This window comes from Triticum urartu, chromosome 7 (assembly GCF_003073215.2).
Source record: "Triticum urartu cultivar G1812 chromosome 7, Tu2.1, whole genome shotgun sequence".
NCBI lineage: Eukaryota > Viridiplantae > Streptophyta > Magnoliopsida > Poales > Poaceae > Triticum > Triticum urartu.
Window position 1 is genome coordinate 43,292,399 of NC_053028.1, and position 72,089 is coordinate 43,364,487.

Genomic DNA, 72,089 nt, shown 5'->3' on the forward strand with positions numbered 1-72,089 from the left:
CAATAGTTTTACAATCTGCAGAGGTTGCACACTTTACCCACAAGATCCGGGGAACTTCCGTGTCATCCACGACCCACGATACCTCAAGTACGCGGGGTAAGCACTCGATCACTATCTTTCCCTAGACGACACTAACAAGGATTCCACTCGTTGTTCCGTATCCTCACGATGTACATCGTACGAGACTCACTCGAGATCGTAACATCCGAGAGGGGACGCAACGGTGTATCTGGTGCCCTGTAAAAACAGTCATGGCCGCCCTACCTGGCACGACCCCGTCCCGAGAGAGAGCACCAACTCTCCCCTGTCACTAGTAATGCGGGCTCCAAGCTAGTATCGGCCTAGGTAATCAATAATGCCCTCTCCGATATAAGGGTAGAGTGGTTGCGCATGTAAGGTTGGAATAGCGGTCGCAAGTTAAACCAATCCGTTTTGGAAACAACACACACACTTGCCTCGGTACACCACTTCGTCATCAAGTGGTTACCCAACTCATCATCTCCCCCGGGCATAAGTGGCACCCGATGGTGTTTTTGAAAAATCTTTTGAAAATACTTTGTCTCCATATCCATGCATATTCCTGTCCCTTTTTGTGTAGCACTACTTTAGCATCCTATCTGCACCCACCGGCATAACCCTCATAGAAAGGTAGGGTCATGCATCATGCAAGTGCCAACGAGAAAAGCAACGGAGGCAAACCACCCCAAGTGGTCACCATTTTATCATGACTTCGATGCAAGCAATAAAAGTGCCATATGACATGCATAAAAGGGGTTTCTTAGACATGGTCAAAGGGCTGCTTGCCTGGCTCAACAAAGTCTTTTGTGTCTTCAAAGTCTTCTGGTCCAACTCCTTCGTCAGTAACACAATCTATCATCGCAAATTAATAACGAGAAAAATAAGGCAATAATAAAACAGAAAAACCAAAGTGCTTAGAAAAATGTCAACTCATTTTTGCTAAATACTAGGGTGAAAACTAAGAAGTGGAAAATTCCTAGTTTTGGATTTGCAGTAGCAGAATAGGAGAAATGGATTTTCAGAGGGGAACATAAATGCTCAAATTTGAATTTAAATTTGAATAGTACATTACAGTGTGATGGATGTGCATGAATATTACATCAATAAATAGGTGGAATTATTCTAAGATTTTAGTAGTTGGAATTATTCCATTTGGATAAATATTTTATCCTGTGGAATTTTTATAAAACAGACAGAGAAAGGAAAAGAAAAGTGGCACTGTGCCACTGGGCCAGAAAGGCCACAGTGCAGCAGGCCCAGAGGGGATTCAGCCCGCGCGAGGCTGCCACGTCGAAGGCGTAAAGGCAAAATACGCCTTCAGCTGTCGCAGCGAAACGGTTCGTGCGTGCGTGCGTTTTAAACCTGACGGGTGGGGCCCACCCGTCAGTATGTGAGGCTGACTGACGGGCCCCACGGCCGTCGTCTTCAACCTCGGGCCAGAGAGGGGGGCGAGCTCACCGGCGTCGCTGTGGTCGACGGCGAGGCGATCCGAGGGCACCGGCTTGGTCAGGGCGTAGTAGCCGTTCGGGTGGAGGTGGAGGCGATCGCCGGAGTGCAGGGGTTTGCCGGCGACGAGGAAGCCGGTGGAAGGGCCTCGGGAGGAGCCTGGTTAGCTTGTTCCGAGCTGCAATAGGAGCGGGAGAAAGAGGGGAATGGATCAGTGAGGTGAGGCGGTTCCAGATCAAGAGAGAGAGAGGGGGCAAAGGAGGCCTGTACCACGAGATCGACGACGACCCGAAGCGGCGGGGCTCGAGCTTGATCTCGAGCTTGGGCGGATCTGGGGATGAACGGGAGGCCCAGTGGGGCTATTTGGAGTGGGAGGGGACGAGTGGTGGCGAGAGGAGGGCTCGGGGATGCCTTATATAGGCGAGCGGCGGTCCACCGTGGGCTCGTGCGCCGGCGAGCTCATGCTCGTCGCTACGGGCCTTGGGAGGGTGCTGCGCCGAGTCTAGGGTGTTCGTGGGGGTCGACTACGCCCAGGGGGGAGAAGAGAGGGAGCAGGGAAGGGTCAGAGACACCGCGCGTGTGAGCTCGCTCACTGGAGCTCTCGGCCGGCCGGTGCGCGTGCGAGCAGGGGCAGGAGAGAGAGAGGGAGGAGGGGGACAGAGGCGTAGCGTGCTGCGGACGTCGAGGAGCATCGGCTGGCGTGAGGGGGAGAGCCGAGGTGGCCGGAGGTGGTTGGCAGGGGGCGGCTACAGTGCGGGAGGAGTAAAGTGGGCACGGCCAAGCATGTCTGGTAGCTCTATTGAGGAGTAAAGAATGTGGGGAAATCCTTGGATGCCTTGGGTGGCCACTGGAGTGAGGAGGGAGGTGAGGAAGAGGGGTGCAAGGGCTGTCCAGAGAGGTAAAAGAGGTGGTTTCACCCCTCAATTATTGATCTGAGATGCAGCCATTGCTACTGGAGGTAGAAGAGGTCTAGGAGGGGCTGTGGTAAAAAGTGGAGGCTATGGAGAAGAGTGGAAGAGGTCAAAACAGGGGTTTTAGTAAAATGGTAGAAGGTGTTTGATGCTTGTTTGGTTAAGAAAATGAACTCCATTTAGCAGGAGACTCCACAGGGTGAAATTGCACATATAATTAGGGCCTTACACCCATTTTGAGCTTATTTTGGCAAAGTTCACAATGTAACTTTTGTAAACCCTAGAAATTAGCAGAAATGAACTTATGTAGATCTAGTTGAGAAAATCACTTCTCCTTGATGCACCACTTGGTGTAGTGTCATCATTTGAGTATTTGAACATGTCCACAAAAATTCAGATCAAAAGGACACACTTGGCAATGTAGAGTTGTTCAAATTTGGTTCTGGACAGAAAGGGTTCTGGGTACTTTGATCAAGATAACGTTCTCTCCAACTTGTGCTATTTGGTATAGATGCATTATTACACCATTTGAGAATGTGCACCAAGTTTGAGATCATTTGGACATGTTTGACAGTGCAAAAATGTTCAAACTTGAAAAAGGACAGAAGTGGTTTTGAGAGGGTTTCATGGGGTTATACTATTCTCCATGACATGGTACTTGGCAAGATCATCAAAACTGTCATATGTGACATGATAGAATTTTCTTGGATTTATTTGAGAATATTTCTTATATAAATATTTCCAATATTTGAAATGAGCTGAAATGGTTCTCGAGGGTTTTGTCCAATATTTTGATCATGACCATATGTTGAAACTCATATATATGGAAAATATATGTCCATTGAGTCTCCCTAATTTTTCCAAAATATTTTTAAAGCATTAAAATGATTTTAACCTATTAAAGACCATTTCTGGCCTAAAGAAAAAGCCTTTAAATAAAATAGGAAAATAACTTTTAAAATTATATTTTTGTGGGTTATGGGAGTCCTATATCCAATAGGTTTCAAATATACTCTTTGAAATATTTTTCATACCCTAAATCAAGTACTTGCAGTGCAATCCTCAATTCAGGGGTTTTTGGAAAACTAATTTTTGAAAATACTTTTTGGCCAAATTATTTTTGTAAGAAAATACTATATTGCTCTATACACATGGCATGATCATTGGGCAGAAGTTTGGGGCAAGGAGATGAAGTATAGAAGGTGGAGTTGTGTTGACTTTAAAGAGCACTAGAAAAACACAGAGAGAAAACCAACTCCAAATAAAAGCCAAATAATGCAAAAGTTTTTGTCAAACCACACTTTATCATGATTTATTAGCTTAAGTGTTGTGGCATGAAAATCAGGGTGTGACAGACCTACCCCCCTTACAAGAATCTCGTCCCCGAGATTCCCAGACTAGGCGCAGAAAGGAATACGGAAACTTGGATCTGGGGTAGTCTTCACGTCCTCATACTGCTTCTGCTTCCGAGTGGTGCCCCAATGAACCTTGAAGTACTTGATGGTGTGGCTTCATGTACGACATCCTGCTTGATCCAGGTTGCAATTGGGGTCTCTCGCATTGGTCATATTGGGCTGGAGGTCGATGGCTCGTGGTCGATGTCCTTGTAGAGACCGGGCTAGTTAGGAAGTTGGAAACACTTTCGGGGGTGTGTCGCGTGGAAAACGCTGTGCATAGTGGGTAACTCAGGTGGTAACTCTAGCTGGTAGTCGTCTACTCTTTGTCTCGAAGTGATCTCAAAGGGGGTTGTTGAACCTTGGAGTGATCTCGAAGAGGGCCGATGAATCTTTGTGTGGGTTTCCTTGTCATGAAAATGCTTGGTTCCCTTGAGAGGAGTGGTTTGCAGATACGCACGGTCTTCGACGAGGAAGTTCACTTCTTGACGGTAGTGGTTGGCATAGTTCTTCCTCCTTGACATGGCGATCTTCAGATGTTCCTTAACCAGCTGAACGATTCTTCTTCCATCTTCAGTTAGACGAGTAGGTCACCAAGTAAAAGTGACAACCAACGTGACCAAGTACTCCATGAAGTCTCTGTTCATGGGGTACATAAGGTAGGCTGGGGTATTGGTGGTGGTAACGGTTGAGTGTGGGCCAAGGTGTTTTTGATCTAGAGTCAAGACCCAAAGTTACGATCCGACCATGTTGTAGCTTGGTAGGGCTTAAGGGTTTCAAGGATCTAGTGTGAGAGTGAACGTTTATCATCTTATCCCTGGGCACAGTTTCTGAGATGCCAATTGTTCTATCTAGTCCTTTAAACAAATCACATCATATCACTGATAGCATCATTACATATAGGACAACTCCAATCATCACTCATGTGATTCATATCATCATGGCTCCCGAGAGGTGGTCTAACAAAATCATATATGTCTACGATCCCCAAACTCATATGTATGGCTACCCCTAAAAAATCCATGGGTATACAAGCTTCCAAGATGGAGTTAAAGATGAAAATCCAAGTGCTCAGCCTATTCTTCCAAGGTCTAAGATAAAGCACCTCTATCCTAAGGAAACACGTCGTAAGCCACTCCAAGATCTTGTTTCCTTCCTATGAATCAACTCCAACAGCCCATTAACTTCCATCAACCACTACACAATCCATTAATTCTACAAATCCAATGTTTATGGTGTTCCACATGATCTTCTAATGTCCTATAATCCTCATATACTTGAAAAGGGTTATCTTTACTATAGTCAGTCCACCAATTTCCCATTATCGGGGTCAAGTAACTCCATGGTCAAGCTTATATAGATCCCTAAATCAACTCCAACAATTAACCCAATCTCCTAGTTTATTGTCCTCCAAGAAACATGGTATCATGATCGAGATCATCGGTCTAAATCCAATTTACTTCGAACCATGTAGACTCACTCATCATCTATACTCAACTAGAATTACCTACTTAAATCCAAATCTCATGTCCAACGAGGATTTCTATATGTCTCCCCAAGTCATTATCGTAATGCCAACTATCTTCTATCAATATCCCCTGGCTAAGTCAAATCCTTATACTTCCAAGAATTCAGCTTGCGGTCTTAATTGTCCCACTAAATCCAATTTATCCAGGGGTAAAGAAAGCTATGCTACTCTATAATCATGATCCAGCCACGTTCATCTACCAACATGAAAGCCTTATAATCCTCTGAATAATTCCTGAAGGTCACTGATATAAACTCATCAAGTCATTTGTCCTCTGTTCCTATATCCTCAAATTGGTCTTCCCTATGGCATCGTCAGTTTTGGTGCTATCTTAGGATGATAATGTGCTCGTTCACTATGTTCACTAGTTCCATAATGAACCCAGTGATAAGCAAGGTTACGGAGGCTTAACAGGTTCTCTTGCAATTCTGTGGGTTAAGCACATGGTTTAAGGATTCGAGCTAGGGTATCTTATGAAGCCTCGAAGGGTCTAGGAATGGGTCTCTAATCTTGAGGGGCAACCATAACTCTAAGGGGCTGCACTTGGTCTAGGGGGCCGTAGCAAAAGTCTTCAGTGCTAGTTGGTCGCCGAGGTAGAATCCTTGGTGTATCTTGTCTTGCTGGCCTTCAGTTGAGGAGAGAGATGATAGAGAAAAGTAGCATAGAGGAGGGGAATACCTAAAGGGGGTTCTATAGTGCAAGTTCAAGCAAACAAGTGCCGTTAAGGCCACGCACATTCATTAAGATAAGATAGGTGATATAGTTGCGTACAAGCTGCCTAGGGCAAACGTGCGACTTATATCAAAACACAAACAAGTAAAAACAAGCAACACAAAACGTGGTTCCATTGGAACCATCTCACGGACTCAACTACGCATATGGGGGTACACGACTCATCCTACCCTAGGGGTCCTCGGACTCGGTAGTCGCGCTTGCTCGGAGAGAAGGGCGCTCAGTCTTCAGTTTCTGGGTTCCCCTTGGGGTGCCAAAGGGTATGCGACAGTCGGCTGCTTGTTGGGACACATCCTTTTAATGTGCCCAAGTTCACCACACCCGTGACATGTGACGGAAGCAAAAGGGTTTCTATTCAGTCTTGGGTATTGTCGTCGGGGGCCTGACGATGATCCTCTATGAGGTGGATATGGAAATCCATTCCTATGCCTTTTGCGTGGGGTTTGGTTGCGAGCTTTCTGAAGTCCTGACGGTGGCAAAACCGGCGGATCTCGGGTAGGGGGTCCCGAACTGTGCGTCTAGGCGGATGGTAACAGGAGACAAGGGACACGAAGTTTTACCCAGGTTCGGGCCCTCTTGATGGAGGTAAAACCCTACGTCCTGCTTGATTAATATTGATGATATGGGTAGTAAAAGAGTAGATCTACCACGAGATCAAGGAGGCTAAACCCTAGAAGCTAGCCTATGGTATGATTGTTGTATATTGCGTGTTGTTCTACGGACTAAAACCCTCCGGTTTATATAGACACCGGAGAGGGTTAGGGTTACACAAAGTTGGTTACAATGGTAGGAGATCTAAATATCCGCATCGCCAAGCTTGCCTTCCACGCCAAGGAAAGTCCCTTCCGGACACGGGGCGGAGTCTTCAATCTTGTATCTTCATAGTCCAGGAGTCCGACTGAAGGTATAGTCCGGCCATCCGGACACCCCCGAATCTAGGACTCCCTCAGTAGCCCCCGAACCAGGCTTCAATGACGACGAGTCCGGCGCGCAGATTGTCTTCGGCATTGCAAGGCGGGTTCTCCTTCCAGATTTCATGTACCTATTGAATAATGTCCCGTTCTTTATAAATGCTGCGCTCCTTGGCTTCTACGCCCAATAATGGCCGCCTTCCACGTGTCAAATGAATACGAAAAGTCTGGGTGTTTTTATATTCACACCCCTAGCCGCGTAAATGAGCCGCCCATTTAAGGAGATGGGGATTTAGATCCAAACCACACCTTCTCCCCTCCGCGAGTAGTCATCAGAGCGCATCCAGCAAAGGTCCATTCCACCATGGCCGGCCGTCGCTGCTCCTCCTCTCGCCCCTCCAGTCCTAAGCCTGGAGACTGGGAGAGGTGTTCCATCCCGCATAGCGAGCTAGTATCGCTTCAGACCAAGGGATTCCTCCCTCCGGCCTATATGGTCCTGGTCCGAGCCGGACTCGCCACCTATAATGGCGGAGAGCAAGCGGAGAGCGCTCCCAATCCCTCCAAAGGTGAGCGGGTATGCCTCGTCCCTTATCTAATAAGAGGACTTGGATTTCCAATTCATCCGTTTCTCCAGGGGCTTCTGGAGTTCTATGGCCTCCAGCTGCACAACCTCACGCTCGCCTCTATATTGCATATCGCGGGCTTCGTTGCCCTTTGCGAGCTGTTCTTGGGTGTTGAGGCTCATTTCGCGTTGTGGAAGAGGCTATTCTGCCTGGTGCCCCGTTCTCAGGAGGGGTCAATATATCAAGTGGGCGGAGCCAAAGTGTGGCGCATCGCCGGGACCGGATATCTATCCGGAACCCCAAAGAAGGCATCAGCGGGCTGGCCTTAATAATGGTTTTATATGGAGGATGTCCCGCTGCCGGATCCTATTCGGATCGGCCTCCCTGAATTCAACAGCGCTCCCCTGAAGAAGCGCCTAAGCTGGCGTCCACGGAGCTCTCAGAGAGAAAGTGACAGGGACGTCCCGTACCTGATGGGCCGGATAAGACTATTGGCTCATTCCGGACTAATCATGATTGGAGTCATGGCCGTATGCATCATGCGGGGGGTGCAGCCGCTTCAGTATAGAAGCCACCCCATGTGGGATTTTAACGGGGAAAATGACGCCACCCGTTACGGTCGTAAGGGGCCGGACTCAGCTGCCGCTCTATTAAAGATCTTGTCCTCTTTGTACAAGGGAGAAGAGGAGGAATTCCTCCGCGTCAACCCACAGGGTGGATTTACTATGTACAATCCTCCATGTTGGGTAAGCGGACAATTTCACTTGCCCATCCGTTTTATATTCCCATGATTAAATATATAGTCTAACGACTTCAACGCAGGAAATGCGTCAGGAAGTAAAGGACATAAACAACCGTCCTCCACAGCCCGAGGATCTAGAACGGTCCCTCGATCCGGCCTTCGAAGAGGACGCGGACATATCGGTGGAGCTGATTGACGGGGTGTTTTATCAGTTGAACAAGGACGATACCTTCGAGGCCATTACGGCCGATTACCCAGGCTTAATCCCGGCCTCCCAGGTAACTGAGACCGAAGTCCCATCACCTTGGAAAGGGATCCATCCTCATGTGTTTTCAGTTTTCCTGACAACAATTGTGTTTTGCAGGGGAGGTTCCTAAGGCGGGAGGCCGAGCCTGAGGCGGCTAGCCAACGAGGGGCTGCCGGGCCCCGTGGGGTAAAAAGGAATGTAGTCCGGACTGAGGCGCTGGCGCAAAGGTATAGCGTGCCTGTTATTCCCAGGTGTTATTCCTTTAAGGCATATTAACACTCGTGCTTGGTGCAGGACAAAGAGGCCTCGCCGGACTATATCCGGAGAGGCTGCCAATCGTGCCTCCACCAGCCAGGCTCCACATCCCGGTCCGGAGGCGGAGGCAAACATGAAGCACGCACCGGACGCTCCTCCGACAGAGGATGCGGACAGGCTGTCTGCCACCCATTCCGAGGTGGAGAGTGCCATGAATCACCGGCGCCGCCGGATAGTTCTCCGCGACGCTTGTTTCTCCCAAGAGGCGTTGGATGCCTTCAATTCAGGAGATGCATATCTCCGTGCCGCTCAAAATGGTCTAGCCAGAGCCACGGAGCAATATGTAAAAGACATACGGGTGAGAAAATTTGATAGTTATATGGATCAGTAGCCCCTGAGACTTGAAATAGTTAAAATAACTGATTTAAGGATCATATAACATGCAGGCTCTTTCAGAGAAGAATACCCAACTGTCCCAGGAGCTAAAAGAGTGCAAAGCCCAACTTGAGGCCGCACTAGCCGCGACAGGGGAGCCCAAGAGGACCCCCTCTGGTAATATATGCTTTCAAAAAGATAAGTATTATGCGAAATGCGGCGTATGTGGTAATCTGAGAAATGATATTGCAGATGGCGCCGGACTGGATCCGGAAAAGCAACAACTTCTGCGCCAGTTAGAGGCTGGTGAGAGCGTGCTGACAAAGGTGAGGCAGGAGAAGAATGATCTTCAGGATGCCAACACCAAGCTGGACGTCGAACTAAAAGATGTTCGTGCCCAGCTATCGGACTCCACTAAGGAGAATCAATGGCTTCGACGCGGCATATTTAGTAAGTGCTTAAACAAACTCTGAAAAAGGAGTTCAGCGAGGAAGTCGACTAACAGAGTTATGTCTATAGGTATGCTAACAGGTCGTCCTGCAGAGGAGATGCCCGGTTCTATGGGTGACCTTCTTCTCGAGCTTTCGCAACTGCACGAGCGAGTTCGGCAGGCGATGCGAGGCGTTGCCCAAGCCTTATGGCCTTCCCACTCCATGCCCGAGGGTCTTGGAGTGCTTGCAGATAAGCTGAAGGGAGCTCGGCGGCGCTTCCGGTTGTGGAAGATATCGGCCTGCCGTCAAGGCGCTAGGGAGGCCTAGGCCATGGTGAAGACGCGGTACACAAAGTCTGACCCAAACCACATGGCCGAGGTCGGACCTATGGGGCCTGATGGGAAGGAGATCCCTGTAAGCTTAGTGTACGGCCAAGTAGAATTGGCTGCAAAGTATTCCCAGCAGGACTGTAAGCTAGACAGCCTGTTGGATGGTATTGAAGAGGAATACGATCAGTCATAATGACTATGTAATTTTAATTGACATATGTAATGCCTTCTAGCCGGATTGTAGACCGTTTGTCGTTGCCGACCTTTTCGCTTCGACCTCGGGACCTGACGGTCCGGAGTGTGTCCGAATACCCTCGTGGTTATATAAGAACCGGGGTATGCATGGAGACCAGGCATAGGGGTCATTAGTGCTTTATCAGACAAGTGCCCAACTAGTTATGTTATATTACATGGTTAGTAAGAAACATCTTCCAGGGAGAATAGTTCCATTAGGGGTTCCTTTCCCTGGGAGGCATGCCCTAAAGTGCATGTCCAGACTGCAAAGAAAAAGAGACACAGAAAAAGCATCTAGGGGCACATAAATAAATAAGTAAAAAGGTCATCTTTAGTTCACCGACCGAATATTCCCTTAAGAATGCTAGCTTTCGGCTTCACCCAGTCTGAGGTACACATCCGGCTGACCCGACAGTAACAATCACAGAGGTGCTCCCTTTACCACCTAGCCGAACAATCGGGAACGTAGGGGTAAGCACAGGAGCCAGGCAACCCAGCTTGGCCAAAACTTAAGTCATATCGATGCATATAATGGTGAATAAAAGGTACATGCGGAAGTTTGACACATGTGTTGGACATGAAGCCCATATAAATAAGCTTCTGTTTAAAGAAGCCCCCAGGTTTAGTGAGCGCGGGTAGCGCGTCACTTGATGAGCTTTTAAGGGCTATAAGAGAGAAAAAAAGGGGGAAGGAGAAAAATGTAAGACAGAAAATGTAAAAATGGACAGAGGAAGGAGACGAACACAGGGTCCGGCGCTAGGCGTAGAATCTTTGGAGACGGGCTGCGTTCCATGGGTTCGGGTCGAGTCGGTTATCCGAGGCATCACGCAGGCGGTACGCTCCACCAGTCAGGACTTGGTCAATTATGAAGGGACCTTCCCACTTGGGCTTGAGTTTGTCCTTTTTCTTGTCCGGCAGGCGTAGAACTAATTCGCCAACGTTGTAGTTTTTGGCCCGCACTTCTCTGCTTTGATATCTTCGAGCCTGCTATTGATAAAATGCGGAACGGGCTTTTGCCACGTCACGCTCCTCCTCCAAGGCGTCCAAACTGTCCTGCCGATCGAGCTCGGCTTCTCTTTCTTCGTACATGCGCACTCGAGGTGAGTCATGAATTATGTCGCAGGGCAAGACTGCCTCTGCGTCGTACACCATAAAAAATGGTGTGTATCTGGTGGTGCAATTCGGCGTGGTCCGCAGCCCCCAAAGTACGGAGTCTAGCTCCTCTACCCAGTGCGTGTTAGATTCCTTAAGGGACCGCACTAATCTGGGTTTGATGCCGCTCATGATAAGACCATTGGCATGTTCGACCTGACCGTTAGTTTGTGGGTGATAAACGGAAGCATAATCGAGCTTGATGCCCATGTTTTTGCTCCAGAGTTTTACCTCATCGGCCGTAAAGTTCGTGCCGTTATCAGTGATGATGCTGTGGGGGACGCCATAACGGTGTACGACCCCGGATATAAAGTCTATCACCGGTCCGGATTCGGCCGTTTTAACAGGCTTGGCCTCTATCCATTTGGTGAACTTGTCCACCATGACCAGTAAGTATTTTTTCTTGTGGGTTCCGCCTTTAAGGGGTCCAACCATGTCAAGCCCCCAGACCACGAAGGGCCAGGTGATGGGGATAGTTTGGAGGGCGGTGGGTGGCATATGGCTTTGGTTTGCAAAAAGCTGGCAACCGACGCATCGTTGGACCAAGTCCTGAGCGTCTGCCCAAGCCGTCGGCCAATAGAAGCCTGTGCGGAAAGCTTTGCTAACAAGGGACCGAGCGGCAGCGTGATGACCACCGAGTCCGGCATGAATTTTAGCCAGCAAGTTCCGCTCTTCCTCTTCGAAGATGCATCTTTGAAGGACTCCGGTAGTGCTTTTCTTATAAAGTTCTCCCTCATGGACTTTATAGGACTTAGATCGCCTCACTATGCAGTGTGCCTCATTTTGGTCCTCTGGGAGCTCCTGCCTAGTAAGGTAGGCTAGGAATGGTTCTGTCCACGGGGCGATGACGGCCATTATTACGTGGGCTGAAGTTGTAATTTCATTGGCAGAGCCTCCGATTGTGTCAGATTTTTCGGCGTCGGACAGTGCGGTTGGGTCCGGGCTAGTATTACCAGGTTCCCCTTCCCATACTACGGATGGCTTGAACAACCTTTCCAAGAAGATGTTGGGGGGGGGGGGACTGCGTTGCGTTTTGCGCCGATGCGTGCCAAGACGTCTGCCGCCTGATTGTTTTCCCGGCTATATTGTGAAATTCGAGTCCCTCAAACCGAGCTGACATTTTTAATACGGCATTTCGGTAAGCTGCCATTTTTGGATCCTTGGCATCGAAGTCTCCATTTATTTGGGATATCGCGAGGTTTGAATCCCCGCGCACCTCTAGGCGTTGAATGCCCATGGATACTGCCATCCGGAGACCATGTAAAAGGGCCTCGTATTCGGCTGCATTGTTGGAGTCTGTGTACATAATCTGGATTGCGTATTGAACTGTGTCTCCTGTGGGGGACGTCAAGACGACGCCAGCCCCCAGTCCGGCCAACATTTTGGAGCCGTCGAAATGCATGATCCAGTTTGAATATGTGCCGTACTCTTTAGGGAGCTCGGCCTCCATCCATTCTGCGACGAAGTCGGCCAAAACTTGCGACTTAATAGCTCGCCGTGGCTTGTAAGTTATGTCGAACGGGAGGAGCTCGATGGCCCATTTTGCAATCCGGCCCGTTGCGTCGTGGTTGTTGATAATATCGTTGAGTGGTACTTCCGAGGCTACTGTTATCGAACACTCTTGAAAGTAGTGTCGTAGCTTTTGGGATGCCATGAATACCGCGTATGCAATCTTTTGATAATGCGGGTACCGTGATTTGCATGGAGTGAGGACAGTGGACACGTAGTAGACTGGCTTTTGAAGGGGGAATTTGTGTCCGTCCGTTTCCCGCTCGACGACGAGCACTGTGCTGACAACCTGATGGGTTGCTGCAATGTACAATAGCGTTGGTTCGCCGATGTTTGGCGCAGCCAGGACTAGGTTTGTTGCCAATATGGCTTTTATTTCCTCGAGTCCGGCCGTGGCGGCATCCGTCCACTCGAAGTGTTCGGTGCGCCGATGGAGGCAATATAGGGGTAGTGCCTTTTCTCCCAAACGGGAGATAAAGCGGCTTAGAGCCGCCACGCATCCGGTTAATTTTTGTATTTGTTTAAGGTCCTTTGGGATATCCAATTGTGACAAATCTCGGATCTTGGCTGGATTTGCTTCGATTCCTCTACCGGATACAATGAAGCTCAAGAGCTTTCTGGTTGGAACACCGAAAACGCATTTTTCTGGGTTGAGCTTGATGTCATATGTTCGGAGGTTATCAAATGTAAGCCTCAAGTCGTCTACTAGAGATTCGACATGTCTTGTTTTGACGACCACATCATCCACGTATGCCTCCACTGTTTTGCCAATCTGGTTTGCCAGACATGTCTGAATCATGCGCTGATACGTTGCGCCGGCGTTTTTGGGCCCGAAGGGCATTGTGTTGAAGCAGAATGGGCCGTATGGTGTGATGAATGCCGTTGCGGCTTGGTCTGACTCTGCCATCTTGATTTGATGGTAGCCGGAGTATGCGTCGAGGAAACACAATGAATCGTGTCCTGCGGTGGCATCGATAATTTGATCGATGCGGGGGAGGGGGAAGGGATCCTTTGGGCAAGCCTTGTTAAGGTCTTAAAAATCAACGCACAGGCGCCAGGATTTGACGTTCTTTGGTACCATCACCAGGTTTGCTAGCCAGTCCAGATGTTTTATATCTCTGATGAATCGGGCCTCCAATAGCTTGGCTAGCTCCTCTCCCATGGCCTGTCTCTTGGGTTCGGAAAAACGCCGAAGGGCTTGTTTGACAGGTTTGAATCCTTTTAGGATATTTAAGCTGTGTTCGGCCAGCCTGCGTGGGATTCCTGGCATGTCTGAAGGGTGCCAGGCGAAGATGTCCCAATTTTCACGTAGAAATTCTCGTAGTGCGGCGTCTACATCAGGGTTTAATTGTGCCCCGATGGAAGCTGTTTTATTAGGGTCCGTTGGATGGACCTAGAATTTGACTATTTCGTCCGCTGGTTTAAAGGATGTGGACTTGGATCTTTTGTCGAGTATCACATCGTCCCTGTTAACCGTGGAGCGCAGCGCAGTCAGTTCCTCAGCCGCTAGGGCTTTGGATAGTGCCTCAAGGGCCAATGCGGCTGTCTTGTTTTCAGCGCGGAGCGCTATGTCCGGATCACTAGCGAGAGTGATGATTCCGTTCGGCCCGGGCATCTTGAGCTTCATGTACCCATAATGGGGTATTGCTTGGAAGATTGTAAACGCTTCCCACCCTAGTAGAGCGTGGTATCCGGTTTTGAATGGGGCCACCTAGAACGTGACCTCTTCGGACCTGTAATTATCCAGCGTGCCTAACACCACATCTAGTGTGATTTTTCCTGTACAGCGCGCTTCCCGACTGGGGATTATTCCTCTAAAGGTTGTGCTGCTTCGCTCGATGCGGTTCCAGTCTATTTCCATTTTTTGAAGGGGTTTCCTCATAAATGAGGTTCAATCCACTGACTCCATCCATGAGTACCTTGGTGAGGCGAAAGCCGTCCACTATTGGACTGAGGACCAATGCGGCTAGTGCTTGGGCTGTTCGGAATTTAGGTTCATCACTGGAATTGAAAGTAATAGCCGTGTCGCTCCATGGGTTTATCGTTGCTACTTGATAGAATTCGGCGAGGCTGCGGAGTGTTCTTTTTCGCATATTATTTGATGCGAAAGTCTCGAAGACTGTGAGAATTGTACTGGTATCCCTAGGGTGGCTTTCTGCGGCCTCCGAAATTAAGAGGTCTTCGCCAATTTTGGCCACCTGCTGGAGTATCCCACATGCTCTAAGGCTGTGAGTTGGTATGGCATCCTCTGTACTATAAATTTTATAGGGTCCATTAAGCCATCTTTCCAGTACGGTTCCATGCCCTGTAGTGGGTTTTGGTTTTTTGGTATTTAACCCGGGTGTCTGACGATGATGTGCCCTTTTATTTCGGACGAGGTTGCTATTCAGGGCCGGATTGTCCCAAAATTTTATTTCGGTTTTCCAGGCGCTTTCCATCGCACAGTACTTTTGTACTATGGACGCCAAGTCAGCGAAGCGTGTAATATCACGACGACTTATGGCGTTGAGGATTCCCTTGTCCGTGCAATTATTGCAGAAGGTTGAGATTGCGTCTTCCTCACGGCAGTCCTTTATCCTGTTCATAACCAGCAGGAATCTGGCCCAGTAATGATGTACTGTTTCTTCGGGCTTTTGCCTGATTTGGGATAGATCGCTTATGTTCGGGTGGGCGGGTGGTGTTAAATCTGAAACCTCACCCAATCTAAGACTCAGAGGCCAAAGAGTTTCCGAACTCTGAAGTTCGGATTCTTGGATGTTGTCCAATGAATCTAGCCCGTTGCCTGATTCTAAGCTCAGGTCTTGAGTTACATCCTCCCCTCCACGGGTATCCGGCTTGGAGGGATTGGGAATCCGGATGTAGCTAGTCCTTAAGATAGATGAAGGGTCGCCGCACTGCGCCTCTACCACGGCAACGTGATGGGTGACTTGGGGAGAGTTAATTTCTCTTAGATCGGGTTTAAGCCCAACCTGGTCGTAATCCATAGCGACCCCTAGGGCAGCGATGCGATCCAAGAGCTCGTTTACGGGAGAGAGCTCCATTGGATCTAGCTGCTCGACGAGTTCCGAGCTGACATGAAGATTGCTTTTGATGACCCGACAGGTCACCATCGGTGCAACAGCCGAACAGGCGGTCATAAGAAAACCACCTAGCCGGAGAGTTTGGCCGACAGCCAAAGCTCCCTTAGCAACGGCGCTGTCTTTAAAGACGGGAGGAGGCATCCTTCCTGATTGCGACGGCACAGAGGAACTCTCAATGAAAGCACCAATGTCGGTGTCAAAACCGGCGGATCTCGGGTAGGGGGTCCTGAACTGTGCGTCTAGGCGGATGGTAACAGGAGACAAGGGACACGAAGTTTTACCCAGGTTCGGGCCCTCTTGATGGAGGTAAAACCCTACGTCCTGCTTGATTAATATTGATGATATGGGTAGTACAAGAGTAGATCTACCACGAGATCAAGGAGGCTAAACCCTAGAAGCTAGCCTATGGTATGATAGTTGTATATTGCGTGTTGTTCTACGGACTAAAACCCTCCGGTTTATATAGACACCAGAGAGGGTTAGGGTTACACAAAGTCGGTTACAATGGTAGGATATCTAAATATCCGCATCGCCAAGCTTGCCTTCCACACCAAGGAAAGTCCCTTCCGGACACGGGACGGAGTCTTCAATCTTGTATCTTCATAGTCCAGGAGTCCGGCTGAAGGTATAGTCCGGCCATCCAGACACCCCCTAATCCAGGACTCCCTCAAGTCCCTTGATTTGCTGCTCCTGATTAAAAATGTGGGCTTCTAGGGCAGTGATTTGTTGTTCTTGCTCGACCACCTTCTTCTTCTCGAGGCAGTGGAGGTGCAGAAGTGAAGGGAGGTCTTGGAGAGCCTTAAGGAATGCTTCGGTAAGGTGACGTAGAAGGTAGTCTCCGGCATTGATGAAGCGGATCTGGTACTTGAGGGTTGGATCCTCATCTTCTGGGGAAATCATCACTTGAGCTGGGGCTCCAAATCCGTTCTTTCCAGGTAGGTAGCGGGTGGCGTGTTCTTCTTTCATTTCTGGAAGGAGGCCTCGAAGACGGAGGAGCGCTTCATATGCCACTTGCTGAATGGCCAGGTCTTTTGTTGGCATGGGTGGTCCAATGAAGAACCACCCCTGGGGTGAGGTCTTGGCAGGCACAAAAACCTTGGCGTAGAACTCCTTCTCGAGCACATCATTTTCCAGTTCATGCAGGGTGTATATGGGCAGCAAGGGATAGTGGCATTATTGGAGGCAGTCTTTTAGGAGTGATGCAAACCCTGTCATAAGGAGTCTCTAGGGGGCGATGGCCATCTACAAAAGTTGAATAGGAGAGGTCATTAAGGAAAATATCCCTCAGGTTTGGTAAGCTTAGAAAAGAAGAGGAGTATAGAGAGTTTTGCAAAATGGGTTTTATCCTAACTAACACCCATGCTAACTAAGGCTTCCTACAGTTAGGATGGCTCTGATACCAGCTCTGTGGTGACCCCGACTCATAAGTCGTGATCACCGAATGCAGGTGTACAGTGATCCCAGAGATCAATGCTCACTGAACACACAGAAGCTGAATAACAAGAGTCTTACATCCACACATACCGTATTACACAAGTAGGACCATTATGGTCGAGTCTTGAGTATAACATCGCAGCGGAAATCTTCGTCGATAACTTGGACCGATGCCATCTGCCTTAACCCTACATGCATTCTGACTGGGAAGCGTCCTAGCTCGCATGTTCGTCACTGAAGTATTCTTCATCATATCATGTTCTTTCATGCCTGGCCAATAAAATAACCAGTGGCAAGCCAATGAGTACTTTGAATGTACTCGCAAGCAACCCATGTTTTGGTTCAAGATACAACAATGCATGATATAGGTAAATTTTTGCAGAAAGCTAGTTTTGAGTGCAATGACATGTTCAACAACTTGTAAGACATGCATCAGGAGAATTCAAGTAACCATGAGGACAGGTTATAGATATCAACATAAATAGAGTGGGCATCAACCCAACTCAATCATGTCAAGTCCTTTGACTTGACCCAAGTAGATCTTCCCACTTATCCAAACACACACACTGGTTTGTAAACATGTGGACATAGCCCAAGAGCGGTTACCCAACTGTCCTTGACCGTGGACACGGCTATTCAAATAGTTTTACACTCTGTAGAGGTTGCACACTTTACCCACAAGATCCGGGGAACTTCCGTGTCATCCACGACCCGCGATACCTCAAGTACCCGGGGTAAGCACCCGATCACTATCTTTCCCTAGACGACACTAACAAGGAGTCCACTCGTTGTTCCGTATCCTCACGATGTACATCATACGAGACTCACTCGAGATCGTAACATCCGAGAGGGGACGCAACGGTGTATCCGGTGCCCTGTAAAAACAGTCATGGCCGCCCTACCTGGCACGACCCCGTCCCGAGAGAGAGCACCAACTCTCCCCCATCACTAGTAATGCGGGCTCCAAGCTAGTATCGGCCTAGGTAATCAATAATGCCCTTTCCCATATAAGGGTAGAGTGGTTGCGCATGTAAGGTTGGAATAACGATCGCAAGTTAAACCAATCCGTTTTGGAAACAACACACGCACTTGCCTCGGTACACCACTTCGTCATCAAGTGGTTACCCAACTCATCATCTCCCCCGGGCATAAGTGGCACCCGATGGGGTTTTCGAAAAGTCTTTTGAAAATACTTTGTCTCCATCTCCATGCATATTCCCGTCCCTTTTTGCGTAGCACTACTTTAGCATCCTATCTACACCCACCGGCATAACCCTCATAGAAAGGTAGGGTCATGCATCATGCAAGTGTCAACGAGAAAAGCAACAGAGGCAAACCACCCCAAGTGGTCACCATTTTATCATGACTTCGATGCAAGCAATAGAAGTGCCATATGACATGCATAAAAGGGGTTTCTTAGACATGGTCAAAGGGCTGCTTGCCTGGCTCAACAAAGTCTTTTGGGTCTTCTGGTCCAACTCCTTCGTCAGTAACGCAATTTATCGTCGCAAAATAATAACAAGAAAAATAAGGCAATAATAAAACAGAAAAACCAAAGTGCTCAGAAAAATGTCAACTCATTTTTGTTAAATACTAGGGTGAAAACTAAGAAGGGGAAAATTCCTAGTTTTGGATTTGCAGTAGCAGAATAGGAGAAATGGATTTTCAGAGGGGAATATAAATGCTCAAATTTGAATTTAAATTTGAAAAGTACAGAACAGTGTGATGGATGTGCATGAATATTACATCAATAAATAGGTGGAATTATTCTAAGATTTTAGGAGTTGGAATTATTCCATTTGGATAAATATTTTATCCTGTGGAATTTTTATAAAACACACAGAAAAAAGGAAAAGAAAAGTGGCACTGTGCCACTGGGCCAGAAAGGCCACAGTGCAGCAGGCCCAGAGGGGATTCAGCCCGCGCGAGGCTGCCATGTCGAAGGCGTAAAGGCAAAATACGCCTTCAGCCGTCGCAGCGAAACGGTTCGCGCGCGCGTGCGTTTTAAACCTGACAGCTGGGGCCCACCTGTCAGTATGTGAGGCTGACTGACGGGCCCCACGGCTGTCGTCTTCAACCTTGGGCCAGAGAGGGGGGCGAGCTCACCGGCGTCGCTGTGGTCGACGGCGAGGCGCCAATCCGAGGGCACCGGCTTGCTCAAGGCGTAGTCGCCGTTCGGGTGGAGGCGGTCGCCAGAGTGCAGGGGTTCACCGGCGACGAGGAAGCCGGCGGAAGGGCCTCGGGAGGAGCCTGGTTAGCTCGTTCCGAGCTGCAATACGAGCGGGAGAAAGAGGGGAATGGATCAGTGAGGTGAGGTGGTTCTAGATCGAGAGAGAGAGAGGGGGGGCAAAGGAGGCCTGTACCACGAGATTGACGACGATCCGAAGCTGCGGGGCTCGAGCTCGATCTCGAGCTTGGGCGGCTCCGGGGATGAACGGGAGGCCCAGTGGGGCTATTTGGAGTGGGAGGGGACGAGTGGTGGCGAGAGGAGGGCTCGGGGATGCCTTATATAGGCGAGCGGCGGTCCACCGTGGGCTCGTGCGCCGGTGAGCTCGTGCTCGTCGCTACGGGCCTTGGGAGGGTGCTGTGCCGAGTCTAGGGCATTTGTGGGGGTCGACTACGCCCAGGGGGAGAAGAGAGGGAGCAGGGAAGGGTCAGAGACGCCGCGCGTGTGAGCTCGCTCACTGGAGCTCTCGGGCGGCCGATGCGCGTGCGAGCAGGGGCAGGAGAGAGAGAGAGGGAGGAGGGGGACAGAGGCGTAGCGTGCTGCGGACGTCGAGGAGCATCGGCTGGCGTGAGGGGGAGAGCCGAGGTGGCCAGAGGTGGTTGGCAGGGGGCGGCTACAGTGCGGGTGCGCACTGTAGCGCGCACCAGAGCGTGCAAATGGCTAGCATGCCATTTTTTTGGCAAAGTGGGCACGACCAAGCATGTCTGGTAGCTCTAGGGAGGAGTAAAGAATGTGGGAAAATCCTTGGATGCCTTGGGTGGCCACTGGAGTGAGGAGGGAGGTGAGGAAGAGGGGTGCAAGGGCTGTCCAGAGAGGTAAAAGTGGTGGTTTCACCCCTCAATTATTGATCTGAGATGCAACCATTGCTACTGGAGGTAGAAGAGGTCTAGGAGGGGCTGTGGTAAAAAGTGGAGGTGTAGGATCGGACGTATGTCTAGAGGGGGGGGGGGATTAGACTACTTGACCAAATAAAAATCTAGCCTTTTCCCAATTTTAGTTCTTGGCAGATTTTAGCTATCTTAGCACAAGTCAAGCAATCTACACACAATTCAATCAAGCATGCAAAAGAGTATATGAGCAAGGGAAAGTAAAGCATGCAACTTGCAAGAATGTAAAGGGAAGGGTTTGGAGGATTCAAACGCAATTGGAGACACGGATGTTTTTGGCGTGGTTCCGATACGGTGCTATCGTACATCCACGTTGATGGAGACTTCAACCCACGGAGGGTAACGGTTGCGCGAGTCCATGGAGGGCTCCACCCACGAAGGGTCCATGAAGAAGCAACCTTGTCTATTCCATCACGGCCGTCGCCCACGAAGGACTTGCCTCACTAGCGGTAGATCTTCACGAAGTAGGCGATCTCCTTGCCCTTACAAACTCCTTGGTTCAACTCCACAATCTTGTCGGAGGCTCCCAAGTGACACCTAGCCAATCTAGGAGACACCACTCTCCAAGAAGTAACAAATGGTGTGTTGATGATGAACTCCTTGCTCTTGTGCTTCAAATGATAGTCTCCCAACACTCAACTCTCTCTCACAGGATTTGGATTTGTTGGAAAGAAGATTTGAGTGGAAAGCAACTTGGGGAAGGCTAGAGATCAATATTCATATGGTAGGAATGGAATATCTTGAGCTCAACACAAGTGTAGGTGGTTCTCTCTCAGAAAATGTGTATTGGAAGTGAAGATCTGTTCTGATGGCTCTCTCCATGAATGAAGAGTGGGTGGAGGGGTATATATAGCCTCCACACAAAATCTAACCGTTACACACAATCTGCCAAACTCGGTGGGACCGAATCGTTAAATTCGGTCGGACCGATTCAGCAAACCTAGTGACCGTTAGGATTTTCGGTGGGACTGAGATGCAACTCGGTAGGACCGATATGGTTAGGGTTTGGGCATAACGTAATCTCAATGTGACCGATTACACAAACTCGGTGGGACCGATTTTGGTAATAAGCTAACCAGAGAGTTGGTCAGGTAAACTCGGTGGGACAGATTCGCTCTTTTCGGTGAGACCGAAATGTTACAAAAAGGAAACAGTGAGTTTACATTGCAATCTCGGTGGGACCGATCGCTCACTTCGATTAGACCGAAACGTTACGAAGGGAAACAGAGAAATTGCAATCCCATCTCGGTGAGACCGAGATCCCTATCGGTGAAACCGAATAGCTAGGGTTTGTGGCAGTGGCTATGACAAATGAAACTCGGTGGCGCCGGATGGAAAGAATGGGTGGGGCCGAGTTTGACTTTTGGTTTAGGTCAAATGTGGATGTGGGAAGGTAGTTGAGGGTTTTGGAGCATATCACTAAGCACATGAAGCAAGAGGCTCATTAAGCAACACCTCATCCCTCCTTGATAGTATTGGCTTTTCCTATGGACTCAATGTGATCTTGGATCACTAAAATATAAAATGTAGAGTCTTGATCTTGAAGTTTGAGCCAATCATTTGTCCTTATAATTTTGAGGGATCCACTTTCCTCATCCATGCCATGCCATCCATTAAGCTTTTCTTGAAATATTCATCTTGGAATAATGTTAGCTCAATGAGCTATATGTTGTTAGGAATTACCAAAACCACCCAGGGATAGTTGCACTTTCAATCTCCCCCTTTTTGGTAATTGATGACAACATATAGATCAAAGCTTCGACAAATGATAATAAGAGTGAAATACATCTTCACTTTGAGAAGTATGTGATAAGCAGGAGCTCCCCCTAAATTTGTGCATATTTAAGATTTGCTTTGGACTGCAAATGCACAATGAGTTAGGATCATGGGTTACTCTTCCATGTCACATACATCTTGGTGGAGCGCTCAAAATGATAAGAACTAAATACATGCACTCATCACCAAGCAAAGTGAATGATCAAAATAAGGATAAACTGATAGTGATATCCAACAAGCATTAAGTGTAGCTTATGATCAAACACATGATCATCAATGTCTCACAGATTACAGCATAGTATCTCAAGCACTCAAAAGCAAATAAAGTTTCAACCAAGAAGACAAAAGAGAACAAATGCAAACTCTCTCTCTCGAAGCCTATGATCTATACATTTTTCTCCCCCTTTGGCAACAAGTTACCAAAAAGTTCATAGAAAATGCATAGTACTAAACGACTCTCAGGCTTGGTCTTCAGTTGGTGGAATCTGGATGACGCCAAGGACGAAGGCTTCAGTAGAAGTGGTTGGAGCTGCTGGGGTAGGAGCTGGAGCTGGTGGAACTGAGGCTGTAGCTGGTGCAGAAGTGGTGGCTTTGGAGTCAGCAACTGGCACTGCAGATGATCTCTGAGCTCTGGGCACTCTGGCAAAGGCATCAGTTGTGATCTTGCCCTTCCTCTCCTCCATATCATCCTGCAATTGCTCCACTGCAGACTGAATCTCTGTTACTTTCACATTCAGGTCATAGAACTTTTGTTCCATGATTCTTTCCAGGCTCTCTTGGTTTCGAGTCAGGGTGGCCAGTCCTTTCTCAATTCTCAGAGTGGATGCTATCAGGTAACTGAGCTGCTCCTGCTTGTTCTTCAAGAAGTAATCAGATGCCTCCTCTTGAGTTGGCATCTTGGCAGCTTTCTCCATCTTTGCCTTCTCCTTCTTTGCTTGAGCATGTGCAGATGATGGTTCATTCTTGTTCATGACAACTTGATTGTCCTCAAAATCTGGATGGATGGGCAGGTGTTCCTTATCCAACAGGTATGTGCCTGTGCCCATCTTTGAGTTAATCAACTCCTGAATTTGTGGGGCATATCCACAGCTCCTCTTCTGATCAGCTGCTGTCCTCTTAATGGTCTCTACCATGAGGCTCATCACCTTGAATTTCTGTGGCACATCAAATATGTGGAGCATGTTTATTGCATGGCCTCGGATCATCTTGTGATCACCTGACTTGGGCAAGAGGGTGTGCCTTAGAATCCAGTTGATAGTGGGCAGCCCTGACAGAAGGAAGTGCACTGAGCCAAACTTGAAAGTGTCAAGTGCCTTGTTTGGGATCTCCTTGTACATATTTGACATGGAATTGTGATCCATCTTCTTCTTGGCATAGATGTCCAAGTCATCTTCCTGCTCTTCTGGGGCATTGATCAGCTGTGCCCATTCAGCAACTGTTGACTGATATCTAGTGCCTTCTGACATCCAAACTATCCTGCCATCTGGATAGAAGTGTGCTGTGGAGTAGAACTGCATAATGAGCTCCTCATTCCACTTTGTGAGCTTCTGCCCAACAAAGTCTGCAACTCCACAAGCTTTGAAGCTGTCATGCACTCCAGGATAGTGTTCTTCGTTCTCCTTGATGTATTCCCAATCAACCCATCTCATGTCACATACTATGGGTTTCTTATCCAGCAGCACTGTCTCATAGAAGTCTTGCTGTTCCTTGGTGTGAAACCTGTAATCCACAGCAGTTCTTCTCCCTTGAAGCATATGGATCTGCTTCCCTCCACTTCTTCAGCCCTGAATCTCTCCTGATTTTCATGTCCTCAGCCACAGGATGAGCATCATTGTGGTCTGGGATCTTGGGCTTGAGCTTCCTGAGAACTTGTACTTCTTCTTCTTCTTCAGCAATGTCAGGCACTGGGCCTTGTTCTTTTCAGCAGCAGATATATTCCTGGTGTTCCTCTTAGGTGCACTCTTGGGCTTGGAGGCAGCTTTGGGTGCTTCCTTGGGCTTGGATGAAGTAGCCCCTGACCTTATGGCATCACCCATAAGCTTCTGTGCCTTGGGTGCTGGTGTAGCAACCACTTCTTCCTCTTCTTCTCCCTCAGAGTCTCTCCTCATGGAGGGTTTGCCAAGAACTCTGGCAGTTGTTGTTCTGGCTCTCTTCTTCTTCTTATCTTGGCCACCTGCTTCCTCTTCAGATTCCATGGTGAACTTCATGGTTTCTTCAGTTACAGCCTTCCTAGGCTTAGAAGTGGGAACTCTCCTTGCAGGTGCCTTTTTCTGCATTCCAGGCTTGATGGCTGCAGCTGACCCATACTCTTTCTTGAGCACTTTCTTCTTGGATGTGGCTTCCTCCTCTACCACATAGTCCTCATCCTCTGATTCAGAAGTTCTCTTCTTGCTTGCTCTAGTGGCAGCCTTAGGCAAGTTGCTTGGGGTGCTCCTGCTACCCTCATCAGAGCTGCTAGAGGGACTAGTGCCCTCACTCATATGAACCTGCTCCTCAGATTTGTTCTGGCTGTCACTCTGATCAGACATGTTGCAAACTCTGACTGCTGATCCTGTGAATAGGTTATAGATAAGATAGAGTGGATGAGCATCACAAAATGCAGAGATTTTTGCAAAAGAATGAGTCAAAAACTTAGTTTTAGTTTTCCACAGAAAGCATTTCGGATCAACCGATTTGCAAACTCGGTGATACCGAAGCAGCTTTTGGAACCTAAACTAGTGAACGCGGTCAGACCGAGTCACAGTTCGGTGGCACCGAGACTGCTAGGGTTTCACAAAGTCCTAAACTCGGTCTCACCTATTTGTAATTCTCGGTCAGACCGAGAACCACATGTGCAATGGCCGTGGCCGAATCGGTGGAACCGAGTTCCGCAACCCGGTGGGTCCGAGATGGTTTCGGCTGAAACCTAAACCTAAATTTTCGAATCGCAACTATTCTACGGATTGATTTGACTGGATAGGAGTGTTTCAATTGTAGCAAGAATCCTAATGAACACAATGTGCTAGGAATCAGACGGGGATAGCACTATGATCGAGTCCATACCCTAGTTTGGTTGTGGACTCGCTACGGCGGCACCGACGGAGACGAAATCCGTTGACGGCGGCGGAGACCAGCGACAGGGGGCGGCTGGCGACGAGGAGGACGATCTGGAGACCCAGGAGGCAGAGCGAGCTATGCGCGGGCGAAGAGGTTTCGGAGAAATTTCGAAAATTTTGCCCGTGAGTATATATAGCCCGACCCTGTTGGTGTGACCAAGTGGAACAACTCGGTGGCACCGAGATGCATAACTGTTGACAATTATAGCAACTTGGTGTGACCGAAAAGTTCAAATCGGTTGCACCGAGGTGAAAACCTAGATCGACTTAGTGATCTCGGTATGACCGAAATGGAGGAATCGGTCAGACCGAAAAGCACAAAGAAGTTTTGGAAGTTTAAGTCTATGACAAATCGGGGACTCCGAGTGCTCCTCACACAGAGTGGTTTGAATCTGACTTGATCAAATTTTGTGATGTAGCATGAATAAAGTTTGAGATGAGAAAAGCATAGATAGCTAGAGAGGGTTCTTAGGCATTCTTGTCCATCCACTTGGCAAGAGAAAAGAAAACCAATCAATCAAAACAACAAGTGGATGTCCTCGAATGAGTAAAATATGCAACCAACATGCTCACACAATAAAATGGCAATTGAAATATGTGGCAAAGCATGCACAACCAATTCTAGCATCTATCAAGCAATTGGCGATGATTAGGTCATCTATATATGAGTATATTTACTTAGGAGTCAAATGAGAACATTTGATCATAGGTCATACTCATCGTTTAAGCACAAGTGGGGTTACCACTTTTACATAAAGCATTGTTGTGTTCACATCATTAGAGTTGCTTTAGCTCAAGTCTTAGAGTAAAGCTCCCCCTAGATGTGATATCCCCCCTAAGAGGGATGAACTAACCTTGGTTTTTGTCGATGATGACTTCATGTAGATGTTGAAGATGTGGATGCTCAATGTTGATGTAGATCAATTGGAGCTATCCATTTTAGTGAATTGCACTTTCAATACCTATATGGGTTAGTCCCACAAGGAACAAACAGGGATATCCATAGACATAGAGTGATGCACACACAAGATGATGTCCATGAAAGCTTTTAGGTTTCCTTGTCCCTTGACTTACTAACAAGAGGGTTTGTGACTCCTTGAACTAGTGCAAGATGTGGAAGTTGATTGCACTTGTTCTTGCCAAAATGATAAGAGTGAAGTATGTTGGCGGAGTCACCCTTTGGATCCACACCATCTTGATGGGAATCCTTGAGTTGTAGTCGTACTTGATGAAGTGGAACTTGAAGTGTCTTGGGAATCCACTTGACTAAGGTCTTAGGAGCTTCTTCAAATGCATCAATTTCCTCTTGAAGCTTGTCCTTGCCTTTTTGCTTGTAGTCTTGTGGTGGAAGATCATCTTGAGCTTGTGTCCTTGAAAGAAGTGATCATACTTCTCTTTGAGGAACAAACTTTGTCTTGGGGTATTGATCTTCTTCCCCACTCAACTCCATTGGCATTGAACTTTCGTTCAAAACCAACACCTTGATTCTTCCGCTCTTCCTTGCTTGCGTACAATTTCCTCAAATTGCTTACTTCCGGCAAGGCTCTTGTAAACACCTTTCTCTATAATTCCCTTCAATAAGCTATTTTCTTGCTCAAGTGTAACTTGGCTAAGAGAATCATTAGTGGAATTAAGAGAACTACTAGAAGCAACAATCATTGGATTTAGCATGATCATTGTTACTACTAGAGAAGAATCTTTCTTGTTCTTGTTACTAGACTTGACTTGAGGCATGTAAGGATAAGAGTAAACGCTTGGCAATGTAAGAAGAACTTTTCTTACGAAGATCATCATTGATTGCTTTTAAGAACTCATGCTTGCTCAAGGTTGAGCTTTTCAAAGCGAATTCTCATGAGTCTCTTAAAAGTTATCGTGATCTTCCAAGATATTCATGAGCTAACTTAAGAGTTTTTAGTTCTTTAGTTAGAGCTCAATCTTCTCCTTATCATTGTCATTCGTTTTATCTTGATTAGCATGATTAATTGTTTCATCATAGTATTCATCACTAGAGTTGTCAACAAGCAATCATCATCACCTAACAAGTCATCTTCATCACTATGAAATCACATACTCGGGGTGTGATACCTTTGACCTTTGACCATGAAGCATCTTCCAATTCCTTCATTTGGTGATCAAATATGTCGTAGGAGTTGGTTGACACAAGTGCTAGACCGGCAACACCTTCATCTTGAGTATATTCGGAGTCGGAGTGATAGCTTCTCTCGGAGTGGTTGTCGGAGTCGGAGCCGGATACCCATTCACCAACATGAGCTTGATGTCTTCGTTTTGTGTAGCTCCTTGATGACTTGTCCTTTCTTTCCGAATCCTTGCTTCTCCGTGAGGGTCTTCGTTCATAACGATCATCTCTACTCCTTCTTTCTCTAGATGGTGATTCTTCTCTTCTACTTCTTTCTCTTGGGAGAATCTTCTCTTCTCTTGTAGGGGGCCGTACACTCATTGGAATAGTGTCCGGGCCTTCCACAATTGTAGCAGTTTCGCTCTCGACTAGAAGATCTTTTGTCATTGTAGGACCTTGACTTGGAGCTTCTCTCTTTGCTTCTACTCTTGTAGAACTTGTTGAAGTTCTTCACCATTAAGCTCAATTCTTCATTGAAGGTTTGTTTCTCACTCGATGATGTGGGGGCTTCACATGAGGCTTTGTAAGCACCACTTGATTTGTTGTGAAGTTCCTCTTTATCCTTGAGTGACATCTCATGAGCAACAATTCTTCCGATGACTTCCGTTGGCTTGAGATCTTTGTAATTTGGCATCATTTGGATCAATGTGCACACGGTATCATATTTTCCATCCAAGGCTCTAGATCTTCTTGATGATGAATCTATCGGTCATCCTCTTCACTCCCTAAGCCGGCAATCTCATTTGTGATAAGACAAGCCTAGAGTACATTTCGAGCGACACTTCACCATCCTTCATTTTGAACTTGTCAAGTTTGACTTTGAAGACATCCAATTTGGATTCCTTGACGGAGTCGGTCCATATACCGTGCCTTTCAGTCAAAGTATCCAAATTCCTTTGCATTCTCAGACGGTGATTTTGTGAATTCCTCGGCACAATCCTTGAAAGATATCACAAGCTGAGCCGTTTGATTCTGCAACCAGATTATCATCTAAAACTCTGCCGCCGGTAGACAAATCATGTTGTTCTTATCACTCAGAAGAAGCTCAACTCGCTTTTGCAAGAGAGTCCAACCATCCAATCAAACATATAAGGAACCCAAACAGACAGGGGCGAAATCACGGTCTCAAGAAATAAGCATTTTCATCCTAATACCAATGCTCTTATAGTCAAGACTAGCAAAACTAAAGTCAAACTAGTAGATCATCTTTATGCTGCCACACTTACTACCATCAAAGTAAGGACCTCTACGGTGATAATTTCCCTCGCTAGACGCCATACTCTCCTAGGTTGTGAAACCAAGGCTATGACCACCAAAGCTATGGAAATCAAAGCAAATGGAGACCAAAGCTCTGATACCACTTGTAGGATCGAAAGTATGTCTAGAGGGGGTGATTAGACTACTTGACCAAATAAAAATCTAGCCTTTTCCCAATTTTAGTTCTTGGCAGATTTTAGCTATCTTAGCACAAGTCAAGCAATCTCACACAATTCAAGCAAGCATGCAAAAGAGTATATGAGCAGCGGAAAGTAAAGCATGCAACTTGCAAGAATGTAAAGGGAAGGGTTTGGAGGATTCAAACGCAATTGGAGACACGGATGTTTTTGGCATGGTTCTGATAGGTGGTGCTATCGTACATCCACGTTGATGGAGACTTCAACCCACGAAGGGTAACGGTTGCGCGAGTCCACGGAGGGCTCCACCCACGAAGGGTCCACGAAGAAGCAACCTTGTCTATTCCATACGGTCGCCCACGAAGGACTTGCCTCACTAGCGGTAGATCTTCACGAAGTAGGCGATCTCCTTGCCCTTACAAACTCCTTGGTTCAACTCCACAATCTTGTCGGAGGCTCCCAAGTGACACCTAGCCAATCTAGGAGACACCACTCTCCAAGAAGTAACAAATGGTGTGTAGGTAATGAACTCCTTGCTCTGTGCTTCAAATGATAGTCTCCCCAACACTCAACTCTCTCTCATAGGATTTGGTGGAAAGAAGATTTGAGTGGAAAGCAACTTGGGGAAGGCTAGAGATCAAGATTCATATGGTGAATGGAATATCTTGATCTCAACACAAGTGTAGGTGGTTCTCTCTCAGAAATGTGTATTGGAAGTGTAGATGTGTTCTGATGGCTCTCTCCATGAATGAAGAGTGGGTGGAGGGGTATATATAGCCTCCACACAAAATCTAACCGTTACACACAATCTACCAAACTCGGTGGGACCGAATCATTAAACTCGGTCGGACCGATTTAGCAAACCTAGTGACCGTTAGGATTTTCGGTGGGACTGAGATGCAACTCGGTAGGACCGATATGGTTAGGGTTAGGGCATAACGTAATCTCGGTGTGACCGATTACACAAACTCGGTGGGACCGATTTTGGTAATAAGCTAACCAGAGAGTTGGTCAGGTAAACTCGGTGGGACCGATCGCTCATTTCGGTGAGACCGAAATGTTACAAAAGGAAACAGAGAGTTTACATTGCAATCTCGGTGGGACCGATCGCTCTCTTCGGTAGACCGAAACGTTACGAAGGGAAACAGAGAATTGCAATCCCATCTCGGTGAGACCGAGATCCCTATCGGAGACCGAATTGCTAGGGTTTGGCAGTGGCTATGACAAGTGAAACTCGGTGGCGCCGGATAGAAAGAATCGGTGAGGCCGAGTTTGACTTTTGGTTTAGGTCATATGTGGATGGAGTAGTTGAGGGTTTTGGAGCATATCACTACACATGAGCAAAAGCTCATTAAGCAACACCTCATCTCTCCTTGATAGTATTGGCTTTTCCTATAGACTCAATGTGATCTTGGATCACTAAAATATAAAATGTAGAGTCTTGAGCTTGAGCTTGAGCCAATCTTGTCCTTAATTTTGAGGGATCCACTTTCCGCTTTTCCTGAAATATTCATCTTGGAATAATGTTAGCTCAATGAGCTATATGTTGTTAGGAATTACCAAAACCACCCAGGGATAGTTGCACTTTCAGGAGTCCATGGAGAAGAGTGGAAGAGGTCAAAATAGGGGTTTTAGTAAAATGGCAAAAGGTGTTTGATGCTTTTTTGGTTAAGAAAATGAACTCCATTTGGCAGGAGACTCCATAGGGTGAAATTGCACATATAATTAGGGCCTTACACCCATTTTGAGCTTATTTGGGCAAAGTTCACAATGTAACTTTTGTAAACCCTAGAAATTAGCAGAAATGAACTTGTGTAGATCTAGTTGAGCAAATCACTTCTCCTTGATGCACCACTTGGTGTAGTGTCATCATTTGAGTATTTGAACATGTCCACAAAAATTCAGATCAAAAGGACACACTTGGCAATGTAGAGTTGTTCAAATTTGGTTCTGGACAGAAAGGTTTCTGGGGTACTTTGATCAAGATAACATTCTCTCCAACTTGTGCCATTTGGTATAGATGCATTATTACACCATTTGAGAATGTGCACCAAGTTTGAGATCATTTGGACATGTTTGATAGTGCAAAGATGTTCAAACTTGAAAAAGGACAGAAGTGGTTTTGAGAGGGTTTCATGGGGTTATACTATTCTCCATGACATGGTACTTGGCAAGATCATCAAAACTGTCATACACTGGTAGAAAAAGGGCCTATAGTCCCGGTTCGTAAGGGCCTTTAGTCCCGGTTCCTGAACCGGGACTAAAGTGTTGGTACTAATGCCCCGACCCTTTAGTCCCGGTTCAATCCAGAACCGGGACTGATGGGCCTCCACGTGGGCAGTGCGCAGAGCCCAGGCAGGAGACCCTTTGGTCCCGGTTGGTGGCACCAACCGGGACCAATAGGCATCCATGCGTCAGCATTTCTGTGGCTGGGGTTTTAGTTTTTTTTGAAGGGGGGGAGGGTTTGGGGGTTTTGGGGGGTTAATTTAGGTGTTTCATATATTGTGTTAGCTAGCTATAATTAATAGAGAGAAGTGTCCTCTCTTATGTCCGTGCTTGGTCGACGCTACGTACTATATATACGTATAGAGAGGACTAGACACGCTAGCTAGCTAGTAAGCAAACGAAGGAAACAGAAGATCGTCATGAACATATATGCATACAGAGAGAAGTGATATCGACCACCTCTCCTTCTCCGAGAGATTGGTCGAACAACAAGTTCTCGTATATCTATCTGACACTACCGGCTACATATATACAATAATTATCTCTTACAAATATAATTATACGGACTCAGGGTCCACATAGAATTCTCCGTTTTCAGGGATCACGTGTCAAGAAAGAATGCCGCCAATTCCTCTTGATTTGCTCGCATGCGAGCTGGTGCTAGGAGTTCATCCCGCTTCTGAAACATCTAATTTAAAGAAGGGGGTCAATACATATATATATATATATATGAATGAATGAAACTCAACACAAATGATGGTAATAAAATAAAATTGTGAATGTTGTTATTTACGTACTTCATATTGTTCTTCAGTGTAGCCCCGCTCACAGGTCGTGTGGCGGATGGACTCGCAAACGTAGTATCCACAGAAATGATTCCCTTGTTCCTGCCACAACCACTTTACAAGAAATAGAGGTTAATCAAACTGATAAGCAAGAATGCCAAATGGTATTGATGAAACTAGCGCTTGAATGACTAGTAGATGCGCTTAAAATGCTACTATAGTACTTACTTTCGGGTGTCTAAATTGCAGCTCCTTCGGCAGTCCCGGAGCTTTTCTGGTGAATTTTCTCCAAACCCTGCTGGACAAAGAAAACAATTACTTGATATATCAGGAAATGAACAAAGTTGCTGATATGGTGGATAATGATCGATTTAACTTACTTCTCGAGTATTTGAGTCATGTCTGCATAGTCCTGGGGATCTTTTCGTCTTGAGTCTAAGACGGTTACTAGTCCTTGCTCAAGCTTAATATGTAGGAGAATATATTGGAAACTGCACACGCATGCATAACTCATCAATTGCATTACTATAACCTTGACTAATATATAAGGGAAACCGAATACGCACAAGACAGTAACACTCACTTGAAGTTGTAAGGAAAGTGTATTATATCTTTGTTTTGATTTATTACCAACGATCGTAGCAAGTTGGCCTCGGTATCTGCGGCATGAAATTTAACCTGAGTTGCATCTATGAGATATGTGTTAATGAACCCAATATCACCGACTTGTCTTTTCTTCAATTCAGCGATCTTCAATCTGCATAATATAGTGAGGATGATTATAAATACATGCAATGAAAGGGCTAAGCTATATAGAGAAACTTAATGACAGAAGTAGTACTACTTACAGACAGTAGCAGGCGACCGTTGTTTTATCGAGGGCCAATTGATTTAAAAACTGATAGAACTCCTCAAATGGAACATGCAACAGATCAATTCCAACGAGGTCATGCTCCTTTTTAACTTTCACATACAAAGTACTCCTCCCCCCAGAGTCTCTGCATATTTTCAAGTACCAATCATGCAATCTTCGCATCATCGTTGATAGAGATCTTTCATCTTTGACGAGAGGCTTCCCGTACTCATATCTTTGTATCTGCATGTCCATGGGTTCAGAATGTACTTCGTCGGGAAGGTAATCTGCAAGATTGCTATAATCGGGCACCATCCTCGGATCATTAGCGACGTTGTGGCTAGGCACCTTGAGCGGGGGGCACGATTGCTTTGCTTGTTCGCCGAGCTGGGCAATTTGTTTCCCAGCTCGTCGTTCTTTCAGCCTTTGATCACTGACAGTACTTCCCGACCGCTCCGCTTCGGCAAATTCCTTTCCAATAATGCGCTCATAGTTTCCTTTCGGCGGAGACTTCAGTGGTTTTGTCAGGGCAGCCAGAGTGCGCTTTGCTTTCACCGCATCTACCTTCTTCTCCGGAGGTGGATGTCTCTTTGCTTTCAACCCTTCAAAGAAGTCCTTCACTTCGGTCCGCACGATCTCGGCGTTCTCGTCTGGGGTCCTCTCATATGGTAACTTCTGTGGAGACTTCAGAGAAGGACCGAATCTATATGTCCTCCCGCCTCTGGTTGTACTGCTAGACGCCGACCGAGCAGACGGAGCGGTTGTCTTCTTTACTTGCTTAAGAGGCGGAGGAGAAGGACTACGACACGCCGGAGCAGATGGACCGGCGGCAGGTCTCTTCCGCCCTTGCTGACGAGGCGGAGAAGGAGGAGGCTGGCTGCTCGGGCGCGTCGGTGCAGGCGGAGAAGGAGGCGGAGTGCCGCCACGCGCCGGAGAAGGAGCCGGCCGAGGGCCCTGATCGTCACTCGCCGGAGGAGGAGGCGGTGGAGGAGGCGGAGTGCCCTGACTCGCCGGAGGAGGAGGAGGAGGAGGCGGAGGCGTCCAGTTCGGAAGGTTGATGAGCTCCTTCCGCCATAGGCATGGAGTCTTCAGAGCAGACCCCAGCCGAGTCTCCCCTTCACCGGTAGGGTGGTCAAGTTGGAGGTCCTCAAATCCCTCCGTTATCTCATCCACCATCACCCTAGCATATCCTTCTGGAATCGGCCGACAGTGAAAAGTTGCGCCGGGTTCAGTAGGATAAACAGAGCCAACAGCCGCCTTGACCTTTAAATTCATCCATTGTGTCATAAGGTGGCAATTTTGAGACTCCGTGATAGCATCCACGGGATAGCTGGCAGGAGCCGTCAAGGCATGCTCCGGCTGAAGCAGCTCGGTGGAAGCCATGCTACTTCTGTGCTGAGATGGCGGGGTAGCTTCGGGGGAGGCTTCGGCAGTACGTTTGCTGCGATTTGCTTCTCGTTCCTCTATCGCGTCTACCCTTGCTTGCAGCGCCTGCATTTGGGTCTGCTGCACTTTTTTCCTCCTCTCATGGGATTTGTAACCGCCTGCGTCCGGAAACCCAACCTTCCACGGAATGGAGCCTGGCGTGCCTCGTGTCCGTCCAGGGTGCTCAGGATTCCCGAGGGCCATTGTGAGCTCGTCGTTCTCTCTGTCTAGAAAGAACGTCCCTTCCTGCGCTGCTTCGATATACTGCTTAAGCTTACTGACTGGTATGTCCATTTGATCGTTCTTCCAAATGCACTTCCCTATTATAGGGTCCAAGGTTCCGCCAGCCCCGAAGAACCAAGTCTGGCAATGGTCTGGCTAGTTAACTGGTTCGATCCCTTTATGAACCAGATCATTCTCAGTCTTGGACCACTTAGGCCGGGCTACGAGGTAGCCACCTGACCCCGTGCGATGGTGAAGCTTCTTCTTCGCAGCATTTTTCTTGTTTGTCATCGACATCTTCTTACTCTTTTCCGATGTCTTGTGGGCCACAAATGCGGGCCAGTGATCTCTGATCTTCTCATATCTGCCCTTGAATTCTGGTGTCTCATTATTTTCGACAAACTTATTCAGCTCTTTCTTCCACCTCCTGAATAGTTCTGCCATCCTCTTTAGAGCAAAAGACTTGATTAATTTCTCTTTAACTGGGTTCTCTGGATTATCCTCTGGCGGTAGGGTGAAATTTGACTTCAGCTCAGTCCAAAGATCATTTTTCTGCATATCATTGACATAGGACACCTCAGGGTATTCTGTAGCCGGCTTAAACCATTGCTGGATGCTTATCGGGATCTTGTCTCTAACCAGAACCCCGCACTGAGCAACAAATGGCTCTTTGTCCGGAGGGGTTCAATAGGTTGGCCGTCGGGCGCGATTGCTATGATCTCAAACTTTTCATCCGAGCTCAACTTTTTATTCGGGCCTCGTCTCTTTACCGAAGTTGTGCTCGATCCGGAGGGCTAGAAAAAAGAACAAAGACTTAATTAATATGTGTACATACCAAAACAATGAATGCATCAATCAGCTAGTCTGCATAGGCTTAACTAATATATATACCTGGCCGGACTCGGTTCGGTCACCGGAGCCGTCATCACGGTCTCCTTCTTGCACCGACATTGGGTCACCGGAGCCGATCACTAATCATAGCTAGCTGCTTCCAGACCATCGGTGTCGTTGAGAAACAACGAGCAGACGGCATCATTTCCTCGTGCGATTATGTCCCCCAACAACTCTTCTTGTACTTCGTCTCGGGAGGTGTCCATAGTTTCTACAAATATTTACAACATGGAAATTATTATTCAAACATGACAGATGGATATATTAGTGGCAAACGTAGAACTAATATTAATTAGTGCCCTCGACGCTGCTTCTCTAGGGTTTGGGGTGGCCTCGACAACGCTTCAAGGGTTTGGGGTATATCGACAACGATGACATACGTACATGGGAAAATAATATTATCGGGGAGGGGGTATATCGACCCCCCCTCGTGTTGAAGTTATTGGGAGGGGGTATATTGACCCCCCCCCACGTATTGAAGTTATCTGGAGTTTATATCGACACGACATACGTACATGGGAAAATAATATTATCGGGGAGGGGGTATATCGACCCCCCCACATGTTGAAGTTATCGGGAGGGGGTATATCGAACCCCCCCCGTGTCGAAGAAAAAAAAAGAAAAAAAAAAGAGGAGAAGAAGAAAAAATAGAATATATTCTATTTTCTCTTCTTATCCTCTATTCCTTTCTTCTTCTCCTCTTCTTTTTCTTCTTTTTTCTTCTTATTTATTTCTCCTCGTCTTCCTCTCCCCTCTTCTTCTCCTTTCTTCCTCTTCTTATTTCCTTTTTCCTCTCATTCTTTTTCTTCTTCTTCCTTCTTAAAAATACATGAAGTAGTATTGCTTGTTTTTTTTAAATAATGTTCAAATAGAAATTTTAGAAAAAAGTAAAGGTTTTGCCTAATTCATTGTTCATATGAATATACAAACATTTGCATATTTACAATAATCAATATCACCAAAAAATCTATGAACAGAAAAAAATACTATTTTTTCTAAAAATCTATCTTTTGCATATATACATGAACATACACACACACACACACACACACAGAGAACATATATACGGTGTGGCCTCGGCTTGAACACTACATCTACGTCCCACAAGTTGACGTGGGCGTCGACGCCCGCGTCACTTGTGGGACGTGGATGTAGTGTCCAACACCGACGGCCACATGTATCTCACACCGACGATACTTGCTATTTAGGGTTTCCTCTACCGCTCGGTGACCCTCGACGACCCTCGTTCCCGATAAAAAAAGAGGAAGAAGAAGAAGAAAGAGGAGAAGAAAGAATAGAGGAGAAGACTCCTCTATTCTTTTTCTCCTCTATTCTTTCTTCTCCTCTTTTTTTTCTTCTTCCTCTTTTTTTTATCCTCTTCTTCCTCTCATGTTCGACGACCCTCGAACCCTCGGCGACCCTAGACCCCCTCTTGACCCTCGACCCCTCGGCGACCGTCGACCCCCTCTCGACTGTCGACCCCTCGGCGACCCTCGACCCCCTCTGGACCCCTTGGCGATCCTAGAACTTTTTTTCTCCCTGATAACTTTTTTTCTCCGAGAGAGTTAGTGTTCCCGAGTGAACCGGAGGGGGACATTGGTCATATCAGATTTGTCATATTTTCTACGAATGTTCTATATACATACATCCATCGATATCATTCCATACATACATAGACATCTACATTATATATGAACAAAAAATATCAAAATTCATCATACATACATCTACAGTATATATGAACAAAAATTTCATCATATCAATATTTACATATACATACACACATACATACATATACATGACCCCCCTCATTCATCATATCAAATTCATCATATCAATATTTTGCAAAGGAGCTATATTCTCCCCAACTCTACAGTATATATGAACAAAAATTTCATCATATCAATATTTTGCAAAGGAGCAGGGGAAGGAAGGAAGGGGGAGGATGGGGCGGTAGCTACCTCTCCCGGCGGGGATCGGGGAGGAGACGCGGGCGGCTGGTGTCGGGGGCGACGGCGACGAGGACAGGCTCGGGGTCGGCGAGGGCGACGGCGGGGTGCGCGCGGCGACGATGGCGAGGCAGGGCATGCTCGGGGGGGGACGACGGGCTCGGGGGCGTAGGGGGTGCGGCAGGGCATGCTCGGGGGCGGCGGATGGCAACGGCGTGGGCGGCGGACGGCATCGGCGTGGGCTCGGGGGCGGGGCAGGGGCAACGGCGTGGGCGGCGACGGCGAGGCAGCCTGGCTTGTTTAGGATTGGGTCTTGTCCATCACATCATTCTCCTAATGATGTGATCTCGTTATCAATGACATCCAATGTCCATAGTCAGGAAACCATGACTATCTGTTGATCAACGAGCTAGTCAACTAGAGGCTTACTAGGGACATGTTGGTGTCTATTATTCACACATGTATTACGATTTCCGGATAACACAATTATAGCATGAATAAAGACAATTATCATGAACAAGGAAATATAATAATAATGCTTTTATTATTGCCTCTAGGGCATATTTCCAACAGCCTTGTCAAGTCAACCTAATGCAGTGCATGTCCGTGTCCGACACGAACCCTTCAGTTCAAGGACACCTAGCAGCACCCCAATTTTATGAGCCCACTACTAGACGTACTTGATGTGCGAAGGTGCAACATCGGGGATGGCAATTCGCTTGATATTCATGAGGGATCTTTCTACCATTCTAACATGCATAGAAAACAAGGAAGCATAACAATCACAAATAAACACATATTGTGAAATAGTATGGCTCCTTCATGGATGTTCTTTTAGGTCGGCTCCAACTCCGATGACCATCTAGAAACTCCATCTTGTTTGTCACGCCGGGACGCCAAGACACCAATCTGATCTCTATTATCCAACTACTACAACTAGTAATGAATTTTACATAGAGTCACAAGTCGCACACAGGTCGTTATACAATATAATGACAGCACTTTGGCTCCTGCCGGCTGCCAAACATGACACGCAGGCCATGTATAATTTACACACATGCATCACATACACATGAGCCATACTATTCACTTCAAACCCTGCAAAATAAAGTTATGCCTAGAATTGTATTCTACTGGTTTGAGTGATCGTGTATGAAATACAAGGCGCTACGCACACGACAGCGCCTGATGTTTTCGGAAATTACAGATCACATCTGAACTCCGATCATGCCGAATTCTCTGATCTGACCGATCTCATCGATCATCGCGAATCCGGTTCGGATTTACGTTTCACTTTCAACCTCGATTGCAGATAACTGACCGGTAGGGGTAGATCATGTCACGACCTCATCGATCCCAATCAACAAAAAACATAGCCACATCGAGCCCCATGTGCAGTTGATCTCATCAACCGTGCACACAGCCAATCTTATCAATGACAACATATATCATCTATTGCCTCCACATATCTAATATGCATACGATCTGAATCCAAATCCTATAGCAGAGGCTCTGATACCACTGTTGGGATCTACAGTAGGGTGCGTCGACTGCAAATTAAAATTTCCTACACGCAGAACAACCAAGAACATGCTACGGGAGATGGATCATAGTTCGTTACCACTAGACGCGCAGTGCCCTGCAGCGGAAGAAGAGTTGGGGCAGTGCGTCCGCGTGGATCGTCTCCTCCTCGTCCGATCTCCGTCGTACAACCGGTGGTCGGTTTCCACGTACAGGTTCGCCGGAGCGGCGCAAGTGCACCGCCTCTAACGGTATCCGCGCGTGCAAGAGGAACGTCATGCGACGGACTGCTAGGTACGATCACACAACCGGCGGTGAGTGGAGGTGTCTATTCGCAACACATGCAAACCCTACTGACAGCGCCGAAGCGATCAGCCCGTGAGTGTGCGGCACCTTCACTATATATAGGCGTCCATCACGGGCTCAACACTTGGGCCTCGCACGGACCCTAAAGCCCATAAGTCTACTCGGCCACAATCCGAATACAGTTCGGATCACATCCGACCAGTGTCCTCGGATCCGACCTCGTAGGTTTCTTCCCTCTTAGGTTCAAGTCGGCTTGGTTGCAGTTCGGATCAACTCCGAACTGCACGGTTGGTAGCGGCCTCTAGCAAGACATGCCGAACACCAAGAAGACTATGAAGCTGGTTAGAGAACCTGTACATCACACTTCCATTCTTTTTGCCACACGATATATGTTGTCGAGCTCAAGGCGAGTCTGTCATCCTTGTGCTAGCCCGACCTCTTTCTCGTTCCAGTGATTCCTGACCTCTTTCTCTATAAGACAAACAATGATGCAGACCGCCTCCTTGTAGATTATCACGAGGTCAAGGGAACTACGACCGTATCTTGCGCAGTCGGAGAGCTTCTCCGCATCGCCGGCAGCCACCTGAACGAGGAGTTGCGCCAGCGGATGAGTGATCTCCATTGTGGATTCGATATTGGCTGGCGATGGATGGAGATCGATTGGCGAGGGTGATTATGGTTAGGGATTTGGGCGAGCTTGGCTAAGGGATTGTCACACCCTAGCTAGTTTAAGCATTAGAGTGTGCATCATGTTTAAATTCCTCTTAAATTTGAAATGGGGAAGACAGAACCCCCAGCACCCCCTGGAAACAACTAGGGTTTACTAAAATTATTTTCAATGAACCCAAAATGCCCGTCACAAAATGTTCACCATTTCTGGATTGGGCTAAAACCCCTGGCAAAAATGGTGCACACTTTTCTAGGACATTGGGCATTTAAATTAAATCATAAGTATTTGACTTTGGGCATTTAAATGATATAAAATAATTTAAATGCTCAAATAATTCTGGAAATAAGTGTGGGCTGTTGGGAATAATCTAAACAGAGCCCCTGATTATTTTCAGGATTTTCAAAGATGTCTAGGTATTTTTAATAAAGCCCAACAGTTGCAGAAAAATAGAAAAAGAAAACAAATAAGAAAAAAGAGGGAGAAAGAAACCCACCTGGGCATCACCTGTGCTGGCCCAGCCCACCTGGCTTGTGCCAGTCATCACCCACCTCTGCCAGTAGGCAGAGGCGTGTCGCCGGCGCGCGCACCCGCGGCCACCTCCTGCTTCCACCTCCTGCTGCCTCCTCGTCCCCATCCGAGCGTCACGAAGGCGCCCAGCACCTCCCTGCACTCCTCCCCTCTCTCCCCCTCGTCTCTCTCACCCTCTCCCGCGATGGCCGAGCGCCAACCTCGCCGCCGTTCGCCGTAGTCGTCACCAGAGCCACCCCCTCGCCTCCCTGACGTGCCCGTGAGATCCGCCTCCATCGTCTACGCCTCCTCGACGACTCACGCAACCCCGGACGCCTCCAAGCACCGACCCCGACACCTTCTTCCTCGATCCACCGAGATCGCCGACAACGCCTCGATGTCGTCCGACCTCCCCTGAGCCCGCTGAGACGCATTCTGCAACCGCCGTGAGCTCCTCTACTGAACCCCCCTCTTCTCTGCTTCGTTTTCTCGCCGTAGACGCCGCCCCCTTGCTCATCGTAGCATGCCGCCGGCGTCACTCCGATGACCATTTTGGTCAGGCGCGGGTGCTTAACGCACTCACCGCACCTCATAGCGCCTCACTAGTGCGTCCGTTTCCCCGCTAGCTCACTGCAGCAGCAAAACCACCAACGGCCGAGCTCCGGCCGCCGGGCTCGACGCCGTCATCATTCCCGGCCACCCCAGCACCAACCAACGCCACCGTTGGATGCGCCACACCGCGAGCTACCCGTAGCACCCACCCACGCATCGAACCGTGGCCGGAGCAGCATTTCCGACGCTCTCTGCCGTCTAGGCCTCGCCGGCGACTCAACGCCGGTGGGATTGACCGTGCTGACCAGGGGTTTGACCCCAGTTTGACCCCGCCTGAGACACTGATATATGGGGCCGGCTCCTAACTAAATTAGATTAGTTTTAATTAGATCCAAACACTCTGTTAGAGGTTAATGACCTCGTTAACTAACTCTCTCTCATTGACATGTGGGCCCAGGGCCTAACTAACCTAGTTTAGTACTAACTAAACACTAACTAACTCTGTTAGTTAGCTGTGACACTGACAGAGAGGGCCCACCAGTCAGGTTTGACCTGGGCTGGCGCCTTTGACCCGCTGACGTCATAGTGACGTAGTGCTGACGCATTAATTCAATTACTGGATTTATTCTTTAATAGGAAATTCCAGAGAATAGTCAAAACTTCTAAAAATCATAGAAAATCAACCATAGCTCCAAATGCAAAGATTTATATCTGAAAAATGATCAGAAAAATTCAATCTATCCATCTATAATGGTTTCATGCATGACAAAACAAGTTAACCTTGCTGTTTAAGCAGAATAAGGTAATGCACTAATAAGGCCATGTTTAATGAGCTAATATTTGAATCTTTGATTCAAATGAGTTCATCCCCTTCTGTTTTAGCTTGCATTAGGCCAAGACACTTTCATCTTGCCATGTCATAGCATGCATCATATTGTTGCATATTGCCATGTGTTGATTATGTTCGGTGTGATTTTCGTGGTAGGTTCTGCCTCCGAGGATAACCCCGAGTATCCGTCTGAAGGGCAGTACCCTACTACCACTACAACAGGCAAGCAACCCATTGATCATTCCGATACAAACCCATGTTCTCGCTTCTGCTCTTGTTTACTGCATTAAGACAGCGCGATTCAAACTGTTGTGTGCTACGGTAGTTGAACCCTTATCCTCTGCATGACCTTTCATTGCCACAGTAACTAGATGAAACCCACTAGCATGTGTAGGAGTTGATTGAGCCATGTATGTGATTCCTACCTTGCTGTGCTTGCTATGCTTAGAGTTATGTCAGGTCTGGTCCATCCGGGTGATGGGCTAGAGTGAAATGATTATGTCGGTAATGTGAGGGTTGTGTTGAACACGTTTTGGTAAAGGTATCGATGAGAGGCCATGTAGGAGTACATGGTGGGTTGTTTCATTGAGGCCGTCCATTAGAACTGAGATCTGTATGCGTGATTTAAGATTCAGCTACTACCACACATTGGGCCCTGAAATATGACCCCGCTCGACTTACTGACCCCTCTCGCCCTCTGTCTAGGAGTTGCAACTAGTTTATGGTGTTTGTAGGTTATGTGTTGGCGGCCGTGCGTAGCGCTGACCCTAGGGGTGGCTATGATGCGGTAGATACACTGTGGCCGGGTATGCCGGGCGCCCGTTTGGCGTCTCGGGACCCTGTACACATTGTTTGGGGCCGTTGAGGACAGCCCGGCCGGATTTCCTTGCGGATGGAACCTGAATAGGCGATAAACCTGGACTAGAGACTTGTGAGGTTAGTTAGGTCGTGGTCTACACCCACGTTGGTTTTCGCTTGAAGTCTGCCGAGCACATGTCGAGTGCAGACGCTAAGTGGTGGAAACATGTGTGACGAAGTACACCCCTGCAGGGTATAAAACTATTCGAATAGCCGCGTCCGCGGTAAAGGACTACTTGGTTGCATATACAGTTCATAGACAAGTTAATGGTTACTACTAAAAGACTCAAGATAAGTGTGAGTACCGAGGATGGCCCTCTCGTAGGATGACGAGAGAGGATCCCTGGTGGAGTATTGTGTTGGTGAGTAGTGGACTCGTGTGCGAAAACTATTTTACTAGTGGAGTTCCGTAGGATAGCTTAGCCAAGAGTCAAAGCTGGCTTGCTGCAATAACCCCACCACCTTCTTGAGAATGAGCATGTATATTAGGTTCTGATGTAAGACTTGCTGAGTACCTTGTACTCATGTTTTCTTATTTATTGTTTTCAGACGACAACACCGCCCCCTCCAATGGGTTTTATGTAGACCTTGATGTCGACAAGTGACTAGCCACCCAGGTGGTGATCCTATCCATGGAGGGCCCTATGTAGATAGACAGGCTTCGAGAAGCCTTCTTTATTTCTAGTGTTTGTACTCAGACTAGTTGCTTCCGCTTGTGCTTGTATGATTGTATGACTTGAGTGTCGGGTCATGTGACCCCTATCTGTATGAACATGTTATGTATGGCTCTCTGGAGCCTTTAAATAAAGTACTTGAGTTGTAGAGTTTTGTTGTGATGCGATGTTGTATGTACTCATATCGGGCATATTGTGTGTATGATTGAAATGCTTGGTATGAGTGGGATCCGACAATCTAGTTGTTTATCCTTGGCAGCCTTTCTTATGGGGAAATGTAGTCTAGTGTTCCTCGAGCCATAGTAGTCCGCTACAGCCCAGTTCACCTTAGTCCTGCTAGCCCAGCACTACTGTTCAGGACACTTGACTAGCTGGCATGTGTTTCACTTCGTTCCTATGTCTGTCCCTTCGGGGAAATGTCACGCGGTGATGTCCGGAGTCCTGCCTAGCCTGCTACAGCCCGGGTTCCCCGGAGTCCTGTTAGCCCAGTGCTACATCCCGGAATCACTCGCTGATGACCGACATGCTCGATGTGATTCATGTATGCCTGTCTCCATAGGTCTGTGCCGCTTTGGGTTCATGACTAGCCATGTCGGCCCGGGTTCTCTGTCAGATGGATGCTAGCGACACTATCATATACGTGAGCCAAAAGGCGCAAACGGTCCCGGGCCATGGTAAGGCGACACCCGTGGGATACCGTGCGTGAGGCCGCAAAGTGATATGAGGTGTTACCGGCTAGATCGATGTGGCTTGGAATCGGGGTCCTGACAGCGTTGGCATCAGAGCCGGACTGCCTGTAGGTTCGTTGAGCCAAACCGGTCGATGTCGAGTCTAGAAATGCTTTAGTTATATGTAGGGGAATTGATTGTGGGAGGGTACGTAAGGCTCTTTTACTCCTTTACCCTATGCCCTCTGATCTGAGTCATTCTCTTCTCATTCAACGTGGGTTAAGGACTAGGCTCTCTTCTTCTATCAGGTTCATGTGTTAATAGTCCGTAGTAGCTTATAGGATTGTTGTTACCAGCCCCAGTTCAGTTTCTACTATTTCTAGTAGGTTGCTAGTTGAATCAGAACCTTGATAGGATGTTGTTGAGTGGTATTGCAAATTGTTGTGGATGTCTCAAATCTTTTCTGAGCATTTACAACGGTTATGCTGTCCAATTTTCCCTAGAAATTCTAATGTCTTTGCATTGTGGTTGTGCTTTCAGATGGCCAACCGTCCTCAAAATCAAGTGGTTCGCCTGACCCGGTGCCTCGACGTGCCCGGTCATACTGCTATGTTAGTCCGGGTAATGATCGAGACGGGTTACCGTTGGTATCCCGAATACACTGTCGAGGAGCAGTTCCGAGACTTTAATCAAAGCCAATATTTCTCCACCGTCAGGATATTTCCTTCTTATCCTGGATCTACAGAGCCCCTTCACTGTTCCTATGGACTTGGGGTTACTGTTGAGATGGCTGTGCAGGATGCTGACTATTCCATGATGACCATCATGCGAGTCCGGACTGGCCTGCTTCGGAACACCGACTTCCGTTACATGCCAGCCTCACTTCCGGGAGCGCAAGGGTATCTTCAGGCTATCTATGCTGACTCCACTCAGGAGGACTCATTAACTCGTACCACTGCCGAGATGCTCGAAGATAAGGACCGAGAGAATCAGGCCTTGAGTTTGGAGCTTTTCAATACCCGTGCTGATCATTGGGACACATTGACTCGGTTGTCACCTGCGGTGCAAGCTGGATGTATGGATACAAGGGATCTATATCCTGTGAGATCTGCTCTGCCAGACATGGTGGATTGGCGTGATGTGGGAGGCATCACCCCACCCCGTGGTCCCCACAGGCCACCGTTTGTTGGTCCAAGACCTCATCCTAGCCCCTATGGTCCACAAGCTCCTCAGGACCGTCTATTCCCGGATGATCACGTTGAACTTCCAGGCTATGGAGGTGACTTCTATGAGGACTACTACGGAGCTGTCTGAGTTAGTAGTAGTACCACTAGTATTGTAATAGTTGTATCTTCACTGTCCTGCGTGACTTGTGGAATATGACTTTGTGTGTAATCAATTCCGGAGGTGTAGACAAATAATGTATAGGAGCATGGAATGCCTCCGATGAGATGTAACGTCTTTCATCATAGTTGTACTGTAGCCTGGGCTTGTACTAAACTATGTATGATGTGCATGACCGTTGGTATATATATGGCAGTTTTATATTACCATGACATACGGATGAACATCTCTGCATTCCGTGTTATCCATTACATTCTGCACTTCCTTGCTAAGTTTGAGCCATCCTTATCTAAACCATTGTCTTGTTTTTCCCTAGGATGGTCAACACCCGCAGCAACCCTGCTGCCTCGGAGCAGGGGGAAGCCAGTGCAGCTAGGGGTGAAAATCTGCCTCACCCGCCTTCTCTGGCCGAAGTAATGCTGGAGGCAGAAAGAAAAAAGCGTGAGACTAACCGCCTACTGGAGCGGATTGAGCAGAACACTGCACGCCATCAGCAAAATGACTTGGTGTCAATCAATGACTTTATCAAGCTGTACCCACCAAAGTTTAACCATTCCGTCGAGCCCCTCGACGCGGATGACTGGCTTCGCAGCATCACCCACAAGCTACGTTCTGCCAACGTAGCTGAAGCCGACAAGGTTACCTACGCTGCCTACCATCTCGAAGGCGCTGCTAGCCTCTCGTGGGAAAACTTTGAAGCTATGCGCCCGGTCGGCCAAACCACTACTTGGGCTGAATTCAGTGAAGCTTTCCACGAGCATCACATTCCGGAAGGTCTCATGGATCGCAAGAGAGAGGAGTTCTGCAATTTCACCCAAGGAAGACTGACTGTGGATGCATATAGTCGTGAATTTGGGAATCTGGCACATTATGCTCCCGGAGAGGTATCTACTGACGCTAAGAAGCAGGCAAGGTTCTGCAAGGGACTTAGCCCTGATCTTCGTCGTGATCTTCATCTGCACGAGTGCACCTCCTTCCAGAAATTGGTCAATAAAGCCATCAGTGCTGAGACAGGCCAGACTGATTATGACGCTTCACGCAAGCACTCACGTGATTTTGGCTCTTCATCCGGCTCTGGAGCTCAGAAGCGCCGGGTGTGGATCCCAAGCACGGCACTGCCACCCAGGTTCATCCCGAGGCCATCCTTTGAGGCGCCTTGTCCCAACCAGTAGTTTGCACCGCCCAAGCCCTATGGTGGCCCCGCTGCTAATGCTGCTCCACGCCCCAATGTGGTGACATGCTTCAAGTGTGGAGAGCCGGGTCACTATAGCCGAGAGTGTCCCCAAAACAACAACCCCAATCAAACTAGAAAGTCCGTTGGCCATGGTAAGCCTGCGGGAAAGACATTCTACGCCAAGCCGGCCACCACTGCCCGTGGCCATGTCAACTATGTTTCAGCCGAGGAGGCTCACGAGGATCCTAACGTCGTCCTTGGTACGCTCCATGTTAACTGCCATCCGGCATCTGTTCTTTTTGATACTGGAGCATCTCATTCATTCATATCCGAGAACTTTGCTCGATTGCATAACACGACATTCTGTGACATGCCCACTTCCATGGTAATTCAAACTCCGGGTTCCAAATGGCAAACCTCTAGAGTAAGCCATGGGAACGAAATTCTTGTCGATAGACTTGTCTTCCTTGCGTCCTTAATAGCTCTCAAGTCCTCGGACATAAACATCATCTTGGGTATGGACTGGATGTCAGCTCATTATGCTAAAATTGATTGTGCCACTAGAACCGTTGAACTTACTCACCCATCGGGCAAGACAGTCAATGTCTTAACTCGAGTGGCCAAGCGCCAACTTTACTCCCTAAATGCCACCCCCCTTCCAGACCTTGAGGATGTTCCGGTAGTCCGAGACTTTCCGGAAGTCTTTCCAGAAGAATTGCCAGGTGTTCCACCTGACAGGGATGTCGAGTATGTGATAGACCTTGTTCCCGGAACCGTTCCAATTTCTAGAAGACCCTACAAGATGGCACCCTTAGAACTAGCCGAGCTTAAGAACCAACTCGATGAGTCCTTGAAAAAGGTTTTCATCCATCCTAGTTCCTCTCCTTGGGCTTGCCCCGTCCTCTTCGTCAAGAAGAAGGATGGAACGGATCGAATGGTTGTAGATTACCGACCTGTCAACTTGGTCACCACCAAGAACAAGTATCCACTTCCCAGGATCAACGATCTGTATGATCAGCTCGCTGGATCCTTAGTCTTTTCCAAGATGGATTTGAGGTTAGGCTACCATCAGATCAAAATCAGAAATGGGGACATTCCCAAAACGGCCTTTGTTACTCTTTATGGCTAATACGAGTACACCGTTATGTCCTTCGGTTTAACCAATGCCCCAGCTACCTTCTCTCGGTTAATGAACTCGGTCTTCATGGAGTATTTGGATAAATTCGTCGTAGTATACCTCGATGACATACTCATCTACTCCAAGAATGAAGAGGAACATGCCGAACATCTAAGGCTGGTATTGATGAAACTTCGAGAGCATCGCCTTTATGCCAAATTGTCCAAGTGTGAATTTTGGTTTCCAGAAGTGACCTATCTAGGCCATGTAATCTCTGGTAAGGGTATTGCTGTCACTCCCGAGCGAGTTCAAGCCGTCCTTGATTGGACTCCACCTGAGACGGTCAAGCAAGTTTGGAGCTTCCTTGGCTTAGCGAGCTATTGCCACCGCTTCGTCGAGAATTTCTCCAAGGTTGCCAAACCTCTAACTGAACTCCTCAAGAAAGATAAAAAGTTCGAGTGGACTCCACAGTGCGAGTTTAGCTTTCAGGAACTGAAAAGACGCCTGACATCTGCTCCCGTACTGGTACCACCAGATTTCTCCAAGGACTTTATTATCTATTGCGACGCCTCACGACAAGGACTAGGTTGCATACTCATGCAGGATCGTCAGGTAATTGCCTATGCTTCACGGCAATTACACCCACATGAGGAGAACTATCCCACACATGATCTGGAGCTTGCAGCTGTAGTCCATGCACTTAAAACTTGGCGACATTACCTCCTCGGTAATCGTTGCGAGATCTTCACCGATCACCAAAGTTTGAAATATATCTTCACCCAACCAGATTTGAATCTCAGGCAAAGACGTTGGGTCGAGTTGATCTCGGATTACGATTTAGGAATAACTTACACCCCGGGCAAAGCCAATGTCATGGCTAATGCACTAAGTCGTAAGTCCTATTGTAACAACCTGATGTTACAACAAAGTCAACCACTTCTCCATGAGGAATTTCGTAAGCTTAATCTTCACATTGTTCCTCGAGGTTTTCTATCCACCCTGGTGGCGAAACCTACCCTTATGGATCAAATCATAGCTGCCCAGAAGTGTGATAAGGGCATATCCCGGATTAAGGAAAACATTGCTAGCGGAGTTGCTAAATGTTTTTCCATGGATAAGCGGGGTGCTATCTTCTTCGAGAACCGTTTGGTGGTTCCCAAGAAACAACACCTACGCCAGTTGATCCTTAAGGAATCTCATGAATCCCCTCTCACCATTCATCCCGGTAGTACTAAAATGTATCAAGACCTACGCTAGAGGTTTTGGTGGACTAGGATGAAAAGAGAAATCGCTCAATACATTGCTAATTGCGACATTTGTCGTCGTGTTAAAGCAGAGCATCAACGGCCTGCTGGCACCCTTCAACCTTTGGCTATTCCTGAGTGGAAATGGGATAAAATCAGTATGGATTTCATCACTGAGGTTTCCCAGGACCAAGAGAGGGAATAATGCCATCTTCGTTGTGATCGACCGTCTTTCCAAAGTAGCCCACTTTCTACCTGTTCGTGAGAGTATCACCGCTAGCCAGCTAGCCGATTTATACATCTCCCGAATAGTGTCTCTTCATGGTGTTCCATTGGAAATTAACTCAGATCGTGGGAGTCTCTTCACCTCTTGATTTTGGGAAAGTTTCCAAAATGCTATGGGAACTCGTCTCTCTTTTAGCACCGCCTTCCATCCTCAATCAAGTGGTCAAGTAGAATGGGTCAATCAAATTCTGGAAGACATGCTCCGAGCCTCTATCATCTCGTTCCGGAATGGGTTGGGAGAAATGCCTTCCATTCGTGGAGTTTGCTTACAACAATAGTTATCAAGCTAGCTTGGGCAAGGCTCCTTTCGAAGTTCTCTATGGACGAAAATGTCGAACGCCTCTTAACTGGTTAGAAACCGGGGAAAGACAACTCTTTGGCCCGAATATGATTCAGGAAGCAGAAGAGCAGGTTTGTGAGATTCGTGAGAAATTGAAAACAGCCCAATCTCGTCAAAAGAGTCAATATGATCGTAAACATAAGCCTATGACTTATGAAGTCAGCGAGAAGGCCTACCTTCGGGTTACTCCATTAAAGGGAACCCATCATTTCGGTATCAAAGGCAAATTGGCTCCTCGTTACATTGGACCCTTTCGCATTCTTGCCAAACGAGGAGAAGTTGCCTACCAATTGGAACTACCTTCGCATCTTTCCAAAGTTCACGATGTCTTCCACGTTTCTCAAACTCAGGCGTTGCTTCGCGGATCCTATCCATGGAGTGGACCACGAAACGCTTGATCTACAAGATAACCTCTCATATCGAGAATATCCCGTTCGTATCCTTGATCAAGCCAAGCGTACCACTCGAGTCATAATATCAAGTTTCTCAAGGTTCAATGGTCACACCATTCCGAGAAAGAAGCCACTTGGGAAAGGGAGGATCGTCTTCGACTCGAGTACCCCACCTTCTTTCCGGAGGATCCTAAATCTCGGGACGAGATTCTTTTGAGTGGGGGTGAGTTGTCACACCCTAGCTAGTTCAAGCATTAGAGTGTGCATCATGTTTAAATTCCTCTTAAATTTGAAATGGGCAAGACAGAAACCCCAGCACCCCCCTGGAAACAACTAGGGTTTACTAAAATTATTTTCAATGAACCCAAAATGCCCTTCACAAAATGTTCACCATTTCTGGATTGGGCTAAAACCCCTGGCAAAAATGGTGCACTATTTTCTAGGACATTCTGGATTCTTTGAATTAAATCATAAGTATTTGAATTTGGGCATTTAAATGCTATAAAATAATTTAAATGCTCAAATAATTCTGAAAATAAGTGTGGGCTGTTGGGAATAATCTAAACAGAGCCCCTGATTATTTTCAGGATTTTCAAAGATGTCTAGGTATTTTTAATAAAGCCCAATAGTTGCAGAAAAATAGAAAAAGAAAACAAATAAGAAAAAAGAGAGAGAGAGAGAAACCCACCTGGGCCTCACCTGTGCTTGCCCAACCCACCTGGCTTGTGCCAGTCGTCACCCACCTCTGCCAGTAGGCAGAGGCGTGTCACCGATGCGCGCACCCGCGACCACCTCCTGCTTCCACCTCCTGCTGCCTCCGCGTCCCCATCCGAGCGCCACGAAGGCGCCCAACACCTCCCTGCACTCCTCCCCTCTCTCCCCCTCGTCTCTCTCACCCTCTCCCGCGATGGCCGAGCACCAACCTCGCCGTCGTTCGCCGTAGTCGTCACCAGAGCCACCCCCTCGCCTCCCTGACGTGCCCGTGAGATCCGCCTCCATCGTCTACGCCTCCTCGACGACTCACGCGACGCCGGACGCCTCCAAGCACCGACCCCGACGCCTTCTTCTTCCTCGGTCCGCTGAGATCGCCGGTAACGCCTCGACGTCGTCCGACCTCCCCCGAGCCCGCTGAGACGCGTTCTGCAACCGCCGTGAGCTCCTCTACTGAACCCCCCCTCTTCTCTGCTTCGTTTGCTCGCCGTAGACACCGCTCCCTTGCTCACCGTAGCACGCCGCCGCGCGAGCTCGACGCCGGCATCACTCCGGTGACCATTTGGTCAGGCGCGGGTGCTTAATGCACTCACCGCACCTCGTAGCACCTCGCTAGTGCGTCCGTTTCCCTGCTAGCTCGCTGCAGCAGCAAAACCACCAATGACCGAGCTCCGGCCACCGCCCGGCTCGACGCCGTCGTCGTTCCCGGCCACCCCAGCGCCAACCAACACCACCGTTGGATGCGCCACACCGCCAGCTACCCGTAGCACCCACCCGCGCATCGAACCATGGCCGGAGCAACGTTTCCGACGCTCTCCGCCATCTCGGCCTCGCCGGCGAGTCAACGCTGGCGGGATTGACCGTGCTGACCAGGGGTTTGACCCCAGTTTGACCCCGCCTGAGACACTGATATGTGGGGCCGGCTCCTAACTAAATTAGATTAGTTTTAATTAGATCTAAACACTCTGTTAGAGGTTAATGACCTCGTTAACTAACTCTCTCTCATTGACATGTGGGCCCAGGGCCTAACTAACCTAGTTTAGTACTAACTAAACACTAACTAACTTTGTTAGTTAGCTGTGACACTGACAGAGAGGGCCCATGAGTCAGGTTTGACCTGGGCTGGCGCCTTTGACCCGCTGACGTGACAGTGACGCAGTGCTGACGCATTAATTCAATTACTGGATTTATTCTTTAATAGGAAATTCCAAAAAATAGTCAAAACTTCTAAAAATCATAGAAAATCAACCATAGCTCCAAATGCAAAGATTTATATATGAAAAATGATCAGAAAAATTCAATCTATCCATCTGTAATGGTTTCATGCATGACAAAACAAGTTAACCTTGCTGTTTAAGCAGAATAAGGTAATGCACTAATAAGGCCTTGTTTAATGAGCTAATATTTGAATCTTTGATTCAAATGAGTTCATCCCCTTCTGTTTTAGCTTGCATTAGGCCAAGACACTTTCATCTTGCCATGTCATACCATGCATCATATTGTTGCATATTGCCATGTGTTGATTATGTTCGGTGTGATTTTCGTGGTAGGTTCTGCCTCCGAGGATAACCCCGAGTATCCGTCTGAAGGGCAGTACCCTACTACCACTACAACAGGCAAGCAACCCATTGATCATTCCGATACAAACCCATGTTCTCGCTTCTGCTCTTATTTACTGCATTAAGACAACGCGATTCAAACTGCTGTGTGCTACGGTAGTTGAACCCTTATCCTCTGCATGACCTGTCATTGCCACAGTAACTAGATGAAACCCACTAGCATGTGTAGGAGTTGATTGAGCCATGTATGTGATTCCTACCTTGCTGTGTCTGCTATGCTTAGAGTTATGTCAGGTCTGGTCCATCCGGGTGATGGGCTAGAGTGAAATGATTATGTCGGTAATGTGAGGGATGTGTTGAACACGTTTTGGTAAAGGTATCGATGAGAGGCCATGTAGGAGTACATGGTGGGTTGTTTCATTGAGGCCGTCCATAAGAACTGAGATCTGTATGCGTGATTTAAGATTCAACTACTACCACACATTGGGCCCTGAAATATGACCCCGCTCGACTTACTGACTGTTGGAAATATGCCCTAGAGGCAATAATAAAAGCATTGTTATTATATTTCTTTGTTCATGATAATTGTCTTTATTCATGCTATGGACATTGTAATACACGTGTGAATACATAGACCATAATATGTCCCTAGTAAGCCTCTAGTTGACTAGCTCGTTGATCAACAGATAGTCATGATTTCCTGGCTATGGACATTGGATGTCATTGATAACGGGATCACATCATTAGGAGAATGATGTGATGGACAAGACCCAATCCTAAGCATAGTACAAAGATCGTGTAGTTCGTTTGCTAGAGCTTTTCCAATGTCAAGTATCTTTTCCTTTGACCATGAGATCGTGTAACTCCAGGATACCGTAGGAGTGCTTTGGGTGTATCAAACGTCACAACGTAACTGGGTGACTATAAAGGTGCATTACAGGTATCTCCGAAAGTGTCTGTTGGGTTGACACGAATCGAGACTGGGATTTGTCACTCTGGATAACGGAGAGGTATCACTGGGCCCACTCGGTAATGCATCATCATTATGAGCTCAAGGTGACCAAGTGGTTGATCACGGGATCATGCATTACGGTACGAGTAAAGTGACTTGCCGGTAACGAGACTGAACAAGGTATTGGGATACCGACGATCGAGTCTCGGGCAAGTAACATACCGATTGACAAAGGGAATTGTATACGGGGTTGATTAATCCTCGACATCGTGGTTCATCCGATGAGATCATCGTGGAGCATGTGGGAGCCATCATGGGTATCCAGATCCCGCTGTTGGTTATTGACTGGAGAGTCGTCTTAGCCATGTCTGCTTGTCTCCCGAACCCGTAGGGTCTACACACTTAAGGTTCGGTGACGCTAGGGTTATGAAGATATGTGTATGCAGTACCCCGAATGTTGTTTGGAGTCCCGGATGAGATCCCGGATGTCACGAGGAGTTCCGGAATGGTCCGGAGGTAAAGAATTATATATAGGAAGTGCTGTTTCGGCCATCGGGACAAGTTTCGGGGTTATCGGTATTGTACCGGGACCACCGGAGGAGTCCCGGGGGCCCACCGGGTGGGGCCACCTGTCCCGGGGGGGCACATGGGCTGTAGGGGTGCGCCTTGGCCTACATGGGCCAAGGGCACCAGCCCTACTAGGCCCATGCGCCTAGGGTTTCCACCACGGAGGAGTCCAAGTGGTGGAAGGCACCCCGAGGTGCCTTGGGGGGGAGGGAAACCCTCCCCTGGCCGCCGCACCTAGGAGATTGGATCTCCTAGGCTGCGCACCACCCCCCTTGGCCCTCCTATATATAGTGGGGGAGAGGAGGGATTTCATACCTCAGCCTTTGGTGCTTCCTCTCTCCCCGTTACGTCTCTCTCTCGTAGTATAGGCAAAGCCCTGCTACTGTGACGCCCTGCATCCATCACCATGCCGTCGTGCTGCTGGATCTTCATCAACCTCTCTTCCCCCCTTGCTGGATCAAGAAAGGAGGAGACGTCATCCGTTCCGTACGTGTGTTGAACGCGGAGGCACCGTCCGTTCGGTGCTTGATCATCGGTGATTTGAATCACGTCGTGTTCGACTACATCATCCCCGTTCTTTGAACGCTTCCGCTCGCGATCTACAAGGTACGTAGATGCATCTAATCACTCGTTGCTAGATGAACTCCTAGATGGATCTTGGTGAAACGAGTAGGAAAATTTTGTTTTCTGCAACGTTCCCCATCACTGACCCCTCTCGCCCTCTGTCCAGGAGTTGCAACTAGTTTCTGGTGTTTGTAGGTTATGTGTTGGCGGCCGTGCGTAGCGCTGACCCTAGGGGTGGGCTATGGTGCGGTAGATACACTGTGGCCGGGTATGCCGGGCACCCGTTTGGCGTCTCGGGACCCTGTACACATCGTTTGGGGCCGTTGAGGAAACCCCGGCCAGATTTCCTTGCGGATGGAACCTGAATAGGCGATAAACCTGGACTAGAGACTTGTGAGGTTAGTTAGGTCATGGTCTACACCCGCGTCGGTTTTCGCTTGAAGTCTGCCGAGCACATGTCGTGTGCAGACGCTAAGTGGTGGAAACATGTGTGACGAAGTACACCCCTGCAGGGTATAAAACTATTCGAATAGCCGCGTCCGCGGTAAAGGACTACTTGGTTGCATATACAGTTCATAGACAAGTTAATGGTTACTACTAAAAGACTCAAGATAAGTGTGAGTACCGCGGATGGCCCTCTCGTAGGATGACGAGAGAGGATCCCCGGTGGAGTATTGTGTTGGTGAGTAGTGGACTCATGTGCGAAAACTATTTTACTAGTGGAGTTCCGTAGGATAGCTTAGCCAAGAGTCAAAGCTAGCTTGCTGCAATAACCCCACCACCTTCTTGAGAATGAGCATGTATATTAGGTTCTGATGTAAGACTTGCTGAGTACCTTGTACTCATGTTTGCTTATTTATTGTTTTCAGATGACAACACCGCCCCCTCTCATGGGTTTTATGTAGACCTTGATGTCGACGAGTGACTAGCCACCCAGGTGGTGATCCTGGCCATGGAGGGCCCTATGTAGATAGACAGGCTTCGAGAAGCCTTCTTTCTTTCTAGTGTCTGTACTTAGACTAGTTGCTTCCGCTTGTGCTTGTATGATCGTATGACTTGAGTGTCGGGTCATGTGACCCCTATCTGTATGAACATGTTATGTATGGCTCTCTCGAGCCTTTAAATAAAGTACTTGAGTTGTAGAGTTTTGTTGTGATGCCATGTTGTATGTACTCATATCGGGCATATTGTGTGTATGATTGAAATGCTTGGTATGAGTGGGATCCGACAATCTAGTTGTTTATCCTTGGCAGCCTTTCTTATGGGAAAATGTAGTCTAGTGTTCCTCGAGCCATAGTAGTCCGCTACAGCCCGGTTCACCGGAGTCCTGCTAGCCCAGCACTACTGTTCAGGACACTTGACTGGCCGGCATGTATTTCACTTTGTTCCTATGTCTGTCCCTTCGGGGAAATGTCACGCGTTGATGTCCGGAGTCCTACCTAGCCTGCTACATCCCGGGTTCCCCGGAGTCCTGTTAGCCAAGTGCTACAGCTCGGAATCACTCGCTGATGACCAACATGCTCGATGTGATTCATGTATGCCTGTCTCCATAGGTCTGTGCCGCTTTGGGTTCACGACTAGCCATGTCGGCCCGGGTTCTCTGTCATATGGATGCTAGCGACACTATCATATACGTGAGCCAAAAGGCGCAAACGGTCCCGGGCCATGGTAAGGCGACACCCGTGGGAGACCGTGCGTGAGGCCGCAAAGTGATATGCGGTGTTACCGGCTAGATCGATGTGGCTTGGAATCGGGGTCCTGACAGGGATTTGGGGGAGATGAGGAAGAGACGGAGCAGAGATGAGTGGTGCCGTGGGAGGCGGCTGGCTCAGAGTGGTGGACTGGAGGCGGCTGTCGTACTGAATAAGGCTGTGACAATTTGACTACTCTACGCGAGAGGATGACAAATGTGCCCGATGATGAGGCAGGGCGCATGGACCGGGGGAGCTTGCGTTGTTTCTGCAAAAGGAGGGGGATTTCCGCAAAAATGCAATGCCATGCAGCGCCATCAAGCGCTCTACCGTCGAGGTGACCATAAGGGTACCGTAGACTGTTATGTATTCGCGTTTATAAGGATTGTATTATAGTGTTTCTCGAGTTGTGGGATGAAATCGTTGTGTGCCAGAGATTTGAAGGACCAAACATGGTAATTTCTCCCCTCTCCCCTCCCTCTGTAAGTGCTATACACAAGATTTAACATAAAAAAAGCAGAAATCTAATTCGGCTCTTGGGACCATATGCTCCCGCCCATGATTTTTTTCCAAATGTTATTTAAAAAAAGATGTAATCATTGTCACACCAAAACACTACCTGCAAATTTTTAGCAGGAAAGCTTATGTATCTTAATATGTGAAAAAAGCAAATCGAACGACAAATGTTACACTTATTTTTGTTTTTTTCACTGAGGAATCACCGTCATCCTGTTTCGCATGAAAATTGGCAAGTACTCTTGTCACACTAATAAGAACATCTAGAAAAAATTCAGAATTTTTAAATTTTATTTACTACTTATTTTGAATTTACTGTTCATTACGGAGCATATGCTCCCAAAAGCCAAAACGGCCCTAAAAAAGGCATGAGACTTAGCATATCTGAAACAAAACCTCGTGCGTGTGTGTGCGCGCGCATATTTGTGCACATGGGTCTCGCTTGCCCACAGTGGAGAACGCAAAAAGAAAAAAAGAGTTAGACGTGAAGTGGGGATTTAGTCGGATGGGCGCGTCCGAGGCACGTCGCAGAGCCTTTTTGGGCGCACGGAAGCCTCTCATCACCCTCCCACCCAGATTAGATTTACCCAACATTCTGAACCAAGTTAGATTTGCGCTCGGGGTACCGTGAGATACAAATTTCTGCAGCAGATGAACCAAAACCAGCATTCCACACTCACCACGGACACTTCAAATTTAAGGTGATACTATCCGGTCTCACGGCTGCACCTCTACCCTTTCAACCAGCCATGAATGTGGTATTTTCACCGTTGCTGCGTCATTGTGTGCAAGTATCATTATAATATATTTCCCCATAAAAATAATCATTATAAAATATGTTTTTATACCATATATAATTGATATAATGTAGACATTATCATGAATTTTCATGGATCTATAAAACATAAAAACGGTTGACTCAAGACAAACCTAAAACCTTGAAATAATTTGAATCAGTGTGGGTATTATGTGTTTATGATGCAAATACGTGCCATGATAACACGGGAATGACTACAATAGAAGAAGGGCCACCAGTGCAAAAATAGAAAAACAGCCATGAGCCATTGGATCGTAGGTGGATGGCATAGATTCTGGTGGAAGAATCTTAGCCACTTAATGTACATTTTACGAAAAACTCCCTACTAGCAGTTAGTTATAAAATAGAACTTTTTCAGCAACCACCTCAAGTATTTCATCTCCCTCTCCATTCATTTTGTTCAAGGATGGCTTATGGCACAGATTCAGCCACCATTTGAAGCATAACAAAACATCTGACTGGACCTTCGCAGATTGAGCATATCACAAGCATACATATCTTGATGAGACATGGTAGCACCATTTTTAGTACATGGCCAGCAAGACAGAGTATTAAGGACTAATATCTTGATAGTACATAAAAGAAATGCTCTAGCCTTTCCCTCCAGTTCTACTACTTGCTCATGAAGCTTCTTGTTCTAGGAAAGATCACACCCAGCAAACCATATTCAGTTGAGTGCAGCCACATAGAGATGCATGATCAAGAACAGACTTAAATTTATCTTGCAGAGAAATTCTCTCAAGTGTCAGAAAGGGAAGACTTTGATAAAAGCTTCTTCTATCCATCTGTAGTCCTGATGTTTCCAGTAGTCAGAGCATCATTCATCTACAAATACAAGCAAAAATAGTTTACATTACAAGGACAGAAATAGGAAAACAATTAAGAATGCAATTCAAGTTCTTCTAATAACTCGTAGATGACAAAAGTAAAAAATTTATGTTGCAGCACAAAGTCACATGTCTGACTAGTGAAGAGACCAGGAAAGAATATCACATGGCAAAATATAATCACAGCTTGACATTGACAGATCACTTGTATCAATTTTTGCAACTCATCATCCCAGTAAGACTTGCTTAACGCAAATAGCTTACGACCGGTTGTTCTGCTGTATTGATATTACATTATGGCTCAATGGCTGGTTAGCAACCGAAGGTCTATCCCAAATCAAGCCCAATACACAGAAAGAGTGTGTTCTTTTCTACATACACAGAAAGAGTATCTTCTTTTCTACATATACACAGAAAGAGTGTCTTCTTTTCTACATACAAAAGGTAAAAAAGTTGTCTTTTTACAATTGTAGTGTCATAAAAGCCGAATGAGGAAGACCAAAGTGTTGGAAATATACCCTAGAGGCAATAATAAATTGATTATTATTATATTTCCTTGTTCATGATAATCGTTTATTATCCATGCTAGAATTGTATTGATAGGAAACTCAGATACATGTGTGGATACATAGACAACACCATGTCCCTAGTAAGCCTCTAGTTGACTAGCTCGTTGATCAATAGATGGTTACGGTTTCCTGACCATGGACATTGGATGTCGTTGATAACGGGATCACATCATTAGGAGAATGATGTGATGGACAAGACCCAATCCTAAGCATATCACAAGATCGTGTAGTTCGTATGCTAAAGCTTTTCTAATGTCAAGTATCATTTCCTTAGACCATGAGATTGTGCAACTCCCGGATACCGTAGGAATACTTTGGGTGTGCCAAACGTCACAACGTAACTGGGTGGCTATAAAGGTACACTACAGGTATCTCCGAAAGTGTCTGTTGGGTTGGCACGAATCGAGACTGGGATTTGTCACTCAGTGTAGACGGAGAGGTATCTCTGGGCCCACTCGGTAGGACATCATCATAATGTGCACAATGTGATCAAGGAGTTGATCACGGGATGATGCGTTACGGAACGAGTAAAAGAGACTTGCCGGTAACGAGATTGAACAAGGTATCGGGATACCGACGATCGAATCTCGGGCAAGTATCGTACCGCTAGACAAAGGGAATTGTATACGGGATTGATTAAGTCCTTGACATCGTGGTTCATCCGATGAGATCATCGTGGAACATGTGGGAGCCAACATGAGTATCCAGATCCCGCTGTTGGTTATTGACCGAAGAACGTCTCGGTCATGTCTGCATGTCTCCCGAACCCGTAGGGTCTACACACTTAAGGTTCGTTGACGCTAGGGTTATAAAGGAAGCTTGTATGTGGTTACCTAATGTTGTTCGGAGTCCCGGATGAGATCCCGGACGTCACGAGGAGTTCCAGAATGGTCCGGAGGTAAAGATTTATATATAGGAAGTCCTATTTCGGCCATCGGGACAAGTTTCGGGGTCATCGGTATTGTACCGGGACCACCGGAAGGGTCCCGGGGGCCCACCGGGTGGGGCCACCTATCCCGGGGGGTCCCATGGGCTGAAGTGGGAAGGGATCCAGCCCAAAGTGGGCTGGGGCGCCACTTCCCTTATGGCCCATGCGCCTAGGGTGAAGGGGGAACCCTAAGGAAGAGTCCCAAGGAGGGAAGGCACCTCCTAGGTGCCTTGGGGGGGAGGGAAACCTCCCCTGGCCGCCGCCCCGTAGGAGATTGGATCTCCTAGGGCTGGCGCACCCCCCCTTGGGCTCCCTATATATAGTGAGGGTAGGAGGGCCTCTGGAGACACCCCTTATGCCTTTGGTGCAGCCCCTCCCTCTCTCCTAAGTCCTTCTCCTCTCCCGTGGTGCTTGGCAAAGCCCTGCAGGATTGCCACGCTCCTCCACCACCACCACGCCGTTGTGCTACTGCTGGATGGAGTCTTCCTCAACCTCTCCCTCTCTCCTTGCTGGATCAAGGCGTGGGAGACGTCACCGGGCTGTACGTGTGTTGAACGCGGAGGTGCCGTGCGTTCGACACTTGGTCATCGGTGATTTGAATCACGACGAGTACGACTCCATCAACCCCGTTCACTTGAACGCTTCCGCTTAGCGATCTACAAGGGTATGTAGATGCACTCTCCTTCCCTTCGTTGATTGGTCTCTCCATAGATAGATCTTGGTGACACGTAGGAAAATTTTGAATTTCTGCTACGTTCCCCAACACAAAGAGCCAATACAATTGTTTCACTAAAGCAAAACTATCATGATTTTAGTTTCAATGGCATTACTGGACAAATAGACAGTGAACTCCCAGAAATCAGTGAAGTGGCACACATTGCAAGTGTAACAAATTTCAGTCTTGTGCCTACAAGCACTTCACATGCAGGTACTTTAATAGGTAGATGAGATTAGTATGTCCTGATGTACAATATCCGACAAGAGGATGAAATTTCACAATACAAAACTGCTCGAAAATCTAGTATAAGCAAACTTGTCTGGTGATTAATTTTTCTATGCATCGATATAGAGAGATATCCCTGTTATTGCTTTCAAGTTGAAAGCAAGCATATCCCAGATGAGCATAAACTAGTTGTCCATTCAAAATTTTGAAGTAAGCAAACATTATGTTTTTTGTTATGGCTAATCAACAGTTCAACACCGAAAAAAGGTCTCTCTAAACTAACTGAATCTGGTACAGGAAAGTATCAATACATACTAAACTAAGATTCTATACTATAGTTTGTGGTACAAACATTGAACAAAAATGATTTCCTACATAAATGCTACATAATTAACTAGGGAAAATTGGTAGCAACCTCACAGGCAAGCATAAAGAGAGATATCCTTGTTATTGCTCTCAAGTTGAAAGCAAGCATATCCCAGATGAGCATGAACTAGTTGTCCAGCCCAAATTTTCAAGTAATCACACATTGTGTCTTTTTGTTATGGCTAATCAATAATGGATAAAGGTCTCTCAGAACTAACTGAATTTGGTACAGAGAAGTGTGTGTATATGTCAATGGGTTTGCTACTGTACTACTTAAGCATACTTCTCTGAATATAGTCTTTGCGCAAAAATAATTGTAAGCTTCCAAGATACTGCTACTCATGTTAAAAATATGTTAACTAACCTAAATGTGCATATGCTTAGAATTTTCAAAATGTTGCCAGTCATATCATTTCCAAATATGCAGAATTATACAACATCCAACAATGATACAACATAGTTCTCGGACAAGAAAGATTTCTTTTACGAGCGCTACATGAAATGCTACAGAATTAACTATGTAAACTGGTAGCAACCTGGCAGACAAGCATACCTGAAGGCTAGCTGTAGTTTTCTTCTCAGGCATTACCAGATGGTGGAGCTAGAGTCGCAGGGGTGCAGGCGACATGTGGAGAATGGTCTGGTTGGGTAGGACAAAGGATGGAGCGAGGTTGTTCTCTGGACGTCGGAGCAGAGTAACTTGGAGAACTTGTCCGCACAAGGATGTAGCTTAGAACACGCGAGGTCCGTCGGGGCAGTCAGACCGCCGGCAACGAGATGGTCGGGTGTTGGATCTAAACCTGCAATACAGGCCGCAATCGCCCAGCAAGGCACCAGATCTGGCCCGCTGCCACCGTCAGCGGGGCTTGTCAAGTCTCCAAGAGTTGGCAGCCATGCGGATTGAGGGATTTGGGTCTGCTCTGCTGCGTTCCTACGGTAGAGAAGATGGTCCTAAAAGCAAAACGACTATAACCAGGGGTGTTTTTTTGCAAAGGACCTAGCACCTGTGCGCTTGGATTCATCCACTAGAATCTGGACCATTCATCCCGGATCTGATGGCCCAGACAGATTTTTTTCTATTTTTTCACTGGTGACCCTTCTTCTATTGTAGTCGCCCCGTGATAACACCCAGACAGACGGAGTAGGAGGAGTTGTGCCCATTGGCCTACCCGAGCCCGACAAAACCCGAAGATTATAAATCACCACATGGTATTGTTAGTGAAAGTGAAATTTGCGAATCAACATGTGATTAAATGCTTAGAGGAACAGTGGTATCTCCAGCCCACCAGGGTTCAAGTCTTGCTGCTGGCATTATTTCTAGATTTATTTTAGGATTTCCGACGATGCGCTTTCAGTGGGAGGAGGTGTTTCCGTTGATGACGAAGCGCCTACGGTGACTTCGCAAATCTCCAGATGATATGACGGCTCCTTCTCTCGAAGGTGCTCATATGGATAGGATGTACGTGTGCGTTCATAGGGGTGAGTGGATGCGCATATGTATTAGCGTTTGCGTTTGTACTATGTTCAAAAAAGAAAGTGAAAAAAATGTGATTTTGGAACAACTGCCTGATTTTAAAAAATAGGGTTTCTGTTGAACAACTATCGTCTTAACGCATATACAAACGAGACCTTTCACAAATCATCGATTTTCTTCAAAATCACTAGTTGAGGAGTACTCGTTGTAAAGATCACTCCAACTCCCCTGTTTGCGACAAGTGACCCATATGCAACGCGCCACTTGTTGCAATATGAGAGTTTTTCCTTTTTTGTAGATCCGTTTATTCAAAACGTTCTATCTCTCAAACCATGCGTCCAAATCTCGAACTAGTTAACTAGTTCCTCTCGATTTTCATACATATACGTGCATGCCGTACGCCACATGACCTGGGCCGGCCCATTTGCGGTAGCGCATGGTGGAAAATAAAAAAAGGTGCTCTACATGGAAAGGGAAAGCCCTACACACGACCGTCATTACAATCAATTGCCTTGGAGTAGAACCAAATGACTCATGTGACACTATTTCAGCGCTATCCTAAAAGAGACTAAAGAAAGCCGCAACCAATTTCGCAATAACTAAAATGGGTGAGCGCGATCGAACACAAGACATGCCGCGACTGCGTAACGACAATAGCCACTGCAGCACATCTGATTTGTTAGCCGTAATTGCAGCACACTTTATATGAACATATAAGTCACGAAAGATTAAATCTTTGTTTAAATTTTGCATGTGATTTTCTTTTTGACAATAGTAAATGTTTCTTCGAACATGAACATTTCTGAAATTTCTGAACATCTGTTAAAAATTAAAAATAAACTTTAAAAATAGAAATGAAAATATATCACTCAGCGACCGGTTTACTATTTGTTTTTTGTTCCTTTTACATGTTTTCGTTTTCCCTTTGTTGTTATTTTCAACAATATGCTCGCACTTATAAAAAATTGTTCAAAGTTTCAAAAAATGATCATTGTTTCTAATTTTGTTCATAAAATACAATTGTTCGCAATTTAAAATTGTGCAAAAATTTCAATAAAACGTTTGTGTCTTTCAAAATTGCTCGGAATGTCAAAATGTGAAACTCTTTTTTAAAGAGCGAGTGACTGAAATTATGAACATGGACATTTTTTTAAAGACACTAACAAATATGAAATTCCAAACGAAAAACTAAACGTTTTTTTTGAATTTCCGCAAACATTTTTTGTATCTGTGTAGAATTAACACCATGTTCAACGTAGGGTGTCAGGGTAGGCAAAAAGACTCTATTGGAGAGCATGTTGTTTCTCAACATCTCTCAAATGATCATCATTTTTTTATTTGCTTGTATGACCAATTCAAGGAACCATGCCAAGTTATTTTGGTTTTCTACAAATTTCTCTTTTTCTGGAGTTTTCCCGGTAAAAAAGGTGATAAATGGCTAGACATGTCGCAACTTGCATACGGTGTCGGAAATCGTTCAAATCTGGTATGCATACCTACCATGGGCATGCCCACCTGCTTGCAAAAGTTGGGGGTCCGTTTAAGAATGTCCAAAAATAGACTATGTTGAACAAAGGGTGTTTTGATAGGCCAGTAGGCTTTACATCCTTGAAATGGACACTATTTTTTTACATGACCTTAGATGACCAATTGAAGCCACCATGCCAAGTTGGTCGTTTTAGACAAATTTTGCGTTTTCTGCATTTTCCTCGGTAAGAAAAGATCGAAAAATGGCCGGATGCATACTTCGTCGAAAAATATTCAAACCTGACATGGATTCCTATCATGGTCATTCCCACCTACTTGCAAAGTTGGGGTCATTTAAAAAATGTGCAAAAGTAGAGCATGTTCAACGGAGGGTATTCGGGTGGGCCACAAGGCCATAAGACTCAATGTGAGAGCATGTTTTCTTCCACTTTCTTTAAGCCCTAAGTTTTGCCATGGCCTTGTATAACCAATTTAAGGCACCATGCCAAGTTGTTTTGGTTTTTGATAAATTTTACATTTTGTGGAGTTCTCTCTGTCAAGAAAGGCCGATAAAAGGCCGCGCGTGTCACAACTTGCATACGATGTTGGAAATTATTCAACCCTTGCATGGATGCCTACCATGGGCATGCCGACCTCCTTGCAAAAGTTGGGGTCATTTAAAAAGAGCCAAAAGTAGGCCATGTTCAACGGAGAGTGTCCGAGTAGGCCACGAGGCTCCGTCTAAGAGCACCTTGTTTCTCGCCAATCTTAAAATGGTTCCATTTTTTATCATGACCTAGTATGAACAATTCAAGGCATCATGTCAAGTTGTTTTTGTTTTCTACAAATTTTGCATCGGGTGGAGTTTTCTCAGTCAAAAAAGAGTGATAAATGGGTTGACGTGTCGCAACTTGCATATGGTGTTGAAAATCAATCAAACCTAGCTTGTATCCTTATCATGGGCAGACCGACCTGCTTGCAAAATTTGTGGTCACTTCAAGTATGTACAAACATAGACCATGTTGAACAGAGAGTGTTCGGGTAGGCTAGGAGACCCAGTCTAAGAGCACGTTGTTTCTCGACATCCTTGAATGGACCCATTTTTTTTCATGACCTTATCTAACCAATTGAAGATACTCCCGACAATAGTGCCGCTCAGGACAACGCCAACAACCAGAACGCCAGCAATGACAACAACGACGACGATATGATCAACGAGACGAAGATGACCCTGAGGATAGCAACTACATGCCAGAGTCCGAGGAAGATAGAAGCCTCGGGCCCGATGAATACGATCTCTTCGAGGAACCCCTTGAGGTACCTCTGCTCGAAATATTCCACGGAAGATTGGCCAGCACGTACAAAAGCATCAAGCAAAAGTCCCAGTGGCTTAAATCCGAACATAATGAACTTAATGAAGGGTAGATCGAGTCCCTCAGGGCTGAGAAGGAACTTGATCACAATCTTGGGAAGGCCAGGGCTAACCAGTTCTACCCTTGAAGGATCCCGCTTCCAGAGCTAGACGAGGTGGCCAAGGACAACGTGCTATCTAAGTGCGAGTGGGCCGAGAAGCCCGACTGCCCTCCTTGAGGCCGAGATAGGCAAGTAGGCGGGTACAAAAATCTTCTCGAAGCATCCTGGTGACTAGGTTGAATAGATCCACCGCGACCCTTCAAGAAATACAGTCTGAGGGAGAAATTGCCGTTAAGGTCAGAAGCTCCACCTTGATCAATCTACAAATTTAGGGAACGTCCACCTAATGGACAGGCAAACCACATACTTTTGAAAACAATTATCAATATTTTTGAAATGCAAACATTCCTTAAATTTGTGAAATTTTTTTGGAAAACGAGAACATTAAGCACCACCTTAATCAATCTACAAATTGAAAAGATTCAGAAATTTAAGAAAGAGTTCACAGTTCGAAGTTATAGCGGGCGGAAGTAATCCAAGAGTTCAATAGTTGGAATTCTACTTCATGCACCTATATTTTGAAGGTTCAAAAAAGAAAAATAAACAAATGGGCCAAGCCGAGGACGGAGAGGTGTGTGCGCCGGTTTGTATGACGCTACTTCCTATACAAATGGAGCTCCTAGTCAGCGCTTGTTGCGCCAGTTAGTGGACACAGCGCTCGCACGTCACCTTTCATGGGGCCGGCCGAACTACACGAGCGATCAGCCATCGCTCGTGAGGAGCATACGCCCAATTGGTTCTTCGTGGTTCAACAAGTTGACCATTAACCGTTGACTTTCGACAAGTGGTTCATCTTTTCGGAAAAGTTCATGGATTTGAAAAAAAGTTTGTGGATTTGTAAAATGTTCACAAATTGAAAAATACCATGAATAGAAAAAAATTCACGGATTTTGGAAAAAATGTCCAAGGATTTGGAAAAAGTTTATCGATTTTGAAAAAGTCCATCGTTTTTGAAAAACAAAGTTCATAAACTATGAAAAAATTCATACATTTTTAAAAAGGCTCATCGATTTTGAAAAAAAAGTTCATCAATATTGATAAGAAGATCACAAATTTTAAAAAAATTAACCAATTTTGAGAAAATATTCACAAAATTAAAATAAGTTTATTGATTTTTAGAAAAAGCGAAATTGAAAAAGTTTGCACATTTCAAAAGAAAAAGGAAAAAAAAGAAAAATAAAACCTGAAAAAAACTGTTTGAAAAAACCAGAAAAGAAAAGGAAATAGGAAAAAAGAAAAAAGGAAAACAAAGGAAGAAAGGAGAAAAGTGCGATAGAGGTATTTAATAACATCAATTCAGGTTGGCTCTTTCTTTATCACATGAATCCTGCCATTGCTTGTATTTCTTTTTGCGATATAAAATATATAAAAACACGAGCATTATTTGAGAGTGACAATTAAGGAGGTCAATATCCTACTTGACCAAACGTCATCAACATATTATCATTATTCATCAGGAAAAAGAGGCATGCAGCAGCGTTTGCCTGCTCTTCGTTCAGTTCCGACGACCACTAGGTGGGATACCGCAGTACGTGCACTGGCATCCGTCGGAAACGCACTCGCCCACCGAGGTGCCGCTGATGCGGTGCTGGCAGTACTCCATGCACTTGTCAGGATTGCATATGCCGGGGATGGTCGGGAGCACCTTGCAGTCCATGGGGGTCACCGTCGCAGTGGCGCCACCGCCGTTAGCCGTCACCACCTTTGTCACCACATCTACGGATCGAGCAGCGCACACAGAGAAATTAGCGCGAGGCATATACACTAGTAGAAAAAGGGTCAAACGTGAAGCACATTAGTGCCGGTTTGAATTAGAGCCGGCACTAATGTGTACGTACATTAGTGCCGGTTCGTGATGGCGATCAATAGTACCAGTTCGTGGCGAACCTTTAGTACCGGTTCATGCCACGAACCGGTACTAAAGAGGCTGTGTCAGCCTGCGGTCAGGCTATGGCCCCACCATCATCATTTAGTGCCGGTTCATACCATGAACTGGTACTAATGAGGTTATGGCAAACTGTTTTTAGTCCCACCTCGCCAAGAGAGAGGCAATATGAGCGGTTTATAAGCCGTGAGTGCACAGACAATGACGAAGAGTTGCAATGCTCACCTACATGTTGATTAGCTTCAAGCCTTAAGGAATTGTATAGATTGCACTGAGCTATGTGCAGTGCAGTCTACACTATTCCGAATGGCTTGAAGCAAATTAACCAGCATTGCACCTCTTTTTTATTTTTAATAACTTATTTCAACTCCGGACTTCTTTTGTGTCTTGGGGGGGAGGGAAACCTCCCCTGGCCGCCGCCCCCTAGGAGATTGGATCTCCTAGGGCTGGCGCACCCCCCCCTTGGGCTCCCTATATATAGTGAGGGTAGGAGGGCCTCTTGAGACACCCCTTATGCCTTTGGTGCAGCCCCTCCCTCTCTCCTAAGTCCTTCTCCTCTCCCGTGGTGCTTGGCGAAGCCCTGCAGGATTGCCACGCTCCTCCACCACCACCACGCCGTTGTGCTGCTGCTGGATGGAGTCTTCCTCAACCTCTCCCTCTCTCCTTGCTGGATCAAGGCGTGGGAGACGTCACCGGGCTGTACGTGTGTTGAACGCGGAGGTGCCGTGCGTTCGGCACTTGGTCATCGGTGATTTGAATCACGACGAGTACGACTCCATCAACCCCGTTCACTTGAACGCTTCCGCTTAGCGATCTACAAGGGTATGTAGATGCACTCTCCTTCCCCTCGTTGCTGGTCTCTCCAATAGATAATCTTGGTGACCACGTAGAAAATTTTGAATTCTGCTAACGTTCCCCAAAATAGTGGCATCATGAGCTAGGTCTATGCATATTTACTATGCACGAGTAGAACACAAAGTAGTTGTGGGCGTCGATATTGTCAATTATCTTGCCGTTACTAGTCTTATCTAGATTCGGCGGCATCGTGGGATGAAGCGGCCCGGACCGACCTTACACGTACTCTTACGTGAGACTGGTTCCACCGACTGACATGCACTAGTTGCATAAGGTGGCTAGCGGGTGTCTGTCTCTCCTACTTTAGTCGGATCGGATTCGATGAAAAGGGTCCTTATGAAGGGTAAATAGCAATTGGCATATCACGTTGTGGTTTTTGCGTAGGTAAGAAACGCTCTTGCTAGAAACCCATAGCAGCCACGTAAAACATGCAAACAACAATTAGAGGACGTCTAACTTGTTTTTGCAGGGTATGCTATGTGATGTGATATGGCCAAAGGATGTGAAGAATGATATATGTGATGTATGAGATTGATCATGTTCTTGTAATAGGAATCACGACTTGCATGTCGATGAGTATGACAACCGGCAGGAGCCATAGGAGTTGTCTTAATTTATTTATGACCTGCGTGTCAACATAAACGTCATGTAATTACTTTACTTTATTGCTAACCGTTAGCTGTAGTAGTAGAAGTAATAGATGACGTGACAACTTCAAGAAGACACGATGATGGAGATCATGATGATGGAGGTCATGGTGTCATGCCGGTGACGATGATGATCATGGAGCCCTGAAGATGGAGATCAAAAGGAGCAATATGATATTGGCCATATCATGTCACTATTTGATTGCATGTGATGTTTATCATGTTATACATCTTATTTGCTTAGAACGACGGTAGTAAATAAGATGATCCCTCATAATAATTTCAAGAAAGTGTTCCCCCTAACTGTGCACCGTTGCGACAGTTCGTTGTTTCAAAGCACCACGTGATGATCGGGTGTTTAATTCTAACGTTCACATACAACGGGTGTAAGACAAATTTACACATGCAAACACTTAGGTTGACTTAACGAGCCTAGCATGTGTATAGACATGGCCTCGGAACATAGAAGACCGAAAGGTCGAGCATGAGTCGTATAGAAGATACGATCAACATGAAGATGTTCACCGATGTTGACTAGTCCGTCTCACGTGATGATCGGACACGGCCTAGTTGACTCGGATCATGTAATTACTTAGATGACTAGAGGGATGTCTATCTGAGTGGGAGTTCATAAGATGAACTTAATTATCCTGAACATAGTCAAAAGGATTTTGCAAATTATGTCGTAGCTCACGCTATAGTTCTACTGTTTAGATATGTTCCTAGAGAAAAATTAGTTGAAAGTTGATAGTAGCTATTATGCGGACTAGGTCCGTAAACTGAGGATTGTCCTCATTGCTTCATAGAAGGCTTATGTCCTTAATGCACCGCTCAGTGTGCTGAACCTCGAACGTCGTCTGTGGATGTTGCGAACATCTGACATACACGTTTTGATAACTACGTGATAGTTCAGTTAAATGGTTTAGAGTTGAGGCACCGAAGACGGTTTTGAAACGTCGCGAAACATATGAGATGTTTCGAGGGCTGAAATTGGGATTTCAGGCTCGTGCCCACGTCAAGAGGTATAAGACCTCCGATGATTTTCTTAGCCTGCAAACTAAGGAGAAAAGCTCAATTGTTGAACTTGTGCTCAGATTGTCTGAGTACAACAATCGCTTGAATCGAGTGGGAGTTGATCTTCCAGATGAAATAGTGATGGTTCTCCGAAGTCATTACCACCAAGATGCTAGAGCTTCGTGATGAACTATGATATATCAGGGACATATATGATGATCCTTGAGATATTCGCGATGTTTGACACCACAAAAGTAGAAATCAAGAAGGAGCATCAATTGTTGATGGTTGGTGAAACCACTAGTTTCAAGAAGGGCAAGGGCAAGAAGGGATACTTCATGAAATGGCAATTCAGCTGCTGCTCTAGTGAAGAAACCCAAGGTTGAACCCAAACCCGAGACTAAGTGCTTCTATAATAAGGGGAACAGCCACTGGAGCAGAATTACCCTAGATACTTGGTAGATAAGCAGGCTGGCAAAGTCGATAGAAGTATATTGGATATACATTGTGTTAATGTGTACTTTACTAGTACTCCTAGTAGCACCAGGGTATTAGATATCGGTTCGGTTGCTAAGTGTTAGTAACTCGAAATAAAAGCTACGGAATAAACGGAGACTAGCTAAAGGTGAGCTGACGATATGTGTTGGAAGTGTTTCCAAGGTTGATATGATCAAGCATCGCACGCTCCCTCTACCATCGAGATTGGTATTAAAACCTAAATAATTGTTATTTGGTGTTTGTGTTGAGCATAGACATGATTGGATTATGTCTATCGCAATACGGTTATTCATTTAAAGAGAATAATGGTTACTCTGTTTATTTGAATAATACCTTCAATGGTCTTGCACCTGAAATGAATGGTTCATTGAATCTCGATCGTAGTGATACACATGTTCATGCCAAAAGATAGTAATGATAGTACCACCTACTTGTGGCACTGCCACGTAAGTCATATCGGTATAAAATGCATGAAGAAGTTCCATGTTGATGGATCTTTGGGCTCACTCGTTTTTGAAAAGTTTGAGACATGCGAACCATGTCTATTGGTGTACATGCATGAAGAAACTCCATGCAAATGGACCATTTGGACTCACTTGATTTTGAATCACTTGAGACATGCAAATCATACCACATGGGCAAGATGACTGAAAGCCTCGTTTTCAGTAAAATGGAACCAGAAAGCAACTTGCTGGAAGTAATACATTTCGATGTGTGCAGTCCAATGAGTGCTGAGGCGTGTAGTGGATATCGTTATGTTCTTACTTCACAGATGATTTGACTAGATGTTGAGTATATTTACTTGATGAATCACGAGTCTGAATTATTGAAAGGTTCAAGTAATTACAGGGTGAAGTTAAAAGATCATCGTGACAAGAGGATAAAATATCTATGATATGATCATAGAGATGAATATCTGAATTACGAGTTTGGCACAGAATTAAGACATTGTGGAAATTGTTTCACAACTAATACAGCCTAGAACACCATAGTGTGATGGTGTGTCCGAACATCATAACTGCACCCTATTGGATATGATGCATACCATGATGTCTCTTATCGAATTACCACGATAGTTTATGGGTTAGGCATTAAAGACAACCACATTCACTTTAAATAGAGCACCACGTAATTCCGATGAGATGACACCATATGAACTATGGTTTAGAGAAACCTAAGCTGTCATTTCTTAAAAGTTTGGGGCTGCGACGCTTATGTGAAAAAGTTTCAGGCTGATAAGCTCGAACCCAAAGCGGATAAATGCATCTTCATAGGACACCCAAAACAGTTGGGTATACCTCCTGTCTCAGATCCGAAAGCAATAAGGGATTGTTTCTAGAATCGGGTCCTTTCTCGAGGAAAAGTTTCTCTCGAAAGAATTGAGTGGGAGGATGGTGGAGACTTGATGAGGTTATTGAACCATCTCTTCAACTAGTGTGTGGCAGGGCACAGGAGTTGTTCCTGTGGCACCTACACCAATTGAAGTGGAAGCTTATGATAGTGATCATGAAACTTCAGATCAAGTCACTACCAAACCTCGTGGGATGACGAGGATGCGTACTACTTCAGAGTGGTATGTAATCCTGTCTTGGAAGTCATGTTGCTAGACAACAATGAACCTACGAGCTATGGAGAAGCGATGGTGGGCCCGGATTCCGATAAATGGCTCGAGGCCATAAAATCCGAGAGAGGATCCATGTATGAAGACAAAGTGTAGACTTTGGCAGAATGGCTCAATGGTCGTAAGGCTATTGAGTACAGATGGATTTTAAAAGGAAGACGGACAATGATGGTAAGTATCACCATTAAGAAAGCTCGACTTGTCGTTAAGATGTTTCCCGACAAGTTCAAGGAGTTGACTACGATGAGACTTTCTCACTCGTAGCGATACTAAGTGTCTGTTGGAATTATATTAGCGATTACTGCATTATTTATGAAATCTTGCAGATAGGATGTCAAAGCATTGTTTCCTCGACATTTTCTTGAGGAAAGGTTGTATCTGATACAACCGGAAGGTTTTGTCAATCCTGAAAGATGCTAATAAGTATGCAAAGCTCCAGCAATCCTTCTAAGGACTGGAGTAAGCATCTCGGAGTTGGAATGTATGCTTTGATGAGATGATCAAAG